Here is a 71,629-nt window from a genome sequence, read left to right as displayed (position 1 = left end):
CTGTCCCCACATGTGAGTGCCCAGCCTCCAGCTCAAGCCAAGGCCAAATCACAACCACAAACTGCAGAAGATTGAGAAGTACAGCCTTGGATTTCTCACAGGTCAGGCCCAGCAACCACCTGTAGATTAAAAGACAGAAAAAGGACATAAACGCTGAACTTTGCAACACCTTTCAGATGTGGAGCCATCACCCTCAGAGTCCCAAGTGCTGGTGTTGCTGTGCTATGGCCTCCTCACACAACCCCTGCAGGGCAGTTCCATTTGTTCCTGCAAACATCTGACGTTTGCAAGTTTCTCGTGTTTTTAAATGCCTTATAAAACTTCCAGTTTCATTGAGTGTTAGCCCTGTAAATCACTGCCCGTAGCAGCTCATTCACAGGTCTCAGTTAATGGCCTTTAATTGGTTAAAGTCACCCCTGGTTTCTGCTGATTCCACAGATGTGTTAAGTCACCAATGAAGTGTTTAATGCAGCCCAAGCGCGGTTTGGGTTTGGCACTGACACAATGCCCTGTGTCCGTAAGACCAACCCCGCTGACACAGCAGGCAGCCATGCCCTGGAATGGAAGGAAGAGGCTTTGGCTGCTGTCTGGAAGAAGCATTTTATTGGCACTTGGTGGAAGGAGAATGAGCTTAGTGGTGATGTGAATCACTGCCTTTGCATGTGCTCTCATGCCCTGGTTTCAGTGTGGGGCCTGGGTGTAAACTCTGCTCCTCAGGAGCACCGAGGGGTTGAGTCCTGCCCAGAGCTGGGACCCACCCTTTACCCCTCACTGGGACCCTGAGGTCCCTGCCAGGTGAAGGTGGTGCTGCCCCTTGGGCCTGACCTGCTGCTGAGCCCCAGAGTGATCCCTGCAGTGGTGGCTCTGGCAGGGATGGCAAGGGGTGGCACAGTGACATTGGGAGCGCTTCAGGGAATTGCTCCTGCTCAGCCCCAGCTCCCAACCCACCCCCCTCCCAAAGGCACATGGATCTGGGATCACCCCATGGGTCTGGGATCACCCCATGGATCTGGGATCACCCCATGGATCTGGGACTCACCCCATGGATCTGGGATCACCCCATGGATCTGGGATCACCCCATGGATCTGGGATCACCCCATGGGTCTGGGACTCACCCCATGGATCTGGGATCACCCCATGGATCTGGGATCACCCCATGGATCTGGGACTCACCCCATGGGTCTGGGATCACCCCATGGGTCTGGGACTCACCCCACAGATCTGCGACTCACCCCATGGATCTGGGACTCACCCCATGGATCTGGGACTCACCCCATGGATCTGGGATCACCCCATGGGTCTGGGATCACCCCATGGATCTGGGATCACCCCACAGATCTGGGATCACCCCATGGATCTGGGATCACCCCATGGATCTGGGACTCACCCTGGCTCAGCAGCTCCCGAGGCTCCGCAGGAGTGGATGGATGGATGATGGATGGATGGATGATGGATATCCATCCATCCATCCATCCATCCATCATCCATCATCCATCCATCCATCCATCCATCATCCATCCATCATCCATCATCCATCATCCATCCATCATCCATCCATCCATCCATCCATCATCCATCATCCATCCATCCATCCATCCATCCATCCATCCATCCATCCATCATCCATCCATCCATCCATCATCCATCATCCATCCATCATCCATCCATCCATCCATCCATCCATCCATCCATCCATCATCCATCATCCATCCATCATCCATCCATCCATCCATCCATCATCCATCATCCATCCATCCATCCATCCATCCATCCATCCATCCATCCACCATCCATCATCCATCCATCCATCCATCATCCATCCATCCATCCATCCATCCATCCATCATCCATCCATCATCCATCCATCATCCATCCATCCATCCATCCATCCATCCATCCATCATCCATCATCCATCCATCCATCATCCATCCATCATCCATCCATCCATCCATCCATCCATCATCCATCATCCATCATCCATCCATCCATCATCCATCCATCATCCATCATCCATCATCCATCCATCCATCATCCATCCATCATCCATCCATCCATCATCCATCCATCATCCATCCATCATCCATCCATCATCCATCCATCATCCATCCATCCATCCATCCATCCATCCATCCATCCATCCATCCATCATCCATCCATCCATCATCCATCCATCCATCCATCCATCCATCATCCATCCATCCATCCATCCATCATCCATCCATCCATCCATCATCCATCCATCCATCATCCATCCATCATCCATCCATCCACCATCATCCATCCATCCATCCATCCATCCATCCATCCATCCATCCATCCATTCATCCATCCATCCATCCATCATCCATCCATCATCCATCCATCATCCATCCATCCATCCATCCATCCATCCATCCATCCATCCATTCATCCATCATCCATCCATCATCCATCTATCATCCATCCATCATCCATCCATCCATCATCCATCCATCATCCATCCATCATCCATCCATCATCCATCATCCATCCATCCATCATCCATCCATCCATCATCCATCCATCATCCATCCATCATCCATCATCCATCCATCCATCATCCATCCATCCATCATCCATCCATCATCCATCCATCCATCCATCATCCATCCATCCATCATCCATCCCGTGCTCTCCTGGCTGCTCCAGGTTTGGGAAGGGCTGTGAGCCACTCACACCTTTTATCTGCTCCTGTCAACAAACACGGCTGTGCCCTGGCAGAGCAGTGGATCCTGACTAGGAGGGAACACTTTGATCCAGGAAACGCTTTGATCCCTCCTGTGAATCAGATGCTGCTGATTAGCTGTAAAAATAGAGCAATTATCGGCACATTTCACGTGGTGTGGCTGTGCCACACGGGCTGTCCCTGCGCCAGCTGTGCCTGCCACACCTCAGGGAAAACTGACAGGACACGGAATTCAACATAATATCAAGTTCAACTCAGTATGAAACTTAACTGAATATTAAAATCAACTCAGTCCTGTCATTCTCAATTTCTCAATTTTTTGGACCAGCGTATCCTGGAAAAGGAACTTTTGGCTTTGAGAGGCTTTCCACAAACAGGGTTTTTGGTTTTGTTTTGTTTTAAACCCTTTGATGTAATTACATCCTGGCAAAGATTCAGAAGCATTTCTGGCTGCTGGAGGAGGACAGGTCTGGTCCCGCAGGCTGAGCATCTCAGGATGTCCCTCCTCACTGCCCAGAGCACATCCCCGAGGCTGCCACGGTGGGGTGGCTGCACCAGGGTGGAGCAGGAGGAGCTCTGAGCATTGCTGGCCTCCAGATCCCTGCACACCACCAGTCCTGCAGGGCTCAACCTGACACTTCTCCAGCCACTCAGAGTGGATCGAGCACAGGAGGTTCAGGTCCATCCCAGCTCTCTTAGCAGATCCAATCATGGCCTGATCTCAGCTGCAGGTCTCTCCTGGCTGTGGGTGAAGATAAACATCTCCAGAGAGTGATTCAGTGCTGTGTGACTGGCAGGGCAGAGCCAGCACTGGGTCCTGGCTGGCAGGAGCACACTGGGGTAGGACGGGAACAGCTCCTGAGTATTTGCTGGATGGGACAATCAGTCCTGGATGTTCCTGAGCCCTGTGATTAACTGCAGCCTCCAAACAGCATCACTGAGAGGAGCAAATAAAGGATTCTGGAAATTGTTAGCATTTCTTGAATCCCAATTGCAGCCTTGGGATTGGGAATCCCAGTTGAAAGCCCTTGGGACACTGAGCCACAAACAGGGAGGGAGGAAGGAAGGGTGATGCAAATGTCCCCAGGGATTCTGCCCACAAACCAGGTGAGGAACCAGGGTGGCTCCAGGCAGGTGGGTACAGCATAAAACCCATCCCTGGATGGTTCCTGAAGAACCAGCTTCCCATGGGCACAAAACTCCTCAGCAGGTTCCAGACCCCAATGTCTGAGACAGGTGTTTAGGAAATCTCTCCTGGTGCTCCATGGAAAAGCTCTGGGCCCATAGGATCTGCCTCAGGGTGTGAGGGTTCCAGGTGCAGAAATGTTACCTGACTCCTCCAGGGGAAGCTGCAGCCCTGGTTGGGGCTTTCCAGTGCCTCAGGGAGCAGAGAGGGACAGCCAGAACATTGTGGCAGCATCCTCAGCATCCTGCAGCCGGGTGGGATGGGTGCCCCTGCTCCAGCCAGGAGTTCCATGGAAATCCAGCACCCCTGGGATCACTAGGGGTTGTGAGATGGGGCCTGGCATCCCTGAAAGTTGTCCTGGAAATGGGCATCTTCCTTGGAAAGGCCCCTGCCCCTGAGCAAGACCCACAGCTGTGTTTCCTCCCCAGCAATCTGTGGGCTGGAATTTGCTGTGGATCTGGGGAAACTGGGTTTGATCTGAGCTGATGTTTCAAGGTTCTGCTTCAGAGGCAGAGCAGGGATGTTCTCTGGTGGAAATACACACAGCTAGGCAGGAATCTCCAAGACAAAATTCTTGGCCTGAAATCTCTACATTCTTCCGTAGGGTTGAGGCTCTGAATTCATTTATCTATGTGAAAAAACAATGTTCTCATCTCTGTTTTGCCCAGGTGAATGTGACCCACATTCCCCAAAAGCCAAGGACCCACAAGAGAAGTCACATTCTTGTGGCATTTAAAAATTTGCCCAAAGCAAGGAATAAGAGCTGGGACTTAACAGAGCTCCTGGAGCTGGAGGTGAATCTCCAAGGCTGAGTTTGTAGCACCCACAGTTACGTTAAGGAAAGCTAATTCTGCACCAGCAGAGAGTGGAATGGAGTTCATTTGGAATTAATAGTCCTGGGAAGAGGCTGTTTGAAGCCAGAGCCTGGCTGTGTGCAGCGGGATGTGCCTGGCTCCCTCCCTGGAGCCGAGCTGAGCACAGGGATGTGAGCTCAGCAGTTTCACCCCGTGCCTGCAAATTAAAAGGAGGAAGCCACACGGTTGGGTTTGGGGCATTCCTGTCGAGGTGTTGCTCTTTTGAAGTTGCTGGAGCTTCTCCTGGGCTGGGTCTGTCCCTGGAATGTGGATTGGAGCGACCAGCTGGGCCAGTAAAGCCCTTCCTCCAGAATGAGTTTTTACTGAAAACTACAAGGAGCTGTTGCAAGCACATTGACTCACTTGGTTTCTCAGCTCTCAGTTATGAGCTTGTGCTCTGGACAGTTAATTATTTGTTCTTGTGGAGGCTTTGAAGATGCAAAGCAGGCCGGGAGAGTGAAGTGTTATTAGCTCATTATCTGCAATCCTTTTTTTGTGACAGAGCAATGAAGTCCAGGCTCAGCCTGAGATGCTGAATAGCACTAAAATCTGTCCACACCCCCAGCTCTCTGATTTCTCTCTATCTTATTCAAGCCTCAGTGACTCTTCAGTCTAAAGCTCTTTAACACCAGCCAGGCAGAACTGGAGGGCTCAGCATCCCAGCCCAGGCAATCAGCAACAGCTCTAGGATTAACCTTACTCCGAGAGAACACCTGGAAATTTGGAATTTGGGCCATTAATTTCAATCTTCTTTCTACTTGTTTCCACTCGGGCATAAAAGGGGAGATTGAAGACAGTTTGGGTTTTTTACAATTTCTACCCTGATGTAGGAGTGCTCTCAGCATCTGAGAACCTGAGATTTTTATAGAGAGGAGTAAAATGAAGCAGTCAAGAAAGCCATGAATGAGCAGCTGGGGATGAGTGAGAGTGAGGAGTTCTGATTAGCTCTGTCCACAGGAAGCAGCTCTCGTGTGCCTGCCTCAAAGAGCAGAATTAGTACTGACAGTTTTGTTTGTGTGACTGCAAAGGAGAACTGGCCAGGCCACTGCTCTGGGCACCACAGCAGCTTCAACAACTCTGTCTGCATAGCTGGGCACTGGTGCTGCTCCTGGCAATTTGGGATCTCACCAGAGGCTCTTCAAAAGCTGGAGTGTGCAGGGATCTGGGCTGCTCCAAGGAATTGTGTGTCAGAATTGGTTCTTCACCTCTGCTGGCCCCATTGAAATGGTCTCACATGCAAAATGAGCCTCTCGTTGAATTCTAGACCATCCCTGAGCAGAAATATCCATCTGTTCCTAGGGAGAGATGGCAGATGGGCTGTCCTGGTCACCCTGCACAGCTCCAGCTGGGCTGGCTGTGCTCCAGGAGCACCACAAGCCCTGGCTGTGGGAACAGGCCCTGCTGAGTGGGAGCCTCAGCCCTGGGCACGTGCAAGGCCTGAACATAAATGTGAATTAAATACCCAGCTGCTCCCAGGGCTCACTCCTCACTGCAGGGTTCACTGATACCATCTCCCTGTGCTGAGCCAGACCTGAGCACTCACCCTCCCAGAGACTGTTTCGAGTTTTGTTTCCTGGTGTTGCTGGACAGAAATGATTAATTCTTCTTATCCCTTGATACTAGGAAGAATTAAAGGTATTCCTTGTTTGGGGAACAAGATGTCTCCTTCTCACTGCCTTTTGTGGCTGCTGGCACCAGCTCCCAATTTCCAGCTCCCATTTCAGTGCTGGCTCAGAGCCCCGTGAGAGGCAGGGCTGGACAATCAGGTGAAGCTGCCTTTGCTACCCAGCCTCTCCTTGCACTGCTGTGCCTGACCAGAGATAGGGAAAGCAGCCACAAATCGCCGAGGAAATGCACTTAGAAGCATTTCCACAGAGGCTGAGCACAATGAACGTGAGTCAGAGCACTCTGGATTTACAGAGAAGTCTCTCAATCCTGGCCATAAAGATGCACTACCCTGCAGCACAAGGGTGGTGCTGAGTGTGCCAAGCTTTTCTCTGAAGACTTCTGCTTGCAAAGAAAATAAAACACATGTCCTGGGTAAGGTAATGACTGCAGGAGAGGGGAATTTCTGCAGGTAATGGCTGCAGGAGGAATGGGGATGGCAGGACAGGAGTTGGCAGCACTGCAGGTGGTGGGAGCCCCTCAGGCACAGCAGAAACACAGCAGGAGCACTGCAGAGCTGCTGTGGTTTCACCTCCTTTGCTGGGCTGGCAGCAGTGACAGCTCCTGTCAGAGACACAAGGAACGTGGTGGTTGCCATCCCACCCCATCCCATCCCATCCCATCCCATCCCATCCCATCCCATCCCATCCCATCCCATCCCATCCCATCCCATCCCATCCCATCCCATCCCATCCCATCCCATCCCATCCCATCCCAACAGTCACCATCAGTCTACCACTGCCTCAATCACTGGAGGAATGAATCAGTCACATCCATCCATCATCCATCCATCCATCCATCCATCCATCATCCATCCATCCATCCATCATCCATCATCCATCCATCATCCATCCATCCATCCATCCATCATCCATCCATCATCCATCCATCATCCATCCATCCATCCATCCATCATCCATCCATCCATCATCCATCCATCATCCATCCATCCATCATCCATCCATCCATCATCCATCCATCATCCATCCATCCATCCATCCATCCATCCATCATCCATCCATCCATCCATCCATCCATCCATCATCCATCCATCATCCATCCATCATCCATCCATCCATCCATCCATCCATCCATCCATCCATCCATCCATCATCCATCCATCATCCATCCATCATCCATCCATCATCCATCCATCCATCCATCCATCCATCATTCATCCATCATCCATCCATCCATCATCCATCCATCCATCCATCATCCATCATCCATCATCCATCATCCATCCATCATCCATCCATCCATCCATCCATCATCCATCATCCATCCATCATCCATCATCCATCCATCATCCATCCATCCATCCATCCATCATCCATCCATCCATCCATCCATCCATCCATCATCCATCCATCCATCCATCATCCATCCATCCATCCATCATCCATCCATCCATCATCCATCCATCCATCCATCCATCCATCCATCCATCCATCCGTCATCCATCCATCCATCCATCCATCATCCATCCATCATCCATCCATCATCCATCCATCCATCCATCCATCCATCCATCCATCATCCATCCATCCATCCATCCATCCATCCATCCATCCATCATCCATCCATCCATCATCCATCCATCCATCCATCCATCATCCATCCATCCATCATCCATCCATCCATCCATCCATCCATCCATCATCCATCCATCCATCCATCCATCCATCCATCCATCCATCATCCATCCATCATCCATCCATCATCCATCCATCCATCCATCCATCCATCCATCATCCATCATCCATCCATCCATCCATCCATCCATCCATCCATCATCCATCCATCATCCATCATCCATCATCCATCCATCATCCATCCATCCATCCATCCATCCATCCATCCATCCATCCATCCATCCATCCATCCATCATCCATCCATCCATCCATCCATCATCCATCCATCCATCCATCCATCCATCCATCCATCATCCATCCATCCATCCATCATCCATCCATCCATCCATCATCCATCCATCCATCATCCATCCATCCATCCATCCATCCATCCATCCATCCATCCATCCATCCGTCATCCATCCATCCATCCATCCATCATCCATCCATCATCCATCCATCCATCCATCCATCCATCCATCCATCCATCCATCCATCCATCATCCATCCATCATCCATCATCCATCCATCCATCCATCCATCCATCATCCATCCATCATCCATCCATCCATCATCCATCCATCATCCATCCATCCATCTGTCATCCATCCATCATCCATCCATCATCCATCCATCCATCCATCATCCATCCATCCATCCATCCATCATCCATCATCCATCCATCCATCCATCATCCATCCATCCATCATCCATCCATCATCCATCCATCCATCCATCATCCATCCATCATCCATCCATCCATCATCCATCCATCCATCATCCATCCATCCATCCATCCATCCATCCATCCATCCATCCATCCATCCATCCATCCATCATCCATCCATCCATCCATCCATCATCCATCCATCCATCCATCCATCATCCATCCATCCATCCATCCATCATCCATCCATCCATCCATCATCCATCCATCCATCATCCATCATCCATCCATCCATCCATCCATCATCCATCCATCCATCCATCATCCATCCATCCATCCATCCATCCATCATCCATCATCCATCCATCATCCATCCATCCATCCATCATCCATCATCCATCCATCCATCCATCCATCCATACATCATCCATCCATCACCCATCTGAGCAGTCTGAGGAAGTAATGATCAAAGCTGAAATGCAATTAGGTTTTGAAGGGCTGTTGTGTCCAGCCAAAGCTGGTTTAGACATTTGAGTTTGGGTGCTTTGCCTTTGTTTTTAATCCTTTAGTGCCCACTCACCCTCCAGCAGCCCGAGCAGAGCAGCAGAGCAGCTCCTGGAAATCAGCTCCGAGCCACGTGCAGGGAGTGGCTCCTGTCCCTTGTCCCTGGCTGGGGCTCACAGAGTGTGCCCAGCCGGTCTGATGGGGTGCAAATCCTCTGCTCATGAGATCCTGGCAGCAGCACAGGATTACTCCTCAGTCCTGCCTTGACTGAATACCAAACACAGCTCAGAGCTGAGCTCATTCCCCTTTGCCAGGTGTCTGCTTTGAAGAGTCTTCTGCTTCCTTCTTCTCTCTGTGAGGTTGCTCCAGTGCCTGCACACCCCAATGTTCCCCAGCACTGGGAATGCAAAATCCTTCCTTCCTCCTGCACTCCAGCTCTCCATGAGAGCACCGGGCTCATGTTCCTGCAGGCTCTGATGGAAAGACCAAAATCTTTGATGTTGTCAACAGCAATTGCACGGAGCAGGCTGGGAGTCTCCAAAGGGTGCAGATTCAGTTTCCAGTTTGGTCCTGATTAGCAGGAAAATCTGGGCTCAACAAAAGCCTTTAAATCCACCACCACAGGCTCATCCTCCAAAACAGGAACTTAGAGGGAGATACTTTTAAAGGGAAAAGGAAAGGGAGAGTTAAAGTTTCCAGGCAATGTGGGCTGCATTCATCACCCTGGAGCTCAATCCCAGCACATCCCAGCAGTGAGGAATTCCCTGAGGAAGGGCAGAAGGCAGCTGATCTGGGGAAGCATCAGCAGAAGAAAGTACCAGCAGGTGTTTTCAAACAGCTGAAGACAAGAATAGCAAAGATAATCTCCAATTTTTCCCTTTACATTTTTTGAGCATGTCTTTCAGCCCCTGGGAAAATCTATGGGGCTGATTTTCCTGTTCTGCCAGGAGAGATCCCAAGGGTCCCCTGTTACAAGTTCAACATGCACTACACTAAACCTGCCAAAAACAGTTGAAGGAACAACCATGTGGAGTCAGAATGAGCAAAAAGGACACAGAATCTCCCAGCAGAGGGAATGAGCTGCTAGGGGATTGGGGGTATCACAAGAAGGAGCACTCAGGAAGAAGAGGAGCAGAGAAGAGCAGGTATTTACCTTTTCCAGTTTGTGATGCCTGTGAGAAATGGGGAGGATTCCTACAAGCTGCTATACCTGACACATCAATGGCATTGCTGAGGGTGGAGGAATCTCTGTGGAATTTTGGGGAGCCAGAAACCAGAAATGAAAGGCAGGTAAATGACAAACACCAGCCCAGTGAAATGTTAAGTGATACATGTGGGGTGAAAGAATCTTTTCTTTTGTGAGATGGGCATGGAAGTGACATTCACAGCCAGCCCATTCCAGTGACAGCTCAACAGACTCCAGGGGAATATCAGGTGTGGGTAGGGCTGGAGCAGAGACCAGGAAGGGCTGTGATGTCCCAACATGAGCCTGGGCTCACTCACCCTCTGCCCTGTGCTGTTCTGGGCTCCTCAGTGAGGAAGGAACTCATTCTGTTGGGAAGGGTGCAGAGGGGGTCACTGAGTGCCAGGAGCTGCTGGCTCTGTGTGAGGAACTTCTCTGAGCTGGCCCAGCCTGGCCCAGAGAGAAACTGGGGAGGATTCCCTCAGCACACCTTTTAAATATCACCACCAGGAAACTTCAAGCACAGCTCAGGTGTGGCAGGTCCAGGAGAAACTGAGGGGTTTTCCCTGCCACAGCCTTGGGATCCTTTCAGCAGTGACACAAGTGACACTAATTGTAATTAACTTTTTCATGGACTGAAGTGATGGCTGTGAAAACTCCTGGGAGAGAAACCTCCTGAGGATGAAATCATGGAGTCATAGAAGATCCTGGGCTGGGAGGGACCCAGAGGAATCACTGAGTCCAACCCCTGCCCTGCACAGACACCCCAACAATCCCACCCTGTGCACCCCTGAGAGCTGTGTCCAAACACTCCTGGAGCTCTGGCAGCCTCGGGGCTGTGCCCATTCCCTGGGGAGCCTGGGCAGTGCCAGGCTGGAGGAAATGGGATTTACAGCTTCCTTACTCCTGTTGGGTGAGGCAGAGCAGTCCCAGCTGAATCCTGCTCCAGGGTCACCTGTTTTTTTCAGACCTTTCAGACCTTTCTTCTTTCCTAACATTGGCAAAACAACCAAAATAAAACCATCCAAACCAAAAAGCTTGAAGAAATTCCAGCAATTTTTATTGATTTCAGCTTTTCCAATGAAGCAAATACATACAGTACAGCCAAAACAAAACTCTGAGACATTTTTCTCACATACCTATATCTTACAGCATACACTATAGAGCTATGGGCTGGTAAGGCTGAGCTGGTCTCACACTGGTGTGTGTTCAGAAAGGAGTAAAACTGTCTTTGACAAGCCATGAGGCTTCTGAAATGCTGGGGTGGGATTGTACACACACAAAATAAACAAAGCATTTATAAGAAAATAGAGCAAAAAAAGCTCTGCTGTGCCCAGGACAATGAGGGTGGTGTTTATTTACATGGCTGGGTGTCCTGCTGCTCCTGCTGCTGCTGCTGCTGGCCATGCTCCTTCCTCCTCCTCAGGAATTCTCCATCCCTCTGCCACGGATGTGCCCTGGCCCTGTCCTGGGGGTGGGTCCTACCCTGGCTCTTCAAGGAGCAAGGAACAGGAAACCAGCTCGTCAGAGAGATGTCACAGTTAAAATCAAGCCTTAAAAAAATACCTCCCCAGATTGAAAAAAAATGATACTGGAGGTGAAAACAGCATTAACTTGTGTTGGAGAGAAGCTCCCTGAGCTCCCAGAACAGCTGGTTGTGAGCAACACCAGTTACTCCATGTCTGATTTCCCCTTCACTTCTCACAGCTGGGCACCAAAGTCACTCCACTGACTTGGGTGGAGTCTGGTGTCCAGGTTTTAAAGAGAGGCTGAGAGGAGAACAGAGGCCATCAGAGAATTTTCTGGGGAAGATCCAGCTGCAGAACAGCCCTGGAATGGCAGAATGGCTCTGATTCCTGCAGCCCACGACTCTCCTGAGTGGGTTCTGCCCTGAGGTTGGCAAGCAGTGACAAACAGCATCCAAAAAACAACTCAGTGGGAAGAACCTCTCTGTGCCCCCAGCTCAGGACATGGACAACATCTCAGCCAGGTGAGATTGCTCAGTCACATTTGGAAGAACTTTGAACATGGAGACAGACTTTCTTTTTATCATTTTGTTAACTTTGGAAAAAAAAAAAACTGTAATAAAAACAACTGTAACCATGTTTTTAGTAATAAAATTTATGTGAATGATGAATCTGTCTCCTGGAGTCCAGTACTCACTAATGAAATCTCCAGTACCTGTAAATTTAATTGTGAGCTGATGATCATAAAGCTACAGCTCTTTGTGCCTGTACAGTGACTCAGTAACTGCATTAGGGATGAAAGCAGCTGCACTGTTTTAAAATAAAGCCTAAATCACAGCTAATTAGAGTGAATTTCCTCCATATTCCATCATTCCATTTTGTAGTTCTGTTTCCCCAATTAGTTTTCCAGAAAAAAACATTCTCTCCCAGGACTTGTGTTGGATGTGTCAGAACAAACCTGAATGCAGAACTGCACAGAGCACTTTGCACCCCATCTGAAACAACTCTGTGGATGCTGCAGCCCTTGGGGACATCCACAGATGGGTCCTGCCCAAAGCATTTAGAACATTTTGCATCTGGGAATCCACATTCAGCAAGGGAACTGCTGTGGGTGGGGGGTGGAAGGGCTTTGCCCCCAGGCTGGGGCTCTTTGCTCTGTTTAAACCCCCCTGGAACATTTCTGTCCCACTGGATTCTCCTGGTTCTGCCTTCACTTCAAAAGGGCTTTCCTCCCTTTCTCATTTGGCTGCAGCACAGCACAGAAAGCTCCTGACTGAACGTGGGCAAGGAGGGGCTGCTCACTGAAGGGCAGAGGATGGAGCCTCCCCTCGCAGCCCAGGAGGAAAAGCAGCTGGAAATGATCTCCCTCTGCGGGCAGCAGCTCCCTCAGCTCCAAGTGGGCACAAACAAGGCTCACCTGGACCTGCAGCAGAGCAAACCTGAACTTCACAGGGGGTTCTTTAGTGGGCACAAATCACCCCGTGGATGTCAACTGAGTGTCCTGAGTCCCACCAATTCAGGAGCCTGACATCAGACTGCTTTTCCATTTCCAAGCTCATAATCCATCCTTCCCAAGCACCTCCTGAGCCCCTGATGTTTGAAAAGCAGGGCCCTGTTCCCCTCCACCCTTTGAGGAACAATAACCACCCCAGGCAGCAAACAGCCTCGGCTCCTCACTCCCTGTGAATCTGAGCTGTGTCCCCTCCAGGGGAAGGATATTCTTCTTCTGGAGAGAGGAAGGCTGTGAGAATTGAGTTGCTCTGAAATGAGCTCAGCAGTTCCTCATCACAGCCTCAGTATCAAGGCAGATTAATGCAATTCAAGATCCCAAGAAATAAAACATTTCCAAACCTGACATCATACAAGTGCTCACATTCCTTTGCACATTAATACCAGTTCTTTACACTGATCAATAAAAACAAAATATGATTAAAGAGGCCACATCCCTCCCTTCTTTCATTCCTGTGGCAGTCAGTGATTCCAGGGACAGAACACTTGGTCTGTCCTGCTCAGCTTCTCAAATACCACCTTTGTCCAGGTACAGTCAGGAACTGGAATTGTTCTGATGCTCAGAATGGATCAGGACCTGGTAATGTTCAAGCTCTGCAGCTGTGTCCCAATTGTCCTCTCACAAACAGGGAAGGGTGATGGAGGCTTGGGAGAGAATCTGCAGGTGTCAGTTTGCTTCTTGAGATAAGAGTTCATGTGACAGGAAAGAAAATGCTAGCAATTATCAGAGAAAAATCCTAAGCAGAGAAGAAGCCCTTGCTCATAACTGTGAGGAATAACCAGCCCTGGAAAGAAGAGAATCCTTGTGTGTATCTGTTAATAATGGACAGATGCAAAGGGGAAACTCGACCTAAAACTGACATTTTTTGTTTGTGAATAAAAACATGTTGTGACAATTTTTTAGCATGGCAGTGTTTGGTGCATGGATAGGGTGGAGTTGGAATAAAACCCTGCAAGGGGTTAAACTGCACAGTCACCCTGACTTTGGGTGGAAAACAGGGGACTAAGCTGGAGGAAGATCCTGCTCCCCACGTGTGCTGTGTGTGTGCTGCCTGCACACACCTCAACATCACACCCAGAGTTACACAGACACACTCTTGGCAAAAAAATAATTATTGACATCGAGAAAGTATATAAAAGTCCCTTCTCCCCCCTAAAAAGAAGAAAATGCTTAAAAATATCAGTGTCATCCACATGAAATCCACGTGTTTGGTTTGCTTTACAGTTGAGTTGAACTCAGAAACTCTCTACATCTTTAACATCCTAAAGGAATCATGGAAGTGTTGCTCTTCCTGGACATGAACTAACTCCAAATTCTGAAATGGAAAAAAAAATTAAACAAAGAAAAAGCAAACCCCCAGATAATTAAAGCATTCAAGAGATCTTTTCATTACAGCAAACCCCAACTTTTAATCTTTTAGCTGAGCCTGACTGCAGTTTCTCGACTGCCCATAGCTTTTTACCCTGGACTTCCACTCTCCTCAGAGTCCCAGTGAAAACATCCCCACAAAGCAGGAAGTGAAATCTGTTCCTGGGCAGAGGGAAGGAAGGAAGGGGCTTTGGAACTGTTTTCTCTTGCTTTGATCACAAGGACCATGCTGGAGAAGGGAGCAAATAATTCCCTCTGCATCATCTTGGACACTATCCAAGAGACCTCTGGTATTTTCAAAGTGTTTAAAGCTTTTCCCTTCAGTGGGAATCATGAATGAAAAGTGCCAGATGGGTTAAATCCTCATTTCACACTGAATATAAACCCATAATGATACCCTGGAAGTTCTGCCCATGGTTTCTCTTCCCAGGACTCTCTGTTGGGATTTTCAGTTGGCAGAATGGTTCTCAGTTCTGACCTGAGGTTGATAAGTGGATTAAGGGCTCAAACAATTGCTGAGGCTGAAGCCATGGATGTGCTGGCACTGTCTGGATAACACTGCTCAAAGCTCAGGAGTGAGGGCACTGCCAGGGAGAATCCCAGAGCCTCACCCATCAGCTTTTGGAAAAATGCACCGAATCAGTGATTGCTTGGCAAAGGAAGGGAGAGGCACAGTCAAACCCAGCAGCTTTGTCTGTCCTGTGACATCTGTGCTGAGCATCTCCAAAATGCACAGCTGGGCTGTGAGGGCAACATCTGGGCCCAGGGACAGCACAGCCTCTGACCTCTCATAGAAACAGACTGGGCTGGGAAGATTTGGGATGAAAATCTCACAAATGCACTTTTGGGGTGATCAAAAGTAACAGCAATCTCAAAGGATTCCTGTGCCCCAGATCCACCACAAGGGCCATGTTCTTACCTGCAGCCTGAATGTGCATGGTGAGGCTCTAAAATCTGGAGGACAGAGTCCTGAAGGTTGTTCCAGCTAAAGATCCCATCATGTTCTTATCAAAGCCTTGCTGGAAAAGCAGAAACATGAGGTGCAGTGAGTGTGTATCAGTTTCTACACTGAGAGCAGCTACTGAGCAAAGTGTGCTTCATTCTCAGCCAACCTCCTCTGTCAGCCCTGTCTCACTGATGATCTCCATGGAACCACAGAACCATGGAATGGTTTGGGTTAAAGGGAAAGCTTGTCTCATTCCACCCCCTGCCATGGGCAGGGACATCTTCCTCCAGACCAGGTTGATTTTCCTTGCATTGCCTTCCATCAACCCAGAGCTGGACCCCTCCAGGGTTTTGGAGGAAACTTTTATTTAATCATTCACTGAGTATTGTTTCATTTAGTTCCTCACCCTGGAAAAAGAGCAGAAGTCTTTGCATGATGCATGTAAACCTGCAGGCTCCCATCCTCCACCCCTGATGTTCACTTATGCAATAAACCTCTGTGTGAACACCAGAGTGACTCAGTCACACCAAAATGAGCTGGAACAGGCTGTGAGCAGAGCCTGGCACAGAACTACCCCAGCCCCTGTGCAGAGAGTCCCTGACTGTCAATATGGAAACAGAACCTGGATGCTCTGCTCCAGGTTCTCCCCTTGCAGGGATTCCTCCTTCTCTTTAATTTGACCCTGAACTCTTTGCAGGTGCTGCTGCTCTTGAGTTGGAAAATCCTGGCTTGTTCAAAGAAAGCTACTGGGACCAGGAGCTGGGAATTGGGAGCAGCTGGAGCTGGGAATTGGGAGCTGGGGCTGGGAATTGGGAGCTGGGGCTGGGAATTGGGAGCTGGGAATTGGGAGCTGGAGCTGGGAATTGGGAGCTGGGGCTGGGAATTGGGAGCTGGGGCTGGGAATTGGGAGCTGGGGCTGGGAATTGGGAGCTGGGGCTGGGAATTGGGAGCAGCTGGAGCTGGGAATTGGGAGCTGGGGCTGGGAATTGGGAGCTGGGGCTGGGAATTGGGAGCTGGGGCTGGGAGCTACAGGTGGGACCTGGAGTTGGGGCTGGAGCTGGCTCAGTGCACGTTTGGCTCTGCACTTTCCCAGCTTCTGTTGCAGGGAGCAAAGCAAGTCCCAAACCCTCCTCTCCTCTTGGTTTGAAAGCTTACCCTGACTGCAGGGGGATGTAAGCACAGGGCAGGGTTATGGACACAGAAGAAAATGGGAGGAAAGAGAGGAGGGACCTGCTGGGACCCGATGGGCTGCAATGAACAGAATCCCCTGAATGAGGGTGAAACACCCAGCGAGTCCCAGCCCAGAGTGAGGGGACAGTGCTGGGGACCATTCCAGCACCATCCCAGGGAGGAAGGTGTCAGACAGACATGTCAGCATCTGCTCTGTTTCCAGAGGGGGTCCCAGCAGTGCCCCCCTGCACCTGCTCAGGTCCCAGGTGGGTGCCCAAGGCTCCTCCTGGCTCCTGCCCTGCTCACTGCTGGATCAGAGCCTTTAGCAGATCCCCACTTTAGCACGTGAACATCCCAGGGCTGCTCCTGACTCCCAGAAGCAGGAGTGTTGTTCTTACCTGCTTGAGCACGCTCTGGAGCTCCCTGTTGGACCAAAGGTCTGTCAGGAGAAGTCGAGCAGCTTCAGCAGCCTTTGGACAGGAGCTGGGAAGATGAAAGCAAGAGGAGGATTATGGCAGGCACAGAGCAGCACCCCACAGACACTGCTGACACAAATCCAGCCCCAGCTGGGAGCCTGGCTAGCCACAAACAGGACTGTAACACCCTCCTGCTCCCTCAGCAATATTGTGTGACAACAACTGTGACCAGAGCAGGGCAAATGAAAGAGAGAGAAGGACCTGAGTGGGAAAGTGAGCATAAAACTGAGCTGAGTCTGAAATGTGAGGGAGGAAAGAGAAGGGAAACGGTGCCAGCCCTTTGCTGGAGTCTGCAGGGACAATGTGGGTGGATCCTCTGGGAGGGGGCAGAGGAGCGGGCTCGGAGCTGCCTGGAGAGGACAAGGGATGGGAGCCTTTGCAACAACATCTGCAAGGAGCCCAGAGCCCTGAGTCAGCACAAGGGAACAGATACCTGCTCACGTAACAGCTCGAAACCGTGACTCACTGCAGGACCTTTCATAGCTCTGGAACATTTCATACCCAGATATCCCCTCCCTGCTGGCTCCCATTCCCAGCTCCTGGCTCTGGGACACTTCTGCTCTGGGTTCAGGGCAGCAGCCCCAGCCTGTCCCACCCAGGGTCATGGTGAGGAACAGGACCAAGCTCCCTGTCTGATACAGCCCCACAAAACCTTGTGTCCTCAAAACATTCCTCAAAATAGTCCCAAAGCCCACAAGAAATGGGGCCAGTGAGGAATCTGGGACATCAGCTCCACACTTGGAGTGTGGGAGGGTGGGGATGGAACACATCCAGCAAGGTTTGGGGCATTTCTGGGACATACACAGCAGCTGTTACCAAAGAAATGATCGGGTTTAAGTTAAACTTCAAAGGTGTTGTGCAGCTCCTGGTGTTGTGTAGAGGGCTGGAGGACAGCCAGAAATTCGTGAGCAACGCTTTGGGACAGAAAAAACAGGTTTTATTGCCAAATCTCTTCTCTAGTTATAACCAGAGATTGGTTATGCTCTGTCTACAGAATGACAATGTTTTAAAACATTTTTTGTCTGCAATGTTGTCCGTGGCTGAAAAGCCATTGAATCCCTACAAACCCAAGGGTAGCTGGGATCAGATGGGCAAAGCACGAACTGAACTCTCAATGATTTGTAGGTTCAAGTTGTTTCTCTCTTCCTAAGCCAGAGTAATTTTCTCCTATTTCTGAAATAATTTACTTCCAATGACACTAAATATGTACTTTTTGCCACTATGTCTCTAGAGAACACCTCAGAAGTTTTGTATTTTCAAGCCAAAATTACCAGCATCATTACCTGAGTCATTTATGAGTTCAGGCAGAAGAATTTCTGAACTCTTCATCTGAAGGACTGGCACTGTTTCTTACAGCACTGACTGCTCTAATTTAGGTATTATTATATTGAGAAGCTCAATATGAGCTGGTGGAGCTGTGATGTGATAAAGTAGCACATCCCAAACAAAAGAGTGTGAATATAGTAGTGGATAACACAGAGCAGAATATCAAGGACAGGTGATCTGGGGGGAAAATTCCTTAATAACAAATTGCCTGAAAAACAAAGTTGATTTTAAGTACAGTCTGTGTTTTACAAATAGAATTATTCATGAGAAATTGTGGAGAGGCAATGAAGGAGATGTCCCCTGGTGGTGATGGCAGGAGTCACCCAGCTACAGACTCAACAAGACAAACAAGACACAGGCAGAAGGAGATGGTGGGGAATGGGGAGAAACAGAATGGGGGCAAAAAAGACAAGAATCTTATCCATAAATATCAAATAATGGGGAGAAATAATCCTTCCTCAGAGGAAAAGAAGTTCAAAGAACTTCATGTGTGTCACTGAGAATGACAATGAATTCCCACAACAAGGATTTCTTCAGATTGTGAAGAGATTATAAAATTGATATCAAGGTGCAGTCTTTGGAAGAAATGGGAAATTTGAAATGTGTGGATGGGAAGAACTCTCTGGCACAGGGAACAGGAGCAAACCTGAGTTCCTCAAAATATTAATTTTGGTGAAATGCTGTGGTGGAATTGAACTGCAAAATAAAACTGCAGTAGTAAAGGTGTGAAAAGTGAAGGAACAATAAGAAACAGAACTAAATCCATGGTAAAGGGATGAACTGCAAAGATGATGCTCTAAAGCACAGGGAGAGAGAAAAAAGCTTTGAGTGCAGCCAATAGTATTAATGAGGAGGATTTTAATTTAATTAGTGAAATTATGTTGCTTGAAAATGAGTAGAGAAATGTTTTTCAGACAGCTGGAGAAGAAAAATGAAAAGGAAGCCAAACACCCCAATAAATCAGATCCAGGGTCTTGATTTTCAGAAACACCATCAAAAACTGAAGGAAATATTCAATATTTTGGCAACTTGGATTAAAAATGATGTAGAGTGAAGGAACCCCATTTGTCCATGAACCCCATGCCATGGAAGAGAGCATCTGTAGGAGACACAATTCCTCAATTGGGATGCTCCAGGAAGAAGAATAAACCACATCCATCAGATAAACTGCTGAACACTTTCTGCCTTTCAGTCAGAATCCAGCTATGAGAAACATGAGGAGAAAGAAACGTGGGAAGGGAGGAGACCATGGGAAAGGTCAAGATCCATAACTCCCTGGGCTGGAGCCTGGAGTCTCTTGCTAAGCTCTGACCTGAAGCTGTTTGAGCAGGTGGAGCTCCTGGCTTGCAGTGACAGCCCAGCTCAGAAGCAGGGCAGGGTCTGAGGGGAGCAAAGGAGACACGGGGAGGGAGCACCCACACACCAACCCCAGCCTGGGGGTCAGGGAATGTCCACAGGGAACTGAGGCAGGCTAACAGAGAAAACTGCAAAATCCTGACAAGGTGCAGGGTGTCCCTGGGCCCTCCCTGGCACTGGGTCACCCCTGAGCTCCCCTCTCTCTGCTGCCCGCCGTGCTGGGGAGGAGGAGGAGGAGGTTGATGATGTGTGACACATTCAGAACCACAGTGGGGATCTGGGGGCTTCAGCCAGCCCCCAGGAGAGGTGGGGAATTACTGATTTCCACTGTGGAGGGGAGAGGCTCTTTCTGATGTAGGACTAGACAAATCCCACCCTAATTTTTTGTGTTTATTTTTCACCCTGTGATGCAGCAAGAGTTGAAAGTCTCTCCAACATCTGCTCTACTGGAGCAGCCTGAAATAATATGGCTTGGGACAAGTAAGATTAGTCCTGGGTGGATATTCTCTTTTTCCCTAAGAATTGAAAAGTGTAAAAATCTTTGGGGACAAAAATGAATGATGGAGGCAGAGGAACAGCTCAAGTTTTGGACATTGTAAGAACTGGGGAGTTCCTTGGGAGGACTCTGTGATCCAGGCAGGACTGGAGACACCTCCAGAGTCTGGTAATTCCTCACAGTTCAGTGTGTGAATTCAGTGAGTGCTCACCTCCAACAAAGCTCATCCCCAGCAGCCAAGGCAATTAAAGTGCTCCCAGCCCAGGTTGTGCAAGGCTGTGCTGGAGCAGCAAATTACTGAGCACTGCTCTGAGGGAGCCACAGCAGGACTTCAGCACCAGCAAACACCATTCAAAACAAGGAGGGCTTAGAAGAGGGCTGGGTTTCATGGTAATTGGGCTCGTTGGAGAGTGGAAGCAAATAAAAGCAGCAAATAGAGTGATGATCCCTGGCCCAGGCCCAAACTAAACAAGGAGGCCCCGTAATGACTGCGAGTGTCTCTGACCTGGAACAAGGGGTGGATTGGAAGAGCTTTATCAAAGGATGATGAAGGCATGCAAATGGATTTTCACAACAGAAAACAATGGGTTACTTGTCTAAGGCATTTTAAAACAAAGACAGATGGCAGGAGAGATGAAAGCCTAGGAAGGAGAGAACATGGTCAGAGATAATGGAAGTTTAACATCACTTTGGCCAGAAATGAACACAGAACTTGGCAAGGCTTGACAGGCTTGTGCTGCAGGGAATATGGATAACAAACAGGAGAGAAAACCAAGTCCTAAAATAGAAAGAGGTAAAATATGATGAGATTGCTCAGCTGGTGTAAAATACAGGAGTAGACCAGGGAGGTACTTAAAATAATTCCTGTGTATGTTCTCCCAGAGCTGCATCCTGAGGAGGATGATTTAACAAAAAGATGAACAGATTTGCACATAAAAGTCCAGCACAATCTTTGTGTACCTGCAGTGTTGAACCTCAGACCTGACCCTCACGACAAGGTTTGAGAGAGGCCCAGGAGCCAGGAAGTCACTGACATCCCCTGTTCTGAGGGGTGGAATTTTTCACAGATCAGAGAACCCCAGAATGGTTTGGGTTGGAAGGGACCTTAAAGATCATCCAGTCCCACCCCTGCCATGGCAGGGACACCTTCCACTGTCCCAGGCTGCTCCAAGCCCCATCCAGCCTGGCCTTGGACACTTCCAGGGATGGAGCAGCCACAGCTTCCCTGAACAACCTGTGCCAGGGCCTCCCCACTGTCACAGGGAAGAATTTATTCCTAATATGCAGTATAAATGTCTCCTCTTTTAGTCTGAAACCATTACCCCTTGTTCTGTTGCTACCTGCTCATGTAAAAAGTCACTTTTCTCTTTTATAAGCTCAATAAGTACTATTTTTAAAAGACTTTAAGATGTTGATGCTTCAGTTCTTTTCAGAATTTCCTAAAATTCAACCAGAAAGTTTCCAGACATCCCTTTGCAAACCCCACTCCGATGGCTCCTGCCTGTTTCCAAGAAACCAGTGCTGAGGGCTTCTGCCCACCAACATGCCCAGTTTCTTTATGAGGAAGGAATAATGCTCTGTTTTGGCTCCAGAGGGTGTTTGGAAGGCTCTGGGGCCAGCCTGGCTCTGTCCCTGCCCCTGCCTCGTGCCCCACACTCACCCATTCCGGCACAGGCTCACTACATTATTTAGCAAGTTGCTGGACAGGTAAGACTTTCCCAGGTGGGGGTTGGACATGATGAGGTTCCTCAGAGTGTAACAAGCTGAAGTCATGATCTCTCCATAGCTGCTGGTGTTTCCAGACTGGAACGACAGGAGACGGGACACATCTGGGAGCACCTGGTGAGCTAAAGAGGTGGAGGAATGTTCCAATCAACAATTAAACACAATCTGCCACAAGTGAATTATGCTATTTGTGTTAACAGCAAGCAGAGTTATCTCTGCAGGGAGCCACTGGAGGTGTTGCACAGCAATGGCATCCTGGGGGGATTTTTCCAAGACAAAATGAGGGCTGCAGGCCTTTGGAAGGGCCACAAGCACTCCAGTCAAATCAGCTCCCAAAACACTGTCACCCTTGTGGTCCTGCAGGTTTGTCACTGTCTGTGAAGCACAGCATGTGTCCCACAGCACTGGTGACTGTCATGGGGCCAGAGGAAATGACCCTGCCCTGCCCACTCCTGGAGCTCGGCTGTCTCCTCGTGGGGCTCACAGAGCGAGCTGGGCACACCCCATGCAGCTGAAAGCTGGGATCCAGCACGGGGGAAGGACTTACCCATGGTTTTGTGGAGCACAGGATGCCTGGACATGTTGCTCAGCAGAGAGGCCCCAGACCGCACGACCTCGGAGCTGTTGGACTGGAGCAGCCGAGCGATGCGGGGCAGCCCCTTCTCCTTCATCCCAATCAACTGGCTCATGGCATTGGACATCTGAGGGACAGCAGAGATGCCCATGACTTTCAGTGCCAGGGGGAAACAGCTGGGTGATGCTCAGGGCTGGAGGAATGTGACTGTACCATAAAACGAGCGCTGCACTTTCTCCTGCTGCCATAATCCCACTTACTCTGTCAATTTTACCTCTCTCCCCCCCAGTTATGGGAGCCTGGGGAAAAGGAGGCTCAGGGGGCACCTTCTGGCTCTCCTCAACTCCCTGACAGGAGGGTGCAGCCAGCAGGGGATCAGGCTCTGCTCCCAGAGAACAAGGGACAGGACAAGGGGAAATGATGTCAAGCTGCCTCAGTGGAGGTTTAGATTGGATCTTGGGGAAATTCTTCACCAAAGCAGCTGCCAAACAATGGCACAGCTGTCCAGGGCAGTTGTGGAGTCACCATCCCTGGGAACATTCAAAAAATATGTGGATAGGGCACTTGGGGACATGGGTTACTGGTGAACATGGCTGAACAGTTGGACTTTGTGATATTAGAGGGCTTTTCCAAGTTTAATGACTCCATTATCCTGTGACATTTGAGAAGTTAGCCTCTCATCTGCTGTGATGCAGCTGGTTCTGCTGTCCTCTGGAGCCCCAGTGCAGCAGATGATCACTCAAGTGACATTCCAAAAGCTGGAGAAGTTTTGCTTTCATGTCCACGTTGCCCTTCACAACCCCCTGGCAGCTCCCTGCCCTGGCCCTTCACAGCTCCCTGCCATGCCACAATGGGCTCTTGGGCAGCAGGAACAGAGAGTGGATGGCTTTAAAAAACAGTCTGAGGACCAGAAATACTCAACTTAGATGTGATCTTGTGCTTGTAAATGTAGAAGATCTCAGGCTGCAGCCAGGGCAGATGAGTTCAAGCACATCCCCTGAGTAAACTGCCCTTGTTGATGGTGCTTTAACTGAACTTCTCAGCTACTGCCCCACCAGAAAGGCTGCTGGAGACACATGTCCATTAACAGTGACATGGGAATGGAGAGAAGAGGCTGGAAAACATGTGCCCTGTTTCACATTCACACCAGCAGGACTGGGGTGTGTAAAGAGGTGGAGAATTGCTCCAGTCAACAATTAAAATGTGGAAACTCATCCCCAGATTCCCTTTCCATCAAATGACAGCAAACTCAGCAACTCCAGCTCCAGCTCTGAGCTGGAATGAGACTCTTGAGGGGAGGAGCCACTTCTGCACATCCAGACAAATTTCAGCCATTCCATTCCAGAAGGCTGAATTAAGCTGCACTGTCAGAGCTGGGTTTGGTTGTTTGTCCCTTGTGCAATGTTGTAGATTGCTGAATATTTTTTTCCCCTGGAGCACAAAACTCCAGCCCCATTTCTCTGACCAGCTCTACCCATACATGACAGCCTCTTTCCACCTTTTGGTTTCTGCTGCTGCTTAGTTAAATTGCCAAAAGTCAAGGTTCCCAATTATTTAGCATGGAAATGGTTGTGACAAAAGGCCATCAGAGCTGGCAGGTTAATGCCATGCCAGCAGGGAAGGCTCTGAGTGAGTCACCCGTGTCTCTGGGTGGGACACTCCCCACACGTGACACACCTCTCCTCCCTATGGAATCATTATCTCTTTATCTCCCCATCCATCTTATTTAAACTGGGAGTGATGGAGTTGGGCACAAACAGACAAGTCAGGGGCTGTCCCAGGGGAGGCAGCCTGCAAGGACGTGCCCGGGGCAGTGACGTGGGCCCACAGAGCCGCGGTTGTGACGTGTCCCCCACGGTGCCACAGCATCACCCAGCCCCTGGCACCTCCACGCTGCGTGCCCACGGGTCAGGACATATGTCACAGCTATTTTACAGGCAGCTCTGAGGTGTGGACAAGCCACAATCCACAGCACAACCCACCCTGTCATTAGAGCCACCTCCCCTTGGAGCACAGCATGGGTGGTGGCTCAGCCCTTCCTTCCCCTGCCTCTCTTCACATCTGGCCATGGGTGCACATCTGGGCTCACCCTCACTGCTGCCCTGGGGGAGGGTGCCAGCACCAGCAGCTGCTGGCAATGTGACCAACAGACTGGGGAAACTTGGGAACCCGGTGTATGGGTCTGGGATAGATCCTTGGCATGCAGATTGTAGCCCCCCATGAGACCCTGAGTTTGGAGTTAATAAACATCCCACTGGATCAAACACTATGGAGACACTGGCTGTGCTGCCCTGAGGTTTAAAGAGGACATTTCTCTTTTTCATGGCTGAGAAGTGATTGTGATCAGTGCCCTCAGAGGTCGTCCCAGCCTTCCTGACTCTGATTCCATGGAACTGCTGACACATTTCGGTGCACACATGAAGGGGAGGGAAGCTCTTACCAGCCCTCGGCTCGCAGTGAGGTTCTGCAGAGCTCCAGCACAAGCTTCCAGGGTGGCATCCTTCTTGCTCTGATCCATCAGGGACAGGTAGGTGCGGATGGCATCTGAGTGGTACAGCCAGCTGGGGCCTTTGGGTTTGAAATCCTCCTCGGGAAGAGGGACCCCATACTCATCGTTCTGCAAAGAAAACAGGGAGCTGACATCCTGCTCTTCCCTTGCAGCCCCTGCCTGTGGCTGAACACCACATTCCCAACCCCTCTGTGGCACATCCTACCTCCATTTTCCCACTCCTGCTGTTGAAACAGCCCGTGAGAGTTTTGTCCATGTAAACACTCCGGGCCATGTGGTTGAGCTGGGTGTATTTGTTGGGAACCTCAGCATCCAGGCGGTAGGAGAGATTGTGCAGGATGCAGATGCAGTTCTCCACAGACTGAAAAATGCAAACATCACATTAGGCAGAAAACTATGGGGCAGAACCAGAGAGGACATGGACTGGGCCATAATAATAATAATAATATTAATCAGCTTTATATAATAATATAATCAGCTTTTTAGCACCACAGATGCTCCTTAGCCTGGTTCAGGGAGTGAGGGATGGGAGGGAAGGAGCTGGAATAGCTGTGAAGAAAGGATCTCAGTGAGCTGCTGACCCAGAGAACTTTGGGAGGCCTCACTTGCCACAGACAAGTTGGCAAACAGGAGAAGAGAACGTGAGAGTGGCTGGATCACACTATGAAATTCCAAACCTTGAAATCCCCCTCTTGCCCGAGGTGATTTCCAATGACTCTCTCTGAGTCACAGCTACAGATCAGGTGACACTTTTTATCAAGAACAGGCTTTAAGGCTCTTTTCCCTGGATGCCAGAGTGCCCAGTGGGAAGAGCAAGGGAGAATTTTGGCTGGATACCCATAACCAACACTAGAACCTCTGGTTACATTTCCAAAGAGCTGTGTTTTGTGTGTGCTCCTGGAAAGGGGCTCCCTGCAAAGGAGGGTTTGCTCAATCTGGAAAGAATTCAAAATAACTTTGGTAACTTTGAGGGTTACACCCAAAAGGTGTCTGCAAACACTTTTTTGTCCAAGGCAAGTGCTGTTCACACACAGCCATCAGTCACAGTCAGGGGACTGGCAGAGAGATGCTGAACTTGGTGCCAAGCTGGGGATTATACACTTGAGTCCTGCTGGATGAGGAGATGTGGGGGGTAAAGAGCAAGAGATGGAGGTGAAGATGCTGGAAGGTTCCAGGGAAGGGGAGGTTCCAGGGAAGGGGAAGGGAAGGATCCTGGTGACTCAGGAGCCAAAGTATTTTACTGTTCCTCTGTAAAACTGTAAATTGTAAAGCCCAGCTCTACTTCAGGCCCAGAGAGCCGAGGACACAGATCCCACTGGGGCTTGGCAGGACAAGAGCAGCCAGAGAGTCCAGCCACCTCTGGTGTTTGTTGGAAAGGGATGCTGAGGCATTCCCAAGGCTGCAGTTGTTAACTGTGGGGCTGGAAGCAGGGAAGCAGCTGGTACCTTGTCATCAGGGCGGCTGGAGACCACACAGTTCTGGGCATAAGTCATGACAGAGTCGATCAGGCCGGGGTAATTCCTCATGGTCTGGCGCCCCATGTCTGCAGAGCTCAGGTTCCTGAGGAAGCCATGGACAGCAGGGGAAGGAGAGAGGATGTGTTAACTCTGTTCTGCCCACGGCTGCCACTGAACTCAGGGATTTTTTGGCAGCTTCAGCTGAACAACTGCTCCTGTTCTGGAGGCCTTTGGTGGGACTGCACCAGTGCACAGCTCTCTTGCTGCTCTCTTTAGGACTGATTTCACCTGGAACATGTCCTGCAAGGAGCTCTGTAGAGAAGACACCCTCCTAGGGACAGTCACCAGCAGGAGGTTGCCTCAGAGGCTTTGCATGTGCTACTACACAGACACTGCCTCCCGAGAGGAGTTTCCAAAGGGAAGACTGGCTAAAGTCTGACATCTGGAGTTGTTGTGATCATCAGGAAGGTGCACAGGGTTGTAAGCACAGACCTACCTAAGGTCAGCAGCAAGGTCTGTGTGGAAAACAGGGTGGAGATGCTGGAGAACAGCAATGGCTCTGGCCAGAGGGACTGACACATCTGTGAGGTCAAAATGGGTTCCTGGACACTGGTGGCTGTCAGGACAGGGGAGTTTTTCCAGTAACAAGATATGGGTTTTGTTGTTTTGTTCTGGTTTTTTATTGTTTTTTTTCCTTCCCTATTTTATTGCCTTATAGCTTGCAAATGAAAAACAAAGAGAGGTTGGCAGTGGTTGTGAGATATTCACTGCAGGCACTCCAGAACTGGATCTGATGTTCACTGTGATTTGCAGCCTCCTCATTACCACGGATTCATCTGCAATCCAGAAATGCTTGAGCAGCAATGGCTTGGGCCCAGGGCAAAGCCAGGGCTGTTCTCATCCCTGTGTTCTGATGTGGCAGGGCAGTGACTCAGAGCAGTCCTGGCTCAGCCCTTGGAGCAGGGGCTGTGAATCCAACCCCCAGCTTCCCTCACTCTCCCTGCTCCTCAGTCCTGCTCCCCCAGGCCTCTGCAGCTCCCTGGCTGACCTGCAGCTGCCAGTCTTCTTTGGGGTGTCAGGCACTGCTGCCACAGGCTGGGATCCATCTCAGGAGGCAGAGCCTACCTTCAGCTAAACTCCACGGGCTCTTTACAAGCTGTTGCCATTTTCTTTCCCCCCTTTTAATGGGATATTTGATGGTGTTTGTAGGCTGGGATGGCCTTAGAGCAGAGCAGCTCATACCTATCGTACCCCACACATCTCGAGCTGCAGCTGCTCGGGGGAGCTGCCTTCCAGGACAGGGAAGGAGGGAAAAGCACTCCCTATCTCCCAGACACGGTTCCCAGCCACAGAAGCTGATGGTATCAGGTCTCCAAAGGCCCTGCCATGATCAGCCTCTTGTTTCATAAGCAGCTCCAGCTCCTGCGAGCTGCATGTCTGGGAAGGGCGCGGCTGGCACTGCCTCCCTCGGGGAGAGCTTCCCTTGATGAAAGCACCTCATTATACAGGGCAGGTTTTTTGCCCCACTTGTTCCCATTGAGACAAGGAGCTCACATCCAAGTGGAGGAGGAAGGTAGGAGAAACAGCAAGTCAGGGCGAAGATCCTCTACAAAAGGGCTCTGGCTTCCCGTGAACAAAATAAATGACTCTGGGCTCAGTCTGCACCTCCTGTTTCGTCTCCTGATGAAATGAGCCTGGAAAAGTCCAGGGCAATGGGACTGCTCTCTACTAAAACACTTAGCAAAAGAAGTGGGAAAGTGCTTGGTTTTCCCACATAGAGAATTCTGTAATTTTGTCACCTAAACCCCAAACCAGTTTGTTTTCTCTGGAGGCCTCAAAACTGGCAAAATCTGTCCAGTTTCCTGGTCTGAGCTAAACACTGATGGGTTTCGCTGATGGGTGCACAAAACAAATTCCATATTTTTTGAGAAGAGACTTAGCAATAACAAAATTATTAAAAATAGAAAGCTACTAGAAAAGTATTTTACATGTAATTTTTTTCTGCATCTTCTCCTAGTCAGGAGCACTTTCTCAAGGAGAATTTTTCATTAACACAATTGTAATGAGCATGAATTCAGCTCATTGTAAGAGGATTTAGATGGCTTCAGCTTTTGCCCACAGACACAGTTGCAGTCAGTCCCTGCCTGGTGACTCACCTCAAACACCCTGTGGCATTGAAGAACACTTCTGGGTCAATAATTTCTCGTGTCCTGTTGCAGCTGCCATCAGACCAGCCCGAGAAAGGGATGATAACACAGTCTGTCAGCACGGGCAGAGCCTCCTGTATCAGCTCTTCTTTTAGTTCATCAGTGGAGGAGAGGTTCCAGAGCAGTCCTAGGAAGGAGGTGGGACACAAACTCAAGCACAGGGTTGTGTGCATTATGTACTTTGTTTAGGTCAGGGTGATTCCAGCACCAAAATCCTTCTTCCCTTCACTCCTCTGAGCTGAGGGTGCAGAGGCTGCCCAAAACCCCAGTCCCTGTCCAACCCTATGGAGACAGGTAGGATGGGTCCATGTGGAGGTGGGCATCTAAGCATCCTCCCTCCTTCCAAAATTGCTGTTTATTGCCATTCGCTTGCAGGGGACAGCATCTCTCCAGGGATCTTGGAAAGGCTTGCACATAAAACCTGGGACACAGCTGAGGGTGACCTGCACCAAAAAACACCCATCAATTCCTCAGGCAAAGGTGAGGCACCAGTGAGGAACCCAGCCAGCCCTGCTGGGGTTGGCAGCTCCCTTGGCCATCCCTGGGAATAGCAGGGGCCAGGTGGGAATGGCAGGGTGACCATAACTGGGAGGGGGACCTGGGGCAGGTACTTCCCCAACAGGCACTAAGGAAGTGAGGAACCCTTGGAGAACATGGAAGGGCCAGGATCTCCTGTGCCTTCTGGTTTAGGTCACCCTTTGGTGCAGGAGGAGCAGGAAATCCCCTCTCTGTGCTAGGGGAGCACCAAAGCAAGAGGAGCCTGGCCCTGGCAGGGCTGAGCAGACTCTGGGTACCTGTGAGCTGTTTCTGAATTTCAGTGTTCCCTGTCCTGCGGAGGAGGCTCACACACTCCCTGATCCCGTTCTGCCGCCGGGTTTCCATCTTGTTGGTGGGGTTCTTGAACACCAGGTTCCGGAGGGCTCCGGCTGCCGCCCGCTGCACGTTCTGGTTCTGGCTGCGGAGCAGCTCCACCAGCTTGGCAATGCCCCCCAGCCGATAGACCTGGCCAGGAGAGACATGGCACAGACACAGGACATGAGCATGGAGCCCTGGGACAGACACTGCCATGAGCATGGAGCCCTGGGACAGACACAGGACATGAGCATGGAGCCCTGGGACAGACACTGCCATGAGCATGGAGCCCTGGCACAGACACAGGACATGAGCATGGAGCCCTGAGACAGACACTGCCATGAGCACTGCACCAGGACAGACATGGGCCATCAGCACAGAGCACAGGACACTGCTGGGACAGGGACACCCAGAAGTGCCCCTGCAGTGCCAGGGGTCAGACAGTCCATGCTGGGGGAGCTGGAGAAGCAGAGCCAGGGAATGAGGGCCAGGGATGACAAGTCTAGTTCAGGCTACAGGTCATGGGCACAAAGCTCCTGGCCTGAAGGTTGGAGCCAAAAGCTTAAGCTGCAGGAGTGGTTGTCTGTGAGTAATGGCCATGGACAGAGTCCCTTGCCAATGGAAATGTGCTCCTGCAAACTCCCACCCACCTCCACAGTTTGCAACAAGTGGAAATGCTGCCCTGCCTGTGTGCCAGAGACCATCTAATGACATGCTGTGGTCATTTATCTGCATCCTGAGATCACAGGCTGGGTTCACAGGGATGGTCATGGCCAGTGTCACCACTCTCGAGGTCAGCCAGAGGCAGCGGAGGGAGCCCAGACCTGCAGGACACCACACACAACACAGGGAGCTCTGAAGGTGAATCCCTGCAGCTGACCTCTCCAAATGCTGGGTGTTGGTGCTGTGGGATGTGCTCTGCACTGGCCATGATCCTGCCTGGAGCCCATCCTGGCACAAACACCCCCTCGGCTGAGCTTTGCTGACAACGAGCGAGCGCCTCTCGGGAGGGAAGGAAAACAAGCGTGTGCTGGGATGAGTCACAGACCTGCTCTGGCACATCCTTCTGGGAAGGATGGGACGGCCCAGTGCTCACAGAGGGTTTGCAACGGTAACAAAGGGTGTGGCTACCCCACAATCGGCCACCTGAACGTGGGCTGGGCACCTGCATTCACCCAGGCACAGCCAGTGCACAGGGACACAGCCACACCAGGCCAGCACCTCCAGCTCCTCTGTTGTGCCAGGACAGGGCTGGCATCTAACCCAGGGTGGGGATAAACTTTGGTGATATCCCTGCTGCAGCAGATCCATCCTTCAGTCTGCCTCCTTTGCTCCACAATGGCAAAGGAATTGAGGAGTTAAGAGCATCAGAAAAATAACCTGTGCTATAAGAAGGGCTTCTTTGTGGTCAAGTATCACAGAATCACAGAAGGATTTGGGTGGGAAAGGACTTTAAAACTCATTTTGTCCCACACCCTGGCTGGGCCAGGGACATCTTCCACTATTCAAGGGTGCTCCAAGCACCACTTCCAGGATGGGGCAGCCACTACTATGAATGTGCAAAATTACCTTTGTACATGAGCACTAATTAACCCATTGGCTCAGGTGGCTGGAACAGTCTGGAAAAGGGCTGGGAAAAAGGCTGGCAAAGGGCTGCAGGGTCACTGACCAATGCCCAGAAAAGGTCACAGTGAGACTTAAAGCAGCTTTGTCTGGCTCTGACCCTGCAGCTCTGAGATAGTGAAAGGCTGATGTGGAACTGGGTGCAGCTGCCCCCAGGAGAGCACACTGGATGGCAGCTTCCACACTGTCAAACCCCGTCACCCTGCGCCACAGCAGCTCGTGGTGACAACAGGAACAGTATCCTCCTCTACCCAGAAACTATTCCAGGCATTAAACCCTGACCAGCTGCTGTTGTGAGAAAGTGGGCATTAACAGCTGAAAAATCTACTTAATTAATACCTGAGCCTGACTAATAAAGCACCCTCATGAAAACCAAGGGAACCTATGGATCCTTGGCACCAAGGAAAACCAGTCCCTTCCCTCTCTTGTAGCGTGAGCCCTGGTGTGGCAGCAGAGCACTGCAGCAGTGTGCTCACCTCTTGCTTGGCAGACTCATCCTGGAAGCAGGTGTGCTGCAGGTAGTAAGCCCCCATGGCCTGGTACTTGTCATCAGAGGAGCACAGGAGCTGGATGGCCTTCTGGATGGTCATGGTGCCAGCGTCAATCTCGTCACCACAGATCCTGTTTCAAAGACAAACAGAACCCTGTGAGTGCTCAGCCAGGACTGCTGTGTCAGCACTGAGAGTTATTGGGAAGGAATCAATGATAAAATCACATTGCCACACCGAGTACACAGTGCACCTCTAGTGGATTTCTCTGTCTCAAAAAAAGAGAAGGTAAAAGATGGAAAAGACACAGTGAAGAGCACTGAGGGTAATAAATTCCAGATCCAGTCTATCCACAAGCAAAGGAGACAGGAAATGAAAGCTGGATTGAGCTGGTAGATGTCTGATCATGTCCAAAGTGGAAATTTAATGAACAGAGACCCAGCTCACTGTTCCCCAAATAAAGGAATGAGTGGACAGGAGTGAAACCATCTGCCAGATCATGAGGACAAGGTAACACAGCAGGTGGTTTTCCCACAGTGTGGGATCCTTTGATGTGAGAGGTGGTAGAAGCAGAAATGTGAGAGCAGCTGATGGTCTGGGGAAGCTCAGGCAGATTCCTCAAGAAAAGGCCTGTCTGGAGTGATGGGATGGACAAATAGGCAGTTTATGAAATGCTAATGAGAGCTCTGAGACATCCTGCTCCCAGGGGATGTTCACACTGGCTGTCTCTAAGCTCTTATAAAAGCTGATCACTGTCATCATCCCTGTTAGAGGTAAAGAATGTGCCTGCAACTCCAGAGGAAGGACATGAATTCCTCTGGCTTGGGGCAGGACTGGAACCTCGGGAGAAATACATCTGAAGGTTCTTCCACTTGTTTAGAAATCTGAAGGTCCTGCTCTTTTTGGCTTGTTCTTATTCAGTACCATGTTTTAACCACATCAAATTAGAAAATGGTCCAAACTTTCAGACTGATACAGGAGGTCTGAACTGCAAAGTTTGTCTGTGCTTCCAGTTATAGGAATTAATGTAATTGAAAGTTCCTGTCTCCTCTCAGCATCCTTGCAGCTGAATCCTGCAGAGGCTGCATGGGGATCTCAGCTCAAGGCAGGAGTGGCTGCATTAATTTGCAAGGTCCAGGACTGAGGGATTCCTGTTTGGTTTTACTGTCAGCAGTGATGGGATACAAATGGGAAAGGCTTCATTAGCAGTGGATGGAATCCAAAAGCGTGAGGGCTTTCCCAGGCCAGTGAAGTCATGGCTGTGCCTGGCTGATGATGTTCCCTGGGACTGATGGGGAGTTTTACCTGGAGATCAGGAGATCAGTCCCTGATTGAACCACATTTATTTGAACACATTTTTGCTACGTAATACCAGGGGGTGACTCTGTAAAGGGGCTGCTCACCTCCAGACAATGCCACAGACCAATAGAACAGTGATTTTTACTAAGTTCTTTAAATAAACCCATGACATTTGAAGAGTTAAATTTCACCACAAGACAGCAGCACTTCCAGACATGGGATGGACAGAGTTGCTTTGACTGTGCCAAAGAAATGTAAAGAATAAAGGTGTGGAAAGGACACTTGGTCACTACCAGCAGCACTTAGAGTGAGATAAAACATTTATCCTTATGAATCCAAGGGTTCCACTCCACACAGCACAGAGCAGGGAATAATATGCATAATTTCACACTAAAGGCATCATGAAGGACTCTGGTCTCCACTGCTCTCACTGCACAAAGTTACAGCCAGCCAGCATCACTCATTCAAGCATCTGTGGAGTCAGTGGAAAGAAATCGGTGTTTCCAACACCTTGCCTTTGTGTCTTGGACATTTTTCCTAGTAAAGGAAGCCCTGCCCTCTGAAGACACCTCTGCCACTCTTGGTATGCAGGAATGAGAGGCAACAGTCTGGGGATGGACCTTAAACATTCCATATCTAAGGCTGGGTGAACCTCATTCCACTTCTATTTCTACACTGCAATAAAACATCACTTCCTCATAAGACTTTTCATCAGTCTGAACTTCTATCAAAACCTGGCACCAAGGAACTTCCATTAAACTCGCACCATGGAGACACAAAACTAGAAAGACAAAGGAAACTAAAAATTATGGAGCCCCAGAAATCCTTGGGCTGGATCCAGGATGTGATTTGCTCTCAGGATTTTTTCATGCTCCCGAGACAACTGAGCTGAGAACTGATGGATCCTGTGCCAGGGAGGAGCTTCTCCTTCGGTTATTGGAACCTGGACTAGAGGTGTGTGAAGAGAGGTAGACTGGTAAAAATACCAGGTCAGTGGCCATGTAATCATAGCAATATATCTTTCTTGGTAATTATTGAATCATATCTTTTTCTTATTGAATCATGTGCTTTTTCTGAGACAGAAGGATGTCCAGCTGCCTAAGGAAGGCAATTCTCTTCACATCCACTACACACAAGTACAAACCCTCTCCAGCTGGGAAAAACTGGGGATGCAGATTCAGTTCTGTGGGAGAAGATGGGGGAGATTCCCTTTTCCCTGCTGTCTCCTCAGCACAAGTTCACAGCAGGTCAGGCCCAGTCACACTGCCCAGGAAGCAGCAGGGATTTCTCCTACCCGAAAATAAAACCACCCTGGCAAAGTCCAGCAAAGGGGAGATTGTTCCTCAGCCAGTCAGGGATATTCCCAACCAGATCCACACTGTGGGAACAACAACCTCCTTCAAGACAAACTCTTGGACTGAGCCATCTCCAGCCTGGGCAATGTGACTGGTAGGAAGAGCTCCAAAGGTTGTTCTTCCACAAGAAAGAAGCAGACTAGGAAGAGACCTCAGCTGGAAAAGATTCAATGGAGACAAAGATCAGATCCTGGAAAGAAAGGGAAACAAATACTGAAGAGGATCAGTATCAAAAAAAGGCAAATTCACTCAGATTTCCTGAGCAGATTGTTTTGTGTTAATTTCCATCTAAGTTTCTGTCCGGCTTGTTAGTGTTACAAGTCTCAAGAGAGAAGGAAGCCAGAAAACTCTTAACAAATTCCATTGTTCATTAATAAAATCAGAGTAGAGACTCTCCAAACAGTGTTCAGCACATCCCAGCATTCTATCCCAAATAAAAACAAACCAAAGTGAAGGTGACGTTCATTATGCTCACTTCTGCTTTCACTGTGGGGCTTAGCCCTGAAGAATTAATGTTTTGATATTGATCACCTTTAATTACCCCAAAAGACAAGAGATGGATCAGAAAACACCCTTGGTACATTCCCTGTTTCACTAACTCCTGTCTTCTCTCTGCAGGACTTCCAGGGGAGCTGAGGGAATTGCTGCAGGGGACACACTGTCCCTGGGCTTCAGCCACAGCACAGGGACTGCTGCAGCTCACACAGGGCCACGTCAGGGTCACCAGAGCCAAACGTGACACTAAGAAATCCCAAAGGGTTGCCCCAGTCTTTACTGCCACCTCCACAGCTGCCAGCTGAGGCATCCAAGACCTGTAACTGAGCAACTCCAAGACGCTGGGGATCCCCAGGTACCTGGAGAGACACTCGCTGCCACATGATCTCTAATGAGGTGTTCCAGTCTCCTCCTCCACTCACAGAGAACTCCAAAGGGGAGAACTCCACATCTCCCAATGGGGCCAAAGGTAAGTGTGGGTTTGCAGGTGGCCATTAAAGGCTCCTGATCCAGATCAGTAAACCCTCACCCTGAGAGTCTCTGCAGACACCTAGCTCCCCATTCCATTCTCCCAAAGGAGAACACCCCCAATCCTTCTCCAGGGGTGGGATGAGTCTGGGCTCTCAGCCATGTCTCCAGCTCACACATCTGTGGTTCCCTGAGATCAGCCAGAGGTTGGATTTGTTAGGGGTAACTCAGGGACCTGTCTCTGAATTCAGCCCCACCGGCCACCAGGCACCTCAGCTCACACAGGCGTCTCCTGACGTGGTGTGACCAGCTCAGGCCACTGCAGGGCCACAGACACCACTGACACCACCTTGCCCAGCCCTGTCTGTCCCATGTGGCCCCTGAAGCTCTAAGCAGAACTAATACAATGTCAGTCCTTGGTGGACACAGCTTCTTGTACCCCAGGTTCCAGCTGGAGGGGCACAAAGACTCTGAATTTCCCAGGAGAATTAAACATCCGATTCTTTGTTACTACTTCTCATCGTTGCTCCCTGAGCAATGACCCAGCAGGATGTAGAAACATTTATCCCGAGTGGGCAAAAATAATATCAATAACATCAACAACATTGCAACACGTGATTTAGCCAAAAGCTGTTTGCTCAGGGTGCTATCTCATCACCTGAGCATGCTGCAAGTGCCACCCAGCAGGGGAAATGGCTAAAAGTGGGCACATATGGGTGGTCTCTACCAGCTGCTGAAACCACTGGTGCTACAGCCTCCAGGGTGAAATGCTGCAGCTCACAAGAGATCAACAAGGAGAAGTGTTCTGTTGACAACAGGGAGTCTTGGACACCAAGAAAATTCCTCCAGTTCTACCAGGTTCCAGAAATATGAGTGCCGCTCATTGGGAGTGGTCTCTGGGCAGGAGCCGCTGGAACAACCCTGAACATCTGAGCCCAGGCCAGAGGTGCTGAGCTTGGAAATGCTGATCCAGAGATGACATAATGATTACCAAGGCTCAAGTCTCTGAGTGGTTAGAGAGAAGTATGTCTGGAATTCCAGAATCCCAGAATCACTGATGTTGGAAAAGACCTCTGAGACCATCAGGTCCACCCCTGGCTGATGGTCTTGTCATCCAGCCCAGAGTACTCAGTGTCACATCCTTGGGCACCTCCAGGGATGGGGACTCCACCACCTCCCTGGGCAGCCTCTTCCAATGTTTAACAACCCCTTCTGTGAGGAAATTCTTCATGAAGAAATGGAATGGACAAGAGAAGGTCCCTCTCTGCTCACTGAGGCCGAATCAAGACAACAGGGCTGGTGGAGGAGAATAAACTGCATGAGTTTTTAATTGTGCTCAATCTCCTGATCTGACAAACAGTGCAAAACTCAGATTTCATCACCAGAACCAACAGCATGGGGTGAGTAAAACCCTGTGTCATGATTTAGTTTATCAGGGAATCACAGAATGGCTTTTCCTGAAAAACAGTTCAGTGTTACACTGCTCATCAGGCAGCTGGAAGAAAGGGGCTTTGGTCAGAATTGCTGCTGGAAGAGGGAGGGCTCTGAGGGATATCAGTTATCAGAGGCAGCTCTGCCCTGTCTCACACAGCAAAAGCCAGTTCAGTAAGTGGCAGCAATCACAGGATTAAGAAGAGTTGCAGAAATTAAATAACTTTGTCACCAAATGCAGAGGGACTGCTCAGCACAGACAGTTTGGCAGTTCTTGCACACTCAGAGTTTTGATACCTGTACACCCCTCTTAGCACCTGAGAACACTCAGTGACCCATTGTTCCTCTCACACCACCCAGGGAGATGAGCTCCACAGCAGAGGATGCCTGAGCAGCACCACTCCTGAGCCAGGACTGACACCATCCATGGGCATGATGGAGTTTTGTATCACAGACACACCCAGTGGATCACAGGTCCCACTGCAATCCCTCTCACAGCAATGGGAATCACCCCATGGATCACCTCAAATCATCCCATGGATCACCCCAGAAAGCATGGAAAGCATCCAGCCCTCCCCTGGGACTTGCAGGCTGTTTGCAAACCTGCAGACAAGACATCCAACACATCCTGAAACAGGAGATCTGCAGAACAAAAGCTGAACACAGAATTCTCCATGTCACAAAGGCACAAACTCCACCTGGAGAATGACTTGAATGGAAGGACAGAGCCCCAAACTGGGAACTGGCAGCAGCTGAGCCCTGTTCCTGCATGTGGAGGTTAATTATGGGATACCTACAAGCAGAACTCTCCTTACTCAACATCGGGGGAGCCAAGGGAAGATTGAAATCTCCAGATGGAGAATCCTCCAGATACAACTGCCCTACACAGCAAGGAGAGCCCAGACATGTTCCTGACCCACCTCAGAAGCCCCTCCCCAACAAAAGCACACTGAGGGCAAGGCCAACAGTGCCCTGCAAGACACTTCTGAGGGCTAAGAGTCATCCAAAAGAGTAATTTTTCCGAAGAGGACAAGTTCTTTGTATATCTCCAAAGCTTTAAGGATAGCTGCTCTCAATCTCCTCCCCTTTGAGCACAACCCCTGCACCAGTCCAGCTCTGCAAAGCTTGGGGCAGAGCAGGGGCTGTGCCACAGCCACATCAGATTCACCCAGGGGACACAGCCCCAGCTGAGCCCACAACTTGAAGCCAACTTGGAGCCAACTTTCCACAGCAGAACCAGTTCTGCCAGATGAGCTGTGCCCCAAGCCAGGCGTGTGTAAATGGAGCCACTCCCTAACTAAGGGCAGCCAAAACTGGAGAGGATTCCTCTCACAACAGCAGCTCTCCTCTTAGAAAATGCCATCATTCTCCAAGTGACTTCTCCAAAGTCATAACCAAGCCCCTGACTTTGGCCAGAACCTGCTGAATTGCTCCAAAGCTGTGTCCTCCCTAGGAGAAGGCAGCTGCACCCCTGAGTTCATCATTCTGCCACTCTTCCCACTACACTTTTCTGCTCTTCAGTAAGAAATTCTCTGGAACAAGTCACTTTCAGTTTGTGTAACATCTCTGGTTCCCATTCCACAGGATTTACAGAGCTGCTGACAGCAGCAAGCCAAGGCCACCAGTGCTCTGGGCTGGCCAAGGCTGATTTGGCATGTGTCAAACATGGGGTAGCCGGGCACACGGGCAGCCAAGGGCTCATGATAACATTCTGATGGGGCAGTAACGTTTCTTGGCATCCATGCTCTGGGACACAACCTCCTACTCAATCCCAAAGGAGGGAGCCTTAGCCAGAGTAACCTGGGACATTCAGATGTGGAAACAGGCATGGTTTGGCTCACGCTGCTGACAGGAATTTTCTCAGTATCTCCATCATGCCTTGGGGCAATAGCTCAAGAGTTTCAGGCCTTTGGTGGGAGTTGTGACAAAGCCTGTGAGCCCTGGCAAGCAGTCTCATTCTTATCCTCCAGTGGGAAATTTCTCCTTGGGACCAGGGACGACCAGGAATGAGTTTGGGAGATTTTAGGGTTTGTGTGACAAAATTCCCCCTCTGTCAGGGAGTTGTGAGAGCTTCTGGGCTGGTGCAGAGCAAGTCTTGCGTGATGGTGCAGCAGCCCTGGGCACTCCTGTGGAAGCTGCAGCCCCTTCTTCTCCAGCTCTCACTGCAATGTTTTGCAGTTCAAAACAAGCAAACCATGGTCTTCCAAGGCTTTGGAGACTATGGTTCATGCAGACCAAGTCTCTCCCAAGACTGGAACAGAACATGGCTGGTGTTCCAGAGCTGGAGGTAGCACAGGGCACTGGGGCAGTGTTCAGTCACCACCCAAACCAGGTGATTGTCAGTGGGAGCTCTGCTCCATTCACAGCTGCATCCTTGGGAGGGTCTGAGCTCACTGCTGTGTTTTACACTGTTGTGTTTTACACTGTTGTGCTTGTACACAACATCTAGAAGAAGGGATCTGATGCTCAAACATGATGGACCATTCTCCACCTCTATAGATTTCCTACCCCAAATGGAACTGGATGCTCTGGCTCCTCTTTCCTGATTAGTCAGATTAATTAGGATATCAATTAGGATATTTATTTCAATTTATGACTCAGTTTTTTTCTGGAACCCAAATCAGACCTTTTGGGCAAATGAAGCAGGGGCTGGGTGGAGAGAAGAGAGAGAAACACCACTGCTTAGCAGGCTCTCAGCTCTGCTCTGAGTCAGACCCTCAGGGACTGACTCCTTCCCAAAGAGGATTTCTTTTGGGTAAGTTTTCTGCCGGACTGAAGCAGCAGGACAGCCAGGAGAGACACCCTGACTGCACACCAGACCTTCTGCTCTTCACCTCCCCATCCTCACACCACTGTGGTTTAATGCCACCACAGACACTGAGGGATCGTGTTGCCCAATGTCACAGAGCAGATACCTGCAGCGAGCCAGTCCTATCGGCTCCCCTCCACAGCCCAGGAAACGAAATAAAGGCCTCAGGAATGACTCATGTGTCCCACTTTGCTGCAGGATGCGCTGCTGAGGGCTCCGCAGCGGCTGTAAGGCAGCTCAAGGCCTGGCTCTGGCAGACAGAGCTCCCCAGCACTGTCCACGCTCCCTCAGGGCCCGAGCACTTACTTGGAGCTGGACTGGGCCTGTCCATAGAGCCCGTCCTGCTTGCAGCTCATCACGGGCTGGGCATACACCACGTCGGCCTTGTTGCTCGAGGGGCAGGACAGGGCCCGCGCTGGCATTTTTTTACTGGTCCTGCTGGTTCCCTGCTGGGTGCTGCAGCTGCTGTAGATGCTCTGGCGGTTGAGGGTGGCCTTGTGCTCGGCGCGGCCGCCGTGGGCCTTGCGCAGGGTCCCGCGGGGCGGCTCGCAGTAGAGGTCGGGCTCGCTGCGGCTGCTCTTGATGTTCTGCACGAAGCAGTAATCGCTGCCGGCGCGGGGGCTGCACAGGGCCTTGCCGTGGGCCCGGCTGGCCCAGCCCTCCATCTGGCTGTAGGAGCTGTAGCGCCGGCTCTCCGCGTCCCGCTTCAGGGTCCCGTTGTAGAGCTGCGAACAGCAAACACAGCGGGTGAGGCCTGAGCCGGCCCTCGGCACCGCCGGGCCCACCCTGCCGGCATCTCCGGCATTTCCACGGGAGGCTATCCACCCTGCAGCCCTCACAAAGGAGACAAACCCCGCCTGGATATCAGGGACGCTGATGTGGGATCCAGGAGCTTTAAAGCTGACCCTGGCAATGCTTTATTCCCAACACACAGGGTCTAAGCCACCCTGTAACTGCACTGCACATCTCTCACCGTCATGGAGCTTGACGCCCCATTCTCACCTTCCAGCACTGCCTGCGTTTATTTTTAATTTCCTTACGCTCTTTTCTTCCTCTCCCATCTATTACTTTCTTAGAAAGGGAGTAAAGGGAGTGAAAAATGAGTAAGAAGGGATTTTTGAATCAAACTCTGCCAAGAAACAAGTGGAGACAATGAATATCTGCTTATGAGTTACAAGGCGTGTAGTATCTGCTCAGATAATGGGATGCTCTGGGAACAATGTGCAATAAAAACTGAGATGACTAAGACAGGATGTAAAAATGAAGGGATAAAAGATGGTAAAATAAACCATCTACAATTAGCAAAACAAAAAGATGGCTTTAGCTGCCCTGCTGTCAGTTCAAAATGCCTTCACCACTTCACCAGAAGTCATCCAGATTTGCATCAAGTTTGCCACACCAGAATTGAATTCAATCTTCTTCTGCAATGTTAAACCTTTGGGATGTCAGTGCTGGCTTGTGGAAGCCTGCAGGGTTATGTCCAAATGAGAGACAACTCATTCAGGTGTGTACTCCAGAAAGGAAAATAAATTAAACTGTTTTAGTGCTGTTTGCCCGATAATGCTGAGTTTGTGCTCTGCATCCCCTCAGCAATCTGGCAAGGAGATCTCCAAGACATACAGCAAACAGAGATAAAAAGAACTAAGGAACAAAACTGCCTGCCCCATCTCCCTTTGATTATCCTGGGAAAGCTCATCCACGGTCTCCTGTTGGATCAAAGTGTTTTTTTCTCATCCAGATCTAAGCAGTGACACTTTGGGTGACATTTTCTGCAAAGGCCACCCCAGGGTCCCTTTGGCTGGGAGAGAAAAGTCAGGACTGGCTGCTAATAATTTCCATGGAACTGTAAAAAGCCTGTGCCTGGTGTAATAGTTCATGCCACTGAAAAAAAATCCAAATGTCCTAACCTAGAAACACTCCATGAAAGAGAAATAGGAATGTCTGCTGGCTCACCCTGAGTTCCTCAGCTCTGCCCTAACTCCATCCCAGCCCCAGCACACTCAGCATCATTCTTGCCTCCAACACTCTGCAGAATTGTCATTACGTTAATTAATTAAGCCAAATATTTCCATTAACAAACTGATCTTCAGGAATGCAGGAAATCCTCTTGGCTGTGTCCCTGTAGAGCTGCAGAGGCTGAAATCTCTGGAACCACCTGGGTGGGACTAAACCCTTTAATCCAGCTCTGCTGATGCCCAGATCACTTATTCGAGTAGTTTTGAGACTTTCAGATGTGCATCTGAACAGGTGAATTGGTGCAAGGGGAGAAAAGGGGAGCAGCTTCTCTCGGAGTCCTCTCCAGAGGACACAGGACAAACCTGTGCTGAGTGGGGCAGGTTTGGAGCTCCTGGGGTTGGGAAGGACAGGTTGCAGGTGTAAAGAAGAGCCAGGCTGAGGCACATCACAGGATGTGATGAGTCTTGGGGGCTCTCTGGCAGTGGGACAAGCCCTCTGCTGCCCAGGATAAAATCCAGGATGGCCACACACACACACACACACATATATATATATATACACACACATACACATCACATACACACACAGACACACACACACACACACATATATATATATACACATACACATCACATACACACACATACACACACACACACACACATATATATATATACACATACACATCACATACACACACAGACACACACACACACATATATATATATACACACATACACATCACACACACACACATATATATATATATACACACATACACATCACATACACACACAGACACACACACACACATATATATATATACACACATACACATCACATACACACACACATATATATATATATACACACATACACATCACATACACACACACATATATATATATACACACATACACATCACACACACACACACATATATATATATATACACACATACACATCACATACACACACAGACACACACACACACACACATATATATATATACATACACATCACATACACACACACACATATATATATATATACACATCACATACACACATACACACAGACACAGACACAGACACACACAGACACACACTCACATCACACACACACTCACATCACAAACAGACACACACACTCACATCATACACAGACACACTCACATCACACACAGACACTCACATCACACACACACATCACACACACACACACACAGACACACACACATCACACACACACACACACACACATCACATACACATACACACACACACATCACACACACTCACATCACACACTCACATCACACACACACACACACACACACACACACATCACATACACACATCACATACACATACACACACACATCACACACACTCACATCACACACTCACATCACACACACACACACACATCACACACTCACATCACACACACACACACACACACACAGACACACACACACACACAGACACACACACTCACATCACACACACACACACACACACATCACACACACATACACACACACACAGACACACACACTCACATCACACACACACACACACACAGACACACACACATCACATACACACATATACACATGGCTCTCTCCATCCCAGGTTTCCCTGGGACGCAGCACACAGCAACAGCAGTGCCCTCCAATGAAATCACGATCTACCACAGATACCCTTCTGAGGTGATACCATCCTCATTCCAGTCCATTTTCCTGGGCTCAGGAACCCTGGGGACAGTGAGGGATGGACAGGGCTGCAGTGGGATGGACAGGGTGCACTTTGTGCTCAGTGGAGCCGCTGGCAACGGCTGCAGGACAGAGAGCAGCTTGTTAGATGTGAGCCTGGCTGGTTTTCTTTATGAGTCAGTTTAAGCTGGGATTATTCTGTAGAGTTGTCAGAAGCTTGGCAGAGCTGTGGAGCCCCTGGGCATCTGCTGAAACCGACTCAGGGAAGCCTGGAAGAGGAACTTGTTGTTTATCTAAAGCTGAGATTTGCTCTGCAGTGCACTCACTGAGGGGAGGGGGGAGCGCATCTCTGTTTACTGAGACACAATGATGGGTTCTAGATTTCCTGCTGGGTTTTAGAGTGGCTGTAGCATTGTCCTCCTCCTTGGCAGCCCCGAGATGGGTGAAGCTGTTTGCAAAGACACCTTTCTGCAACACAGGAGCCCTGGGCTGCAAGTCCGAGCAGGTCCCGGCAGGGCGGGGGAGCCTTTTGCAAACTCATGGGAAAATCGTTCCCGTGTGATGTGAAGCTCATTACCAAAGGCAGTCCATGACTTTTATTGCTGATTCTACCAGATGCTTGGCTGAGCCCATTTTAATCTCTTTCAAGTGGCACGGACCTAATTGGTATCTCAGAATTCCTTTTTGCAGCAGGAGCCTGATCCAACGGCCCCAGATCGATGAGGATTCTCCTGCCAGCTCCAGCAGACCTCAGACCTTGCCCAAGAGTCTGTGAATCCCTGAATGGTCAGGACTGACCTGATCCCTTCCTGTTCCTGGCAAAGTGCCCTGTCTGTGCCTTGGAGCAGCTTCCCCACACTAAAACCCAAATCCCTGTGCTGGATGCTGACCCAGCTAAGGCAGGGACCGTCACTTCCAGCACTGAAGCAAACGTGGCCAAGGGAATGGAATTCCCTGCAGCCATCAGTGAGCCAATTCAGTGAGCCAGGATGGCCAGCAAGGAAGGAGGGAAGCACTGTGTGTCTGGAGAGATGCCAGCTCTGAGGGGGAAGGCGATGCTGTCACACAGTCTGTGGTTTAAAGAGCCTCCTGACAACATCTCCCAGCTTATGCTGATGCCACCCTGTGTGCAGGGAGCTCTCCCTGTGCAGAAGAGCAGCAGTGAAAGGAAAGAATCAATCTGCCCTTCAGACCTCAGCAGTGCCCAGATTTCCTAATGCTGAGGATTGCACCTGCCCACTTCCCATGGGTGTGTGCATGGTGTGCCATCCACACCTCTGCCCTTCAGGAGTGTGGGGAAATGCTGGGAAAGACCAGGAATTCCCCCAGAGTGGGGTGGATCCAGAAGGCAGCGATTCCCTCTACACTGCACGATCTGGGAAACATCTTGAAGGGCTCAGGCTGTCACTGAGGCACTTCCCATGGGAGCTGAGATGTTGTAGCAGCTTGGAAGGTGTTTGCTTCCAGCACACAGCTCCCTGGCAGCCCAGAAAATCATCCATGTCCTGGGCTCATCCCCCAGCGTGGGCTGCAGGGAGGGTGAGGATTCTCCTGTCTCCTCTGCTCTTGGAACACCTCACCTGGAATACTCTGCACAGTTCTGGTGCTCCGAACACAAGGAGGACATGGAACTGTTGGAGCAAGTCCAGAAGAAGCCACCAAGCTGATAAGGGGACTGGAGCACCTCCCCAGTGGAGACAGGCTGGGACAACTGGGAATGCTCAGCCTGAAGAAAAGAAGGTTGTCTGGAGACCTCACAGCACCTTCCAGGATCTGAAGGGGCTACAGGGAAGATAGAGAGAGACCCTTCATCAGGAACTAGAGTGACAAGACAAGGGGGAGTGGCTGCAAACTGCCAGAGGGCAGCGTTAGATGGGATTTTGGGGAGAAATTCTTCCCTGAGAAGGTGGTGAGGCCCTGGCACAGGCTGCCCAGAGAAGCTATGGCTGCCCCATCCCTGGAAGTGTCCAAGGCCAGGCTGGACAGGGCTTGGAGCAGCCTGGGACGGTGGAAGGAGTCCCTGCCCATGGCAGGAGTGGAATGAGATGATCTTTAGGGCCCCTTCCCACCCAAACAATTTTGTGATCCTATGATTCTGATTCCAGCCATTCCATCAGGCCCTGGCAGTGCCCTGTGGCTTTAGGATACAGGAGGAGGCAGGTGCAGCCAGGCCATCTGATATTCTGAATTTCAGCCTGAACTTCTCTCCACTGTGAAATGAGTCTTGTCTGTACGAGGCCAGGCTTGGGAGCTGTTCATTCATGGTCAGACAGGGAAGGCAGGGAGGAAGGAAAGGCACTGGTGCTCCTGTCAGGCCCAGGGGGGAAGTGCTTCCCTTCCTGGCAGCAGCACAGATCTGCCTTTAAATTAATGAGCATTTGTGGATCTCCAGTTCTCAGCCTGCAGTATATTCTAGGAACGACAAGTGGAATATCCAACACATGAGACAGGTAAAAAAATGTCTTTAACCTCTTATTTCAGCTGGAATAAAACTGCTTATAGAGAGAAAGTCAAAATGGCATTTTCCCAGCCATCACCCATGAGTCCTCTTCTGGTTTTTTATTCCATAAAATCTTTTTCTTGGCAGGAAAAGTCTCTGTCCTCCCTCTGTTTTCCAGAGAAGCAGAAGCATGGAGCAAGGTGCAGCAGCCTGTGCCTGGATCCAGCTCTGCCTTCCCACGTCAGAGCCCTCCCAGAGAACTGGGTGGTTCTGATTCTGCATCTGAGGACGCCATCAGTTCATTACCTGCCTGGATGTTTTTTCCCTTGCAATTTGTTTGTTTCTAGAGCAGCAGACAGAGAAGTGAGGGCTCCGTATAAACACGTCAGGAGCAGGTTTCTCCCAGGCTGGAGGGCAAAGCATGGGAGATGCAACCTGAGCAGGTCCCACCCTGAGTGCTGGGTGGGGAGAGCTCCTCACGCTCCTTGCGAAACCCTCCAAGTGCTGCTCCCTCCGTGGCAGGGAGAAAAATTGCAAAACCAGCAAATACATTGTTTATCTATTTCTGAAATGCTCCTTCCCACCTCTCCCAGGAGCTGCCTTTCCTATGATTTTTCATCTCTTTTTTTTCTCGTTCAGATGAGATTTATTCTTGCTGCTTCTGTTTGTTCTGGCCAAGAAAGGCAATGTCCAACTTGCTGTTCCAAAGCCTAAAGCCTCATGCAAACCTCCCAGGGACACCAGGCTCTGACCAAGCCATGACGTGCAGTGACCTCTGTTTTCTCTGGCAAGATTATCCAAACCACTCTCTTCTGAGGTTTTTTTAAGGTTGGGTGTATCGTCACAACAAACAACAAATTTTGACCTGAAATCCTTATGGAACAAAGCTTCCAGTGACAATGAGAGGTTTTGTCCAAAGAGGCAAAGGCAGGCAAGGACAACAGTGATCACCTCTAGTTCAGATAATGCTCCTGGAGAGAAAGCTCTGACACTTCCTCCCACAGAGGATTTTTGGTTAAAAATTTTCCTACAGTCTCTGGTGCAGAGGGATCACCAGTGTGTGTTTCTCATTAGTGCCATAACGGATGTAATTACTACAGGTAGCTGCTTTCATCCAGCACCACCAGGCCAGCCAAATATTCCTTGGTCTGGGAACATGGCTGCTCCCAGAAGAGCTGCTAAAATAACACCTGGGCCCTCCCTGGAAGAGAGACAGAGGGGCTGGAGCGTGTCCAGGGAAGGGAACAGAGCTGGGAAGGGGCTGCAGCACCAGGAATGGCTCAGGGAGCAGCTGGGGGGCTCAGCCTGGAGAAAAGGAGGTTCAGGGGGGCCCTTCTGGCTCTGCACAACTCCCTGCCAGGAGAGGGGAGTCGGGCTCTGCCCCCAGGGAACAGGGACAGGACAAGAGCAAACGGCCTCAAGCTGTGCCAGGGGAGGTTCAGGTTGGACATCAGGAAGAATTTCTTCATGGGAATGGTTGTTAGACATTGGAATGGTCTGCCCATGGTAGCAGGGCAGTCACTGTCCCTGGGGGTGGTCAAGAAATGACCTGGCACTCAGTGGTGATGGCTCAAAGGCTGGACTCGATGATCTTAGGGGTCTTTTCCAATCTCAGTGATCCTGTGATTCTGTCACAGCCCAAGCTCAGCTCTGTGGGGATGAGGATCTGCTGGAGACACATCTGAGATTCCCTCTGCATCACATCCAGGGTTTGTTTGCCCTGGCTGGGGGCCGTGCTGGGGGGACACACTGTGAACACATCCACATCACGTGGGGGATTTCCTCCCTGTGGAAGCAGCAGCATGGAGAGCGAGGTGGGTTCTGTCCCTTGTCCTGCTCCTGCCTCATCTTGGTCGTGCAGTGGGATTTGGGAATGCCCTGACTCCCTGCCAGTGATGGACCTGCCAACCCAGCAGACCCAGGCAGGAGCAGGGTGGGAACTGAACCTCAGAGGTGTTTGCTGGCAGTACCCCACTGGGTGTGTCTGGGATTTGGTTGTGCCTCTCCAAAGCTGTGCCCACAGTTGGGGTGAGCACCGAGGTCCCTGTAACCCACAGACCACCCAAACGTGGCTGTGGCTTTGGAACACTGCTGGAGAGACTCCATTTCTGGGGTGACCTGAGCTGTCAGGGGACATGGCTGTGGCTCATGCTGAGCCCTTCTGCCGTAACTGCGCTGCTCTAGGTACCCAGCCCAGCTTCCTTAACCCTCCCCGGGTTCATCTCTGTAAATCAGGGTCACCACCGACCCTCCTGTGGGACCTGAGGTGCTGCTCACAGCAGGACACAGCTCCTGAGGCTGGAGGGCTTTGGGAACTGCTGGCCACTCATAGCTCACAGTAGGGTGACAAATATCCCCAAGGCTCCACAGCACCGGGGCTGAGGCACCACCCTGGCACAGAGGGGTTTGTGGTCACAGGTCCTCCCATTCCTGCATCCCAGTGTGGTGTCTGAGCAAAGGAATTCCCCAAGGCTGAACACCCTTGAGGGCTGTGCCAGCCCCTGATGCATGAGCCAAGGAAGAGCTGCAGCCAAGAGTGCACCCCCTGCCCTCCAGGTGTCTCCAGGTGGGGTGGCCACACTGGCCCAGTGCTCCTTGCACTGGCAGTGAGAATAGTGGTGCTGCAAACAAGGCATCCACAAGGAGAATGAACAGAAAATAATCTATAATGGGTGAATCGAAGGGTTTAATCCAAAGAATTCTAAATTAGAAAAGCCCTCTAAGATCAAAGAGTCCAATCATTAACACAACACTGCCACATTCACCCTAAACCATGTCCTCAAGAGCCACATCACGAGTTTTTGAACACTTCCAGGGCTGGGGACTCCAACACTGCCACAGGCAGCCTGTTCCAAACTGACTGATCCAGAAAGAGCTCTTCCTCCAGATCCACCATTTCTCTAATATTTGAACATCAGTCTTACAAGGTTGGGAAGAAACCACAGGAGTGAAAAGTCTGACATTTCTAAGAAGACACAAGACAAAAGGAGGAAGTCAGGGACAGCAGCTTTCCAGAGCTGTGGGTGGGACAGGACACCCTGAGTGTCACTGTCTGAGGCAGTGCCTTAGATTAGGGCACTCCAAGGGCAGTGTCTCAGGTGCTTGTGCTGTGGAGCAACACCCTGGACATGAACTCCCTGGACATCTTCCTAACTCCAGGGGGATTGGGAGTCAGTCATTCCACTCAATATTACACTGGGTCACTTCCCTGAGGTACCTGAGTTTGGCTGTGCACCTCAAAGGGCTTTGCCACTTTTCAGACACATTCACAACACCAGCTCCAGCTGGAAATAAATCCAGCAATTTCTCCTTCAGAAATAGATTTTTGGTTTTGTGTCTTACAACCCAGGAATTACAAACAGAAAACAATTTTTAGGAAGCCCAGAACCTCCACAGACTTCAAACAGGTCTGTAGACAAAAGCTGAAGCTATCACAAGCTGGAGGCTGGTGGTAGATGTGTGGAACCTTTAATACTTTCTGGAAAAGCAGAAGGGAGGAGGCTGCTCAGTGTGGTTGGGGAGTCTGGTGTGGAGCTTGTTAAGCACATTTAGGCTGGAGGTTATGTGTTCCAAAGTGCCAGTGGCAGCTGGGACTGCTTGCCCCTGAGTGCAGTCATCTTCCTGTGCACTCATTCCCTGCTCCAGCCAGCTCCAGTGGCAGGAGATAGGGATCCAGGGGGGCTGATTCATCCTGACCTGACAGATCTCCCAGATAGAGGAGATGAATCACAGCCTCTACCTCTGTCTTTGCTGGCCAGGGGAGGAGTCACACGACTTGTCAGGGCTAAATGGCTGATTCTCAGATAGACTCAGATAAAACAAATTTTACTGTGAATCCTCCACAGGTCCCAGTCCTTTTTGCTAAAGTAACCCAGATCCTGAAGACCCTTATCAAAAATATTTAGAATTAAAGACTTGCATGACACTTAAAGTTGGAGAAAGACCTTCCCTCCTCAGTAAGTGCAGAGGAGTCTCTCAGAGAACAGACAGAGCTGCCTAAACCCTGGGTGAGCCTGAAGGGACTGAACTGTTCTGTCTACAGGCCTCTGGTGTCTAATGGAGGTCCCCACCTTCATCACCTTCATCACCTTCATCACCACTTCCAGCTGTTTGCCAGCCTGTCACATTCCCACCTACCCAGCATTTGTCCAGCTGCCACAATGATTTGGAACAAGATCAGGAATTAACAACAGGAAACAACAAACCTTACACCAGCAACAGGAACTGCAGTAGCACCTTACCAGCATGAGCAGAGCTGGGCCTTGGCTTCCTCCCTCTTTAACAAAGAACCCATCTACAAACCCTTGGAATGGCTGAAACAGAGCAATCTTGCTTGGACAAAGCACCACAAACTCCATTCAGGAATCACAACAGGCAAACAGTGACATATCATCAAGTCAGAGCATCCCAATTGTTTGACTTGTGAAGCTCAGATACTTCACAAGTTCAGGAGCTGCCTCAGTTGCACTTTTCTGGTGGCCACAAGAACCCTGCCTAGTCACCATGGCTGGACCCTCTGCAGGACTCCACCGCTGCCTTAGGGATGGAGACAGGACACCTGGGTGTGTGGACCTGTGCTCTGACCCATCCAGAATCCCAGAACAGTTTGGGTTGGAAGGGTCCTCAAGGCTCATCCAGTCCCACCCCCTGCCATGGGCAGGGACACCTTCCACCATCCCAGGTTGCTCCAAGCCCTGTCCAGCCTGGCCTTGGACACTTCCAGGGATGGGACAGCCACAGCTGCTCTGGGCACCTGTGCCAGGGCCTGCCCACCCCCACAGAGGAGAATATCCCATCTGTCCCTGCCCTCTGGCAGTTTGAAGCCATTCCCCCTTGTCCTGACACTCCATCCCTTGAAAATAATCTCTTTAACTTTCCTGTAGCCCCTTCAGGTACTGCAAGGCCACAGTACAGTCACCCCAAAGCTTCTCTTCTTCAAGCTGAACAATCCCAACTCTCCCAGTCTTTCCTCATAGCAGAATTCCCCATCCTCCTGATCAACTTGGTGCTTCTTCTGAACACACTTTTCCCTTCTGGGGACAGAAGTCCCCTGGCTGGGATTTAACCAGCACAGTAAAGGACACTGAAATGGGCCATTGACAGGCTGGAAATAAACATTTCAAAGACACTCCAGTGCTCACAGTTTTCCTACCGAGCACCCAGTAATGCAGCTCAGCAAGTGACAGCACTGCCTTGAAGCCATCATGTTCCAAAGGCCATTAGGAAAGACCCAGATAAATCCTTCAGAAGCTGAGGAATGCTGGTGCTCTGAACAGGCAGAGGATCTGGCAGCCACCAGGAAAAGCTGCAACCCTGTCTGTGTGCTTGGAGCCACCGAAACCTTTCCTGGTTCAAGCCTTTGATGGCTGACACGGAGCTGCTTTACAGTCCCAGGGTTGTTGAAAGGAGCCTTTTGCTTTTCTCATATTCAAATCCCAGATCTGTGAATTGCCCCTTTCTACTTTAGAGCTGATGAAAAGCAGGGAAGAGAGAACACAGACCTGAAATGGAGGGGCAACATGGGCACAAGCTGTCCCAGTGGACTGTGGAATGGTTTGGAGTGATTCCCATGTACCAGGGGTCTGTCACCAAGGACCAGGAGCTCTCTGGCAGGTCTAGATACACTGCACAAAGACAAATGCCATCTCATCTGTGCTTTTTCTGGAAATCTGCAATAATATTTTGGAAATCACCGTGGAAGAACTGGACCCCCTGTTTTGCAATCACGGAAAATATCTGGAAGGGTCTGCAGTAGCACTGAGGTTGGGAGCAGCATCACAGCTCTAATGTAAATCCCCTGATCCACATTCACGGCATCCACAGCCATGTTTTGGTGCACAGGAACAAAGATGTGCTCCAGACTTGAACTGATAGTCTGAACCCAACCCTGATCCCTCTGGCAGCTTCCAAACTCTCGTGCCATTGAATAGCACCCCACAAATCCTAAATCTTGTCCACTCTAAAATCCCCACATCAAACAGCTGTGGAGCCCTCGGAATCCTGTGGGATCCTCCTCCTGCACTGCACTGAATCCTTTGCCAAGAGAGCCAGGATCCCTCTCAGGCGAGTTTCTGAAGCACTGGGACCTCCCTAGGTGACTGTGAGAGGTTCTTTGTGTCCAGGTCAGCTCAGAGCATGCCACAATTCCCAGATCAAGGAGAGTCTTACCGGGTATCCCCAGCTGCTGTTCCCTGTCTGGGTTTTGGTGTAGTAGCTGCCCCGGGATGTCCCGTAGCCATAACCATCAGCTAAACCATCATACATGGAACCTGCAAATGGAAAAGGCATGGTCAGCATCAGAAAGCATTCCCAGGAGAAAGGATTCCCAGCAGGCCCCTTCCAGAGCACAGAGCTCTTTTTAAACAGTGAGTTTAGTTAGAGAAAAGTGACAGTTGTAAATCTCAGCAGGAACATGGGGAATACAGGCAGCAAGGGGAGCCCTTGGCTCTGCTGGGAACTCCAGCCCTCACACCACACATCCCACAAACCAGCCCAAACTTTGCAGCACAAGAAACCAAATGCCATAAAACCCAAAGCAGAGGAGCAGAATGGGTCAGAGAGGGGGCCAGTGTCTGACATCATGGAACCACAGAATCCCAGAATGGTTTGGGTTGGGCCTTAAAGCCCATCCCATCCCATCCCACCTCCCTGCCACAGGCAGGGACACATTCCCCTATCCCACGTTGCTCCAAGCCCTCTCCAACCTGGCCTTGAACACTTCCAGGGATGGGGCAGCCCCAGTTTCTCTGGGTAACCTGTGCCAGAGCCTCACCACCCTCACAGGGAGGAATTCCTTCCCAAAATCCCATCTAACTCTTCCCTCTGGCAGGGAAGCCATTCCCTGTGTCCTGTCCCTCCAGGCCCTTGTAAATAATCTCTCTCCATGTTTCCTGTCAGTTCCTTCAGGTACTGGAAGGCCACAATTAGGTCACCCCAAAGCTTCTCTTTTCTAGGGCTGAACAATCCCAGTTCTCTCAGACTTTTGTCACAGGTGAGGAGTTCCTCTCCTCTCCTCACCTGTGGCCTCCAAGCTGTTGTATGAGAGGAACCTGATGATATTTTGTGCTACATGTCCCAGAATATCTGCCTGTGGGAGACTTGTAGTAAATACAGTTTCCTTTTCTGAAGGAAAAAGCCACCCCTGACCCTTCCACCAGTCCACATCTGAATCCCACCAATCCCAACAGCAGGAGCAGCCTGAGCAAGGCTTGCTAAAATCAATCAATGGTCATTAGCAAACAGCATGGCTAAAGGAAGATCCAGTTGAATTAACACCTGGGGATCTAAACCAGTCAAACACTACAGAACCTCATTGCACTCTTTGGATTCCAATCTCATCTCTAAAAGATCACTTTGTGTGTCTATGCTTTCTTCTCCTGAAAATGTATAGAGCTCCATCATTATTTTTGGGATGCTGGAGGAATAATTGAGACTGGATCTCAAATATGTCTTTTAAAGATGCAAATGTCTCAGATCAGGAGGAAGCCATTGGCCATTTTTCCTGTTTCTCAGTGCTTTAACCGTGGATTTACCTACCCCAGACCTTCCAAGAGCTCTCCCAGCAGTCTCTGGCACTGCAACCTTTGGATCCATTCTAAAAGTATTTTACTCAATGCCACATTCATCACTACAAGACAAATGAAGTGAATCATTCTCTTTCCACGATGGAATTCCCTTAAGCCCCTTTGGATGGTCCAAAAGAGTTCAGGGTGATTTCTGTTTCATTTTCAGAAGTGCTCAATAATTGTGGCATCCCAGGTCCCGTTATGAGGAAGTGTAAACCCTACACTCCAATTAACTTCCAGGGGAAGCTCTGAATGTCTAACAAAGTACAAAATCAGGACCTACCTGTCCTAACTTATGCACCTAAACTGGTGGGTAATGCCAGAAATATCCTAATCTCTGTGATTGTTTGATAAGACTCATCTCTGAGATAAACTGGATAAGCTCGACCACAAAGGCCCCGGAGCCACTCAGGTCTCCTCCAGCCACTGATCCTTGGAATAAACCTAATTTATTGCCCTGCCTGAGGCACCCAGAACCTGTTATGGTGATTTGGTTTGTGGCTAAAAATTCTTGCATTTTCTCAGGAAGATGATTCTTGTGGATGTGGTGTAAATAATGACATTTGCTTTCTATTGTCAGCAGGACTGCACCTGGAGAACATCCCTGGATGGAGAACAGGCAACAGCCAGGTCAGCTCCCAGCCCTGCACCTGGGCAGGAAACCACAGGAGCTCCTTTTGCAAAGTCTGGAGACTCACTGGGCACTGCTCCCCATCAGATCTCCCCAGCCCCGGGTGCCTCATGCACGTGAAGTTGCACAGAACTTGCTGATCAGGCAAGGAAGTGGCCCTGGAAATGCAGCAGGAGATTCAGCCACGTCCTTCACCTTGTGCTCCCTCTCCAGCCTGGAACTGCCCTTCAGCTCCACATCAGGACATCAGTGTTGGGCCTCAGCAGCAGCAAAGCCGTGCTGGAAGTGCTGAGTTTGGGCCAGGTGATTCCCCAGGACACGGAGTTATCTGATAACCATAATCCCGAGCAGGAAGGTAAAGCCATTCCATGATAATTTCCTGGGAATTCCTTCTTCACATCAGCCTCTTGTTCACTGTAAACATCCTGGAACTGCAGGTGGGAGCACCTAGAGCATTTTCCTGAGTGAGCAGCTGTAAAAAGGGGTTTTGTGCCTGACTTACAAGACCAGTCCTGCCTGGGGACAACACTTTTTCTTTCAGTCTCTGTTCCTGCCATGCACCCCAGACTTTGGGGTAGAGCAAGGAGACACCCAAAATAAGCCAGTTTAGGCACATCTGTAACTTCCTTCAATAAATTCACTGCCTCATGGCCGAATTCAGGAGATCAGGCAGTTGGTTCAAGTTTATGTTCTCCAGATGTGGAAGGGTTGCCTTCACCTCCCAGAACTTATACATAAGAGCTTATAAACACATAATTACACAGAACCTCAAATGTTCAAGGCATTTTGAAGTCACCCTGCAGGTTGGAGAAGATGCTTCTCCTGCCACCACTCAACTGAGATTTATTGCTTGGAGAGCTCAGTCTTGAGGCCAGGAAGAACCTGGGGATTTTCTGACGGAGGTGGCTGAAGAAAACCTGATCTTTGTTTGTGCAGGTTTGGACACTTCTCTGCTTGGTTCATCTTACAGCTAGGAGCTGTATCCCCAGCCCTCAGGACAGGAAAGAGATCCCTCTTTTCAAACACCTCAAGAGCAAAGACCACACAACCTGGTTACAGGTCCTTGGAATTTAGAATAAACCCAGGCAATCACAAAAAAAAAACAAACATCTGGGCCAGGGTGGAAATGTTCTTAGTGGAAGATTCTCCCCTCCTGCTTTTTTTCTGGCTACATCCACATGTCTGTGTCCCTGTTCAGGTCCCTGAAGGGCCCATGTGCACTTGGGCAAACACAGAGCCAATTCAAAGCACTGTACTCAGAGTAGGGAACACAGAACCACGGAATCACAGAATCACGGAGGTTGAAAAGCCCTCTGCGATAAGAGTCCTGCCATTTCCCCAGCACCACGTGTTCAGCACTAACCCATGTCCCCAGTGCCACATCCACACATCTTCTGAACACTTCCAGGGATGGTGACTCCACCACTGCCCTGGGCAGTGACCACCCTTTCCACAAAGAAATTGTGTAAATTAGAATTAGAATTATAGAACCTGATCCTCCTCTGGCACAGCTCGATGCCGTTTCCTCCTGTGCTGTCCCTGTTCCCTGGCAGCAGAGCACAACTCCTCCCTGGCTGTCCCCTCCTGGCAGGGAGTTGTGCAGAGCCAGGAGGTTCCCCCTGAGCCTCCTTTTCTCCAGGCTGGGCCCCCACAGCTCCCTCAGCTTTTTCTCATGACAGAGGACCCTCAACAGCTGGGACAGAGCTGGAGAGATGTGGTAGAACCACACAGATGAGCTGCTGCCTCTCAGTGACCATGTGGTCAGAAAACAACCCTGAAGGCTACTCAGATTCCCCCCTCCCCAAATGATCATTCTCCCATGAGAGAGAGAAAACCTCTTTTATCTTCAGTAGGATTCATGAGGGTAAAACCCAATTACTGCAGATAAGAAGTGCAAGACCTTCCAGTGCATCTCTGTGAGCCCCTCTACACTGCTCCCACTGACCTCATCCCCTTCTCCATCCCTGTTATCCATTATTGCAGAGCAATCTGAGGCTGCCATCAAACCCAGGGTAGCTGGTTTTGATGAGTTATTTCCTTTCCTCAAAGGCAGCTCTCCTCTCTTGCAGCTGGCACTGGTGGAGGAAGAGAGCTGTGTCCAAAGTGCTGTTTCCCCAAAGCCAGCTGGACACACAGAGCAAATGTGGAGATTGTGGAAAAGAATGTCTGTTAATAAATATTAATCTGTGGCAAGGAAAGGCAAGACAAGAACCAGTCACTGGCAGTGCAGGCTTGGCAAGGTAAATCATAAACTATGCACGGCTTTAAACAATAAGGATGATTAAACATAGGAAAAACACAGGGAGAGTAGAGGCCTGTGGGAGGCACAAAGCAAAGCCTGGGTGCCTTCTAGGAGAGAAGTGTCAGTGAAATCCCAGACAATGAGATTCCTGCAGGAATGACAAAACTCCAGTTCTGCCTTCTGGCCTATGAGCTGATGGGCTTGGGGATTTTTTTGTATCCCAATAATCCGAGGTTTGTGGAAGAGTGGAACCTTGCACTGAATCATCTCACGCTGAGGGAACTTAAAGACTTTTTATCCCCCAGATCTCCTCTTCACATCAGAGTCCTGATCCCCTCCAAAGCCAGGTGAGGTCCCATCACTGAAATGACCCTTCACTTGGCCACAGCCAGCACAGAAACTTCTCAATTCCAGCTCAGCCTTAGGACAGTTGGACCTGACACTCCTTGGATGTGTCTCTTCATTGACAAATCACTGGCAGAACTTTCCTTTAGCCAGAGAACTTTGCAGAGCAGAGTTGATGGTTACAAGGAGATGGTTCAGCTTGGCCTGCCCTTTTCCTCTGCCATGCCCCTGAAATTAATTTTCCCTGGAAATGTGCATTACTCAATCTAGTTTGGTATTGCCATGGGGAGAAGGACAGGTAAGGCCTAGAGCAGACCCCACAGACCCAACCCCCAAGGAGGACAGACCCCACAGACCCCCACAGATCCCAGACTCCACAGCTGGGATCAGCTGTAGCTGCTGAGGCCCCACTGAGTTCAGGTTCCTTCTCACTGTCCCACCCCAGTGCACACCAGTTTGGGCCCACATTGGCCACCTTGCCCTGGGGGATACCAGATCTCCAAAGTGGCCACAGCACCTTGACCTGCTGGACTCCACCAACTCATTTATGGCCCCATCAACCACTGGGATAGTGAGGGAGTGTGTGTCAACCCCTAAAGGAACTCCAGTAATGGGACACAACACCTCCACTCTGCTGTGTGCATCAGGGTTCCATGTCCGTGTTCCCCACCTTCCACACACCAGGACAAGGTTCCTGCAGCTGGTGGAAACTCAAACCACAGCTCCAAACATGGCAACAAACCTGGACCTGGCCCAGCACCTGCCCAGCCCCACTCTGGGACTGTGGGAACGGAGGGAACAAAGCACTCAGGCACTTGTCAGGGGCTTTGGGAATTCCCAGCTTGTGTTGCCTCTGAGGAGCATCTCAGAGAAATTCCAGGGGATGCAGGGAGCTGAAGCTGGATGAGGGTTTGGACAGGCAGAATCCACTCTTGGCAGACCCACACAGCCTCTTTGTGGGAAGAACTGATTTTTCACCTGATCTTTGGGCAAGAGCAGTAAAACCCAACACCTGAAAGTTGAGTCTGACCCACTCCAACACCAACCAGGAGACAACCCTGGGAATAAACAGCAACTTCTCACCCTTCTGGGACTCCATCCAGGAATGCACTGGGATGAATCAGCCCCCGGGACCTTTGCTGGCCAACCACCCCAGTAGGAAGAAGGTGGGGAGGGGGGGCTGGGCCCTGTGCTTAGAGGCAGCTCCTGGGAGTGGGATGTGACTCAGCTTCCCTGGGACACAGAAACCAGAGCTGCACATCTCCACGCAATTCCCATTCCCAAACATTCTCCAAAGTGTCTGGAGGAGGGGTTTAGCTTGTTGAGCAAAACAGGCAGTTTGGGAATGTGCTGGGTTTTCTCTTCCCTTTCCCAGAGGTTTCACCTGGGCTCTTCTCCAAGCAGGATAATCCCCCTTTGCCTCCCTTCCTTCCTGCCTGTGGATCCCTCTGCCTGCTTCCCTGTCCCTGCAGAGCCCTTCAGCTCATCCTGCTGGGTATTTTATTTTGTCAGGTCTGTCACCCTAACACCTTAAGCAATAAACTCTCCCGAGGTGGGAGGAGATTCCCATTTTCCACTTTGGTGGCAGAGGAAAGCTCTCCTTGCCCTGGCCCCCCTCAGCCGTTGGAGTCTGTCCACACAAACAGAGGAAGCAGGGATTTGTTCCTGGCAGAGCCCACCTGCCCTTGCTCTGGAGCTGCTCCAACCCCTCTGTTCCAGCAGCTGCAATTCCCAGAGCAGGGATGGCTCCTGTGGAAGCACCAGCTCCACACAGCCACCCAGCTTCTCTTGCTAACCCAGCCCCAAGCACGTTTCTGGACCATGGCACCTCACCAGCACAGGACTCACCCTCAGTGCAGCTGGGAAGAGCTGCTGGACAAGGCACAGATCCCAGAGGAGGTGTCAGAGCCTGCCCAGCTCACCCAGGACCCCTCTCCGTGCTGCTCCCTCCAGACTCAGCTGAACGCTCCGTCCCAGCTCCAGCACCCCAATGCCCCCCAAAGCCCAGGGATTTCCTCTCCCTGGTGGACTCAGACAGGCCAGAGCTCTCTGTAGCTGCTGAAAAGGCATCAAGAGCCAGGAGGTTTTGCACAGAGGTTGTCACAATCCCCTGGGTTTGCAGCTTACAGTGGGAAGCTGGGCTTTACTTCCAGATCAGCCTTCCCCAGAGCCAAGGATGGCACAGAGAACGATTTGAAGCCTGGATCTAAAGAGGAGGGGTTTCCATGGGGACACCTGGCTGCAGGACTCGGCTGATTGCTTCTTTCTGTGGCACACACTCAGTGCACAGAGGTGGAACCCCATGGGCAAAGCGGAGAGAGACACCCCCACAAACCAACACAGGGACACATCTCCCAGCTCATCTCCCTCCAGCCTCTCCCACCGGCGGTCCCAGAGACTCCACACTTCCCAGCCCGCAGACGGGAGAGGTGTTGGGAGCTGCAGAGCTGAGTCCTGAGCCGAGGTTTGTGTCCAGCCTCCTGTCCCAGCCCAGCGCTCCGGAGGCAGCACAGCCCCATTCCCAGCCCAGGGCAGGCTGCCAGGGGAGCTCTGTCAGCTTTGCCCATCCACAGGAGGGGTGCTGAGGAATTCCAGCCACGGGGGCATTTGCAGAGGAACGATTTGCAAAACCGGACAACTACTCCAGCTTTAGAGGCGGGGAAAAATTGGTTACAGCAGCACAGTGAAATGTCCAAGTGCCTCAGGGATGTGGAGCAGAGCAGCACTGCCGGGATCAGCTCTAGCCAGGAAAGAGTTGATGCATCCAGCCCTGTGTCCTGTCCTAAACCCTCCATCCAGCGCAGGAGATCTCGGCACCGCCTGCCTGAGCCAGGAGAGGAGCAAAGGGATCTGTGCCCGCTCCACAAAGGCCCCCAAAGCTCCCCAGAGCAGCGGGATTTACCTCGGTTAGAGTGGCCCACGCTCGACGACACCGACGACTTTTGCTTCTGCCTCTTGACCGTCATCATCACCTGCTCCTGGACCCGCTGCTTGCCCGTGCCCTTGGTTTTCAGCTTGTGGTCCGAGGGCAGGGCCAGCGTGGAGCTGGCCTGGTCCTGGAAGCACTCGTAGGCCAGCGCGGTTTTGAGCGGGGAGTGGAGCATGGCTGGAGCTCACAGGGGCTGCACTTCACTCACACGGACAACACGAGGCCACCGAACGCCGGCTGTGCTGGGCTTATTCCCCCAGAGCCCTCCTTGCCATACGTGCCCCGGCCCAGGCTGTCTGAGGGCTGCTGCTCGCAGCTCGGCTCCCCGGCGTGTGAGAGGCACACCCTCTGCCAGACTGGATATACAGCCCTGCCCGCACACACCCCCGCTCTGCTGCGGGCCTGCCCCCCGCCCCGGCCAGCCCCACGGCCCGGGGGCTCCGAGGGGCTGTGGGGCACCGGGGGCTGTGGGGGCTCTGGGGGCTGTGGGGCACCGGGGGACTATGGGGGCTATGGGGGCTGTGGGGGCTATGGGGGCTGTGGGGGCTATGGGGGCTATGGGGGCTATGGGGGCTATGGGGGCTATGGGTCACCTGGGGGCTCCGGGACACCGGGGGCTCCGGGACACCGGGGGCTATTGGGCACCTGGGGGCTATGGGGGCTCTGGGTCAGCTGGGGCTCCGGGGCACCGGGGGCGATGGGGCACCGGGGGGCTATGGGGCACCGGGGGGCTATGGGGGCTCTGGGGGCTGTGGGGCACCGGGGGACTATGGGGGCTATGGGTCACCTGGGGCTCCGGGGCACCGGGGGCTATGGGGCACCTGGGGGGGCTATGGGGCACTGGAGGGTCTGGGGGCTATGGGTCACCTGGGGCTCTGGGGCTCTGGGGGCTCCGGGGGCTCTGGGGGCCCTGGGTCACCCGGGGGGCTATGGGTCACTGGTAGCTATGGGTCACTGGGAGCTATGGGTCACTGATAGCTATGGGTCACTGGGGGCTATGGGTCACTGGGGGCTATGGGTCACTGGGGGCTATGGGTCACTGGGGGCTATGGGTCACTGGTAGCTATGGGTCACTGGTAGCTATGGGTCACAGGGGGCTATGGGTCACTGGGGGCTATGGGTCACTGGGGGCTATGGGTCACTGGGAGCTATGGGTCACTGATAGCTATGGGTCACTGGTAGCTATGGGGCACTGGGAGCTATGGGGCACTGGGAGCTATGGGTCACTGGGGGCTATGGGTCACTGGTAGCTATGGGTCACTGGTAGCTATGGGTCACTGGGGGCTATGGGTCACTGGGAGCTATGGGTCACGGGGGGCTATGGGTCACTGGTAGCTATGGGTCACTGGGGGCTATGGGTCACTGGTAGCTATGGGTCACTGGGGGCTATGGGTCACAGGGGGCTATGGGTCACTGGTAGCTATGGGTCACTGGTAGCTATGGGTCACTGGTAGCTATGGGTCACAGGGGGCTATGGGTCACTGGTAGCTATGGGTCACTGGTAGCTATGGGTCACTGGTAGCTATGGGTCACGGGGGGCTATGGGTCACTGGGGGCTATGGGTCACTGGTAGCTATGGGTCACTGGGAGCTATGGGTCACTGGGGGCTATGGGTCACGGGGGGCTCTGGGTCACGGGGGGCTCCAGGGCTGCCCATGGCCAGCACTGAGAAGGGTCGGCTGAGGCTTTGTGGCTCTGGGTAGGAAGCGGCGCTCCCCGGCTGCCGGGGGCTGCGGCATCTCCCACACGGCTGCTCTTGGCTTCCAGCCTTTCCCTCAGTCCGAACCGCATCAGCCCCGGCTCTCGGTGCCAGGGATGGGCTCGCCTGTAGGAGCAGCGCTGCCCACGGTGCCCATGCGGACCCCAACTCCGCAAGCACAGGTTGCAAATCCACCCCTCGGAGCCCAGGAACGCAGGATTCCTGCAGAGCGCCAGCTCCAGGGATCAGGGAGGGCCCTGCCGAGGATCCCTGCAGAGTCAGGGACCTCTCCCCAGAGGGTGTCCCACTTGTCTGAGGGACAAATCTATAGAGAAATCGGGGCACAGTTGAGGCAATCTCTGCACACAGCTCGGGGTAGCAGGGAGGAAAAGAGGACATTTAGTAAGAAAAGGAGATAAAATGGCTGTGCAAGAAATGACACGCCGGGCTGTGAATGGAGCACAGCGTTCTCCCTTTGCCAAGCCACACTGCAGCAACTCGTCTGCAGAGAACCGAGCACCTCACTGCTGGTGTGACCAGTTTCAGGTCACAGCAAGTGCTGACAAAGCTCCTGCCAAGCCACAGGAGGCTGATACAGGAGCAGAGGAGCAGTCCCTGTCAGGAGGGAGGCTGAGGAGAGGATGCCCAGGGTAGAGGCTTACTGGACCAGGACCCACCTGGGTGCTTGTGCCAGCACTCAGAGGAGCAGAGCCCTTTGTGCTGCCAGCTGGATCAGCTGAGACAGAGAGGATGTGTGCATTTTCTCTCCAGTGAGAATCAGCAGTGCCCAGGGTCTGACCTGGTGCTTTCACTCCCATCTGTCAGGTTTTGTGTTTCCCCGGTGGTTTGTGTCCACATTTCGCGTTTTGCAGGAGCAAGAGTAGCATCAGAAAACACAGAGGGGGCTCCTGGGAAAGATGAGCTTTGTGCACCGTCCTTTTCCATACTCCTCCCATAAAACCCAAGAGTAGAAAGCCAGATTTTGTCAATAAGACACAGGAGTAGAGCAACTGGAGGTTATTTATTTGCTTTTGGTCCCCTCTCCCCACTTTTCTTGACACCTCACCAAGGGATGCAGAGGCTTTACTGTGCTCCATCACCCAAACTGCTGGGACTTTGAGACCGTGCCCAGGCAAGGCCAGCCTTGGGTGCTGCCCAGGGCCGGGTGGGTGCTGCCCAGGGGAATGGGGTGGATGGAGTGAGTGGGTGCCCTCCTTTCCTGCTGCTCCTGAGCGTTTCACGGGTGGGGTCAGGGGTGCTCTCCCGGCGCAGGCAGGAGCAGCAGAGCCCGCCTGTTGTTTTCCCCTGCCCCACTTGTTTCTCCTGAAAGCTCGATATCGATGCCAAGCGCTGTTTTCGCAAATCAATGACAGGCTGTCAGCGTCAGGTGGCTCCTACACAACAAAGTGCCAGCTCTCGCAAACCTGTAATGTCACTTGGCCCGGGGCGAGGAACAGCCCTGTCCCTGTCCCCGCGGGAGAGCCGCCTGTTTATCGCATCCCGGCACTGCGCTCCGGCATCTCCCGCTTTCACAACTCGCCCGAATTGCTGAGCTGGGCTGTGGAGCTGCGGACAGGGAGCTCGGGGAGGCTTTCAGGAAACAATGCACTCTTGGGACGAGCTCGCACGGTTTAGCCCAAGGGAGGCGATCTCCCGGGATTCCACAACAGATTCCGTACCAGTATGTGGAAGAGCAAAAGGTGCTTAAACAAAGGCTTTTATTGCAGTTCTGTGCAAACTGCGGTTGTGGTACGGGGCTGGGGGCTGGGGGCACGGGGGGAATCATCCCCGGCACAGCAGCAGCAGCAGCAGCAGCAGCAGCAGCAACAGCAGAGCTTTCATCCAGCAGCGCCCCGAGCAAATTCCCTTCTCCCTTTGTGTCTGGAGCTCAGGGCGGAGAGGACAGGGCTGAAAGGGACTTTCGGCAGCCCCTTGCCGAAGTCGGGGTGCGATGTGCAGGGAGCGGGGGGTCCATGCCGTGGATGTCACTGAGGACGCGGGCGGTGCTCGGGGGTCCCGGCGCTGCCCGAGCGCGGCCAGCAGAGCCCGGCCCGGCTCTGACTCACGCTCCGCACCCACTCCGGGACACGCCCTGCGCATCTGGGCTCTTCAAAGCATTTTTGTGCGAGTTCCTGGGATTCCTGCCAGCTGCCTGATCGCAATCAAAGCGCTCGCTGGCCCAATGCTGCTCCCAGAGAGGCGCAGGTTCCCTGTTCGAACTTGTCGGGCGCTCCTGAGCTGGAAGTGTCTTCGGCGAGCTCCAATTCTGCTGGGGGGAATAATTGCCCCAGCCCCGGTGTCAGGAAGTCCAGCTGTTGGGGACCACTTCAGCACCAGGGGTTGACCCTTCCTCTGGGCAGGTGGTCGCCAGGAGGGACAGAGGTGCTGGGAATTTCTTGTATTTCCCAGGAAAATGCTGTTTTCTGAGCAGTGACTCATCCTTGCCCCAGCACAGCTGAGACTTTCCAGAGCCTTGCAAGGTTTCTGCAGGAGAGAACCTGCTCTTCAGACTTGGACACCTTGGTTTCACTCTGTCTGCCTTGAAAGTGTTTTTTTTGCGGGAGCAGAAAGCAGCATAGGAAGGGGCAGGTGGAGAGCTCAGATCCAACAGAGCAACGGATACAGCTGGAAGGGAACATGGAGCCTCCACTGTGAGAAGCCTGCTGAGACTTGTGGCTGTTCTTGAGCAAAGCCTCCCCTCCACTCCTTGCACTCGTGTGGGTCTGAGAGGTTTTTGGGGTGGTGCTGTGCGAGGACAAGACAACAGTGCCAGGCAGATCATGGACTGGCCCTTGGTAAAGCAGGGACACTTCTCCAGCCCCAGAGATCTCCCAGTGTGTATGGGAGCTTGGAAAGAAAGGAAATCCCTGATTTCTCCCCAAAACAAAAGGATGCCTCAGGCAGAGCAGCTGCATCTGGCCAGCTGAAAGCCTGGGCTTGGTAAAGGAGATAAAAGCCAGAAACATCACTGAGGGGTTCCCTGCAGACACGTGGAATGTGGGAGTTAGGAAGGGGCTGCCCAAAGCAGGGCTGAACCAAGTCAGGACCCAGGTGCTCCAGACACTGTCCAGTGCAGGTTTGGTGGAGATTCCACAGCCTCTCAGGCCTCTCTCCCAGTACTCAACTGTCCTCATGGTGAATTGTTTTTCAGGTATTGAAAAGGAATTTGCCATGTCCCAGCTTGTTCCAGTTGCCTCTCCTCTTCCCATGAACCTCAGAAGGTGTGACTCTGTCTTCACAGAATTCCACAATGGATAGATTGACTTGGAGCTGACCTCAAAGCTCACCCAGTTCCATCCCCTGCCACGGGCAAGGACACCTTCCACTATCCCAGGTTGCTCCAGGCACTGCCCAACCTGGCCTTGGCCACTGCCAGGGATCCAGGGGCAGCCACAGCTGCTCTGGGCACCTCTGCCAGGGCCTCCCCACCCTCCCAGGGAACAATTCCTGCCCACTATCCCACCTAACCCTGCCCTCTGGCAGAGGAAAGCCACTGCCCCTTGGGAATGGTCTCGTTCCTCCAGGCCCTTGTCCCACATGTCTCTGCAGCTCTCTTGGAGACCCTTTAGGCACAGGGGAAGGAACTCTAAGGTAGAGCCTTCTCCTCTCCAGGTCTACATCCCCAGCCTGGCTCTAGAGCAAAGGGGCTCCAGCTCATCTCCATGGCCTCTGAACTTGCTCCATCCTCTCTGTCAGCTCCTGGTAATTGGTTGAGACAGCTGAAAGATCTCTCCAAACTTTCCCTTCTCTAATCTGAGCTAGTCCAGCTCTCCTTTGTCTCCTCCAGTTCTGACCACCTTGTGGTTGCAGGGCAGGCCAAGCCCTTGTCCTTGTCAGCTGGACCTCCATGGGCTCACGTTCCCTGCTTTTGCTGCCCCTGTAGGGGACAGGGGGACACCAGGCAGGACAGGGTGGCTCTGGCTTGGAGAGCACCCCTAGAGCTGAGTGCAGGGGCATGACAGCAGCTCCAGATTCCAGATTCAGATCATGGCTGAGGACACACATTGTCCCCTCCTCCCCTCCCTATGCTCAGACATCCCCTGACAAACAGGTCCCACCTCTGATGAGCAACAGCATCACAACTCTGAAGTGCTCAAAGCTCCAGAGGCTGTGCTGGCCTGGCAGCACGGAGACAGGGACATGGTCAGCAGGGAGAAAGGGACATGGTCAGCAGGGAGACAGGGACATGGTCAGCAGGGAAGCAGGGACATGGTCAGCAGAGGGACAGGGACATGGTCAGCAGGGAGAAAGGGACATGGTCAGCAGGGAGACAGGGACATGGTCAGCAGGGAAAAAGGGACATGGTCAGCAGGGAAAAAGGGACATGGTCAGCAGGGAGGAAGGGACATGGTCAGCAGGGAGGAAGGGACATGGTCAGCAGGGAGACAGGGACATGGTCAGCAGGGAGACAGGGACATGGTCAGCAGGGAAAAAGGGACATGGTCAGCAGGGAGACAGGGACATGGTCAGCAGGGAAAAAGGGACATGGTCAGCAGGGAGGAAGGGACATGGTCAGCAGGGAAGCAGGGACATGGTCAGCAGGGAGACAGGGACATGGTCAGCAGGGAGGAAGGGACATGGTCAGCAGGGAGACAGGGACATGGTCAGCAGGGAAGCAGGGACATGGTCAGCAGAGGGGAAGGGACATGGTCAGCAGGGAGACAGGGACATGGTCAGCAGGGAAAAAGGGACATGGTCAGCAGGGAAAAAGGGACATGGTCAGCAGGGAGGAAGGGACATGGTCAGCAGGGAGGAAGGGACATGGTCAGCAGAGGGGAAGGGACATGGTCAGCAGGGAGACAGGGACATGGTCAGCAGGGAAGCAGGGACATGGTCAGTAGGGAGGAAGGGACATGTTCAGCAGGGAAGATGGGACATGGTCAGCAGGGAAGCAGGGACATGGTCAGCAGGGAAGCAGGGACATGGTCAGCAGGTCACTCTGGAAACTGGCACCAGGACTGGTCGTGCAGCTGCCAGGGAGGGCAGGCCCCAGAGAGGTCCTGGGAAGGGAGGATGGCGATGGAGCAGGAAGGATCTCTGCTTCCCCTCCAGGACAAGGCCAATCCACCCAGTTTTCATCTCCTTGTGTCCCCATCTCACTTGAGGAGCCTCTCCAGAACAGGCCAAGGAGAACATGGCTATCTCCCATCTCTTCCCAGTCCTCTCTGCCTGGGCTGTGCCCCAGTCAGGGGCAGCTCCCCTGCTCTGGCTCCTGTCCCAGTTCTGGGGGAGATGCTGCACACCCAGACTCACCTGGGGACCCTGCTGGCAAAGCCCCTCCCTGCTACAGACCTGGCCCAGCAGCCCAAGGACAAAGCCTGAGGTGGAGTTTGGGTCTGGGAACAAAGACCCAGACTGAGCCCCAGGACACTGCAGAGAGCCTAGCTCAGGATCCCTGGAGCTGGCCCTGTCCCAGGGACTTCCTTGGTGCCAGAGACACCTCTGTGGCAGGGTGTGACATCCTCAGAGAGGACACGTGGGAGGACATGGTGCAAGGAGGAACTCCTTGTGCTCGTGGCACGGTCGGGGGGTGCAGCCTGTTCTTGGGGCCCGATTACCCAGGATTGCTGCAGAGCATGTCCTGAATGTGGGCCCTGCTGGGAGGTCAGTGTGGGAGGCTGCCCTGAGTGTCTGGGTCTGACATGTGCCCGCTTGTGGTTCCCCCTCAGGCCTGGGGTCTTGTGTTTGCCCATGGGGACATGCCAGCCCTTCAGCAGGTCCCCATGACAGGCTGCAAGGGTCACTTTGTCCTGTCACAGGGAGGAGCAGAACATTGGGGTCACAGCTTCACAGTGACACCATCTCCTCGTGAAGTCCAGGAAGATTTTTGTGCCACTGCCAACACGGGTCAGTCCTTGCCAGATGAAAACACTGGGCTGACCCCGTGCCCACCGTGTCCTGGCCCCAGCACTGCCTGGCACTGCTGCCCACCAGGACGTGCCGTGGGAGATGAGTATCACTGGATCCATCATCATCCCCTCCTCTGGAAAAGCAGCTGCTCCAGGACTTTGCCTCTCCACCCTCCTTGCTGTCTGCACTGGGAATTCCTGCACAGCACCTGATTCCTCCCTGGGGTGCACCAGCTCATGCTGATGGGGACTTTCCTCTTCCTGTGTGCATCCTGTGGGATCCCACTGCAATCCCTGAGGAGCCTCTGCTGCTATGAGGAGCCCTGGAAAAACGAAGAGAAAAGATGGTTGAGAAGAGAGTACAGACAGATTCCCAAATTACTCCCAGGACCAACTGAGCAGCACCAAACTTCCACCAAGGAAGGCTCTGGATGCCAAGGGCTGCGGCAGCATCACTCACAAGGTGGGACACACAGAGCAGGGCTGGCCCATGGGTCCTGTCCTCCATCCCACTCCAAAGGCCTGGGGGTCCTGTGGTGCTGGGGGCAAGCCCAAGGAGGAGGGGATGAAGACAGCACTGGATGCCAAGTGTGGGGCAGGGCTGCTTCTCCCAGGTTTTATTTACTCCCTTGGCTCCCACTGAGGGCTGGAGGGAAGGACTTTGGTGATCATTCCAGCAGGAAAGGATGAACAGGATAACCTGAAAGCTGTTTTCTAAATAACCACTGAAACCCTGTTAAATAAAAACTACTCTGAACCACCCCATAGGCGTAGGCAAATCATGTTACTGACATGATTACTGAAGGGTATCTTTTATTTTAACACTGAAACCCAGCACCAGAGATTAGAGATCACATTTGAGGCAAATCAGCACAGCCTGCAGATTTCTCTGTTTCATTCCTGCTTTCCAGGAACAGTCCACCCTGGATTGGCTTTGCAAGGTGGACAAGAATCCACATATTCACCTTCAGACTGAACAGGGAAACAGATTTTCCAAGAGAATTTGTGACCTGGCACCTGAACCATCACCAGTGTTCAGTGTTAGAGATGAGCAAGGAGCTTCCCTGACATCCGAGGGGGCATCCAAGCATCCAGGTCATTCCTGCACAGTTGGTGCTGATTTTCCAAATTCCTTCTGCCAGGTCTGTCCTTGCAGAATCTCCTCTGGGTTGGAAATGTGCTGAAGCAGCAGGCTGAACTTCTGCAGTCCTGTTTCTGTGTGTGAGGGGAGGTAGAGCACTGCCAGTGCAGCCCCTCTCCCTGTGGCTTCACATTCCAGAGCACGGATAGCCCAGGCTGGGACAGCCTGACTGGGCTCTGAGCCCTGGCTGGAGGAGCTCAGGGCAGGTGTGGCTCCCCTTGGCCCTGCCTTAGGGATTTATTCCATCTCCCAGGTGCTTGGCTGAGCTCCTGCTCCACATCCCAGCAGCCCCAGGCGCTGCAGAGGGAGCTGGTGGCACTCGCTGGTAAATCCAAAGGGGAGTCAGAAGCACAAAAGGCATTTGATCCTCAGGCAGGGTCTGGTGTTTGACCATGTGAGTTGGTTTGGAAGACAGGTGTCTGCTAGGGAGGGCAGGAGCCTCTCTTGGAATGAAAAATGTAAAGTCTTTCCTCTGAATTATTGTAATTTTGAAATCAAGGGGCTCTCAGGCAGAGATCTGGGGATAGCAATAACAGTTCTTTACTAGTGTGTATAACGAGGCACACAAACAACAACAACTACAGCATTAACACCAAAACAGAACCAGGGAGCCCGTGACAGCTTTCTCAGTGAGAAGGGAAGGGATGGAGGAGAGGCTTTGCTTCACAAACCCCTGGGGCAGTGCCGGTGCTGCTGCAGGGCTCTGAGGAACACTCAGCTGGAACAGCAGGGATGAGCTGAGATCCCGGCCCGGTGGCTGAGGTGGATCAGCAGCTCCATGGCACTGCCACGTCCCGGCAGGACAGGGGGTGTGAGGCCCACAGACCAGGAAGGAGAAGCAGCAGCTCTGTCTGGGTGATGGTGATTCCTTTCCCCAAGCAACACCAGCTCCGAGTGTGTGCTGCTCTGAAGCCAAAGAGCCCCAGCAGCTGCCCCAGCCCTCCCTTTTACCTGCCTCCCTTCTCCCCGGGCCAGCCAAACTCTGCATTCTCAAACAGCCAGTAAGTACCAGCAGTCAGGTGTCCCCTGTCCCCCAGCTAACGGGGAAAATTCTATAGGTGAGAAGGAACAAAAGGAAGGACACCTAACCCCCAAGACAGTGGCACAAAGCCAAGGAGAAGCAGAGGAGGATTATGCTGCAGAGTGCATCCCTGCCCTCCCACCACACAGCTCTGTTTGGAATGGAGAAGACTGATCCAGTCACCTGTGCAGGAATGTCCCACACAGCCTGGGGGCAGGGAAAGCAGGGGGTGCTTGGGCCACGCTCAGCTTCCAGGCTGCCAAAGCCAAGGGAGAATTGTCACTGTCAGGGGACATCTCTCTCTCTCTCGTGTCTCCTGCAGGACGCAAGGAGCTCCACGTGTGGGAGCTGTCAGTGCCCTTCAGGTCAGGGAAATCAGAAAGGTCAGAAGGGCTGTGGGAGGTCCTGAGCCCCAGGTCATGTTCAGAGCAGGACCCAGAGCAAGGCCAGCTCCAGTGACTCCAGTCCTTGCCCCGCTAAGTTCTCAGACAAGATCCCATCCTAAGGCTGCTCTCATGGGAAAAGCTTTTTCCTTATGGACAGCTGGAATTGTCCCTGTTGCAGCTGCTGCACACTTGTCCTTTTCCAGAGCACCCTCCAGGGCTCTGGGCCTTCCCCAGATGGATAAGGAAACCTCTGGGGAATCTCTGAGGAACTTCTGTGCAATCTCTGCTTCTCCAGGCTGGAGTCACCTCCTCACTCAGCCCTGGGTTTGGTTTCCTCTGGCACCAAAGGTCTTCCCTGAAAAGTGGGGGTTTAAGCAAATGAACCAACAATTCCAGGGACTTAGAGAGAGCTTCCATGCACAGACCAGGAGCGAACATTATGCAACCAAAACTGGCCAAGTTGAGCCATTTTAAACTCCAAACATCATCCAGGGGACTGCAAACCCCACTATGAGAGAGGGGATTGAGGGGTCTGACAGCAAAACATTTGCTTGATTTGGGGGCTTATTGTGGTTTTTTAACCATTTCTGCAAACTCAAGGCTCCTGCTGGGCAGTGGAAGCTGCCCAGGCTGCAGAAGAGGTTCACCCCTTGTGTGGCACCAAGGAGCAATTTCTCTGTGCTTTACAGACACTGCAGCTGCTGAGGCTGGAATCCACAGGTAATTCCATTAAAATTACCTCATTAGGGACAGCTGAAAAGGAAATCTCGCATTGCTGCTGTAGATCAAAGTGCCTCACGCTCCTCCTGTGCTGACATTTGTCCAATGATTGCTCTGGAGAACCAGGAAGGTGATGGAGTAGCAGCTGTCCTGAATTGCTTTTAATCTTTGATTTAACTTGATTTGGCAAAATAAAATTTAGAGCCTTCTGGGCAGAAATGGGGTTTAACACAAGATTTCCAGACACTTCTACTCCATATCCACTTGAGGCTTCGTGTCCTGGGAATTTCCTGCCCTTGTGGGGAGCTGAAGAAGAGAGGAAAGAGCCCCCTGCTGCAGCCCAGCAGAAGCTTTGGGAGGAGGGAACCTCCTTAGGAAGAGAAACTTCTTGTTCTTGGCACAGCATATGGCATCCAAAGCATTTGCCCTGGCTGTGGGAAGACAAAGAGGACAAATTTGAAACTAGGACACTTTTCCAACATTGGCCAGGGTGAGAAGTCCTGTCCCAGTGGCTGGGACAAGGAAACACTGGCCAAGGGGACCCCTACCCACCCATAGGTGTCCTGAGGGTCTGCCCTGCTCTGCAACACTGGAAGAGCCATCACAAGAGGCACAGAGACTGATCTGGGGTCCTTGGCTCATCCATCATCCATCTGTGGATGGGCTCCCAGCCATCCTGCTTTGGGACATCCCTGCTCAGAGCAGGTTGTGTCCACAGATCCTGCTCCCAGGCCCTCATGGTGGCTGGTGACACAGTTATTATTCTCAGAGGGGTTTTTCTGTGTCAGAAATAACTGGATGGAAGGTGAGGTGGGCTTTTTATAGCACAAACCCCAGGCTTTGTCCTGGAGAGAACTGGGTGGAACAGCTCAGAAAAAACTGGAGAAGGAGCTGGTGGTGGAGGAGGCTGGGCTGGGCTGGAGCTGCTCCCTGGACCCTCCCTGCAGCACAGGGACACCAGGACAGGGGTGTCACACACTCGAGCCACCAGCAGAGGATCCAGGGGGGGACAGTTTTTGCCCACAGAAACCCAAAAAGCCCAAGGCAGCTGCTGAAACAGCCTGGGCAGCAGCACAGCACCTTCCCTCAGTGCCTGGCCATTCCCACAGGGAACAGGAGTGTCCCAAAGGCTCCCTGTGCTCCCAGCCTTTCACAGCCAATGTGGGCAGGAGGCTGCACCTG

The 71,629-nt window shown here is 51.6% G+C and overlaps 1 protein-coding gene across 1 annotated transcript; it reads right to left on the bottom strand.

Moving 5' to 3' along the window:
* Positions 1-11,432: 11,432 nt before the first annotated feature.
* Positions 11,433-59,946, bottom strand: PKP1 (plakophilin 1). The gene is made up of 14 exons (XM_005530191.3): positions 59,605-59,946; positions 52,088-52,188; positions 40,113-40,531; positions 31,938-32,082; positions 29,781-29,988; positions 28,936-29,113; positions 26,768-26,882; positions 25,528-25,683; positions 25,254-25,430; positions 22,787-22,940; positions 22,175-22,361; positions 17,259-17,343; positions 15,664-15,763; positions 11,433-14,691 (listed from the first exon to the last, which is right to left on the bottom strand). The coding sequence occupies exons 1-13, from the start codon at positions 59,804-59,806 to the stop codon at positions 15,692-15,694; spliced, it is 2,199 nt and encodes a 732-aa protein (XP_005530248.1). The 5' UTR covers positions 59,807-59,946; the 3' UTR covers positions 11,433-14,691; positions 15,664-15,691.
* Between the last annotated feature and the right edge of the window lie 11,683 nt (positions 59,947-71,629).

The sequence above is a fragment of the Pseudopodoces humilis genome, chromosome 26 (genome assembly GCF_049639895.1).
Source record: "Pseudopodoces humilis isolate 2021_Gansu_Grassland_sample_001 chromosome 26, ASM4963989v1, whole genome shotgun sequence".
Taxonomy (NCBI): domain Eukaryota; kingdom Metazoa; phylum Chordata; class Aves; order Passeriformes; family Paridae; genus Pseudopodoces; species Pseudopodoces humilis.
This window is presented reverse-complemented; position numbering and strand designations above follow the sequence as displayed.

What these genes read in the sequence shown, in the direction of transcription:
- PKP1 (XM_005530191.3), bottom strand. Translation starts at nt 59,806, where the DNA reads ATGCTCCACTCCCCGCTCAAAACCGCGCTGGCCTACGAGTGCTTCCAG. An exon ending in CAGGCCCAGTCCAGCTCCAA is followed by an intron (nt 32,083 to 40,112) that starts GTAAGTGCTCGG and finishes TCTTTGAAACAG; the next exon opens with GATCTGTGGTGACGAGATTG. An exon ending in AATTCAGAAACAGCTCACAG is followed by an intron (nt 29,114 to 29,780) that starts GTACCCAGAGTC and finishes CCTCCTTCCTAG; the next exon opens with GACTGCTCTGGAACCTCTCC.